We start from the raw sequence: 72,089 nt of genomic DNA on the forward strand, positions 1-72,089 counted from the left end.
GTGTTAGAGTATTTTTTTGATATGGTATAGATAGCTTTGAACACTTCATCTGAAAACTGATCATATCTTTTGATCGTTTATCACTTGAGGAATGGCTCTTATTTTTATAAACTTGAATCAGTTCTCTGTACGTTTGAGGAATGTAGACTTTATCAGACAAATTTGCTTCAAATTTTTTTTGCAGTTACTATTGCTAATTGTATTACCCTCCATTCAACTGTCACCTCCCTTTATTTTATCTTATTATTTTTGAGGGGGAAGGCAAGGCAATTGGGGTTAAGTGACTTGCACAAGGTCACATAGCTAGCAAGTGTCAAGTGTCTGAGGCTGGATTTGAACTCAGGCCCTCCTGACTCCAACCCCCCTTTTATTCTCTTCTCTTCTTTTACCCTGTTCCTTCTCAAAAGTGTTTTGCTTCTGACTCTCCCCTCCACCAATCTGCCTTCCCTTCTATCACTCCCCCCTTCTCTTATCCCCTTCCCCTCCTCCTTTCCTGTAGGGTAAGATATATTTCTATACCTAATTGTGTGTGTATGTTATTCTCTCTTTGAGCCAATCATGATGAGAGTAAGGTTTACTCACTCTCCCTTACCTCCCCCTCTTCTCTTCCGGTGTAAAACCTTTTTGTTGCCTCTTTTATGTGAGGTAATTTACCCCATTTTACCTTTCCTTTTCTCTTTCTCCCAGCACATTCCTCTCTCACCCCTTAATTTTATTTTATTTTCTAGATATCATCCCTTCATATTCAACTCAAAATTGTGCCCTCTGTCTACATATACTCCTATCTGCCCTAATAATGAGAAAGTTCTCATGAGTTACAAGTATCATCTTTCCATGTAAGAATGTGAACAGTTTAATCTTATTAAGTACCTTATGATTTCTCTTGCCTGTCTACCTTTTTATACTTCTCTTGAGTCTTATATTTGAAAGTCAAACTTTCTATTCAGCTCTGGTCTTTTCATTAGGAATTCTTGAAAGTCCTCTATTTTATTGAATATCTATTTTTTTCCTCTGAAGGATTATACTCAGTTTTGTTGGGTAGGGGATTCTTGGTTGTAATCCTAGATCCTTTGCCCTTTGGAATATCAAATTCTAATCCATTTGATCCTTTAATGCAGAAGGTGCTAGATCTTGTGTTATCCTGACTGTGACTCCACAACACTTAAATTGTTTCTTTCAGACTACTATTTTCTCCTTGACCTGGGAACTCTGGAATTGGGCTATAGTATTCCTAGTAGTTTTCATTTTGGGATCTCTTTCAGGAGAAGATCAGTGGATTCTTTCAATTTCTATTTTACCATCTGATTCTAGAATATCAGAGCAGTTTTCCTTGATAATTTCTTGAAAGATGATGTCTAGGCTCTTTTTTTGATCATGGCTTTCAGTTTATCCAGTAATTTTTAAATGACCTCTCCTGGATCTATTTTCTAGGTCAGTTGTTTTTCTGATGAGATATTTCACATTGTCTTCTATTTTTTCATTCTTTTTGTTTTGTTTGATTGTTCCTTGAATTCTTATAAAGTCATTAGCTTCCATTTGCTCCATTCTAATTTCTAACGAATTATTTTCTTCAGTGATCTTTTGGACTTCCTTTTCCATTTGGCCAAGCTTTTAAGGCACTTTACTCTTTGTTGTACCTCTTTGTAACTTTTTTATCATTTGGCTTAGTCTGTTTTTAAGGTGTTATTTTCTTCAGTATTTTTTGTGTCTCCTTTATTGAGCTGTTGACTTGTTTTTCATGAATTTTTTTTTGCACACTCTCATTTCTCTTCCCATTTTTCCTCTACCTCTCTTACTTGATTTTCAAAATAATTTTTCAACTCTATCATGGACTGAAACCAATTCACATTTTTCTTGGAAACATCAGATGTAAAGCTTTGACCTTGTTGTATTCTGGTTGTGTATTTTCATCTTTGTCACCATAGTAACTTTCTATAGTCAGAATTTTTTCCCCCATTTTTTGCTCATTTCCCCAGCCTTTTACTTGACGTCTAACTCTTTGTTGAGTGAGAATATGAAGGGATGATATCTAAAAAAATATAATTAAGGGGTGAGAGAGGAATGTACTGGGAGAAAGGGAAAAGGAAAGGTAGAATGGGGTAAATTATCTCACATGAAAGAGGCAACAAAAAAACTTTTACAGTGAAGGAGAAGAGGTGGAGGTGAGGGAGAATGAGTAAATCTTACTCTCACCATCCTGCTCCCAGGATGGAGGGTGCATTGTCCCAAGCTTCAGGGATTTTGTGCAACTCTTTTCAGAGATAATTCTTGGGACCTGTAAACTTAGTTCTTCCAAGGTGTTATGATCTAAGGAGAGGTGTTTACTCTTCTCCTGGCCTGTGCTCTGTGAGTGACCACAAGCACTCTTTTCTGCTCAGGAACTGTGAGGAGGGTCCCCCCTCCATTGTGGCCAGAAGCATTGCTATTCTCATGCTCCTACTTGCCCTGTGATTGCCACCCAGGCACGTGATCAGGATCTGAGTTTAGGCAAAGCAACAGAGTCCTGACTCAGTGCTAACTGTAATCTCCTTCTTACCAGTTGTTGGATCCCCTTACTCTCTGTGGGCTGACAGCTCTCGAATAAGCTGCTGCTGCTGCTGCTGCTGCTGCTGCTGCTGCTGATTCAGTCACTCCAAAGGCCTGCTCCTGGTTTGCTGGGGCTGTGCTAGTGAGGCCTGCACTGGACTGCACTCCACTCTCACCCAGGTGCAACAGACCTTTCCTACTGACCTTTTAAGTTGTTTTTGGTTTCTGTAGGCTGAGATGTCAGGAAACTGCCACTGTTGCCAATGATTCTGTTACCCTGAGGCCTGCTCCTAGTTTGCTGGGGCCAGCTCTGCACTCGCATGGCCTTCACTGGACTACACTCCTCTCTCACCCTGGTGCAACAGATCTTTCCTGCCAATCTTCCAAGTTGTCTTAGGCTAAGGATTTGTTTCACACTCTTTTTGTGGGTTCTGCTGCTTTAGAATTTGTTTAGAGTCATTATTTAAAGGTATTTGGAAGGGTTTGGGGGAGACTTCAGGTGAGTCTCTGCCTTTACCCCACCATCTTGGCTTTGCTTCTCCAAGTTGGTTTTCTTTCCAGAAAGTTAAGAGACCAGGCTATTGCAGGATCAGTACTGAAGGGCAGAGATTTTCACTGTAGTAGCAGTTGTTAAATCTCTCTCTATAGAAAGGTAGATGGAGAGAGCTAGAAAGTCTTGAGGACACGGAGTAGCCAAGATGGTGGAAGAGGCAGATGGAGGATACTTTCCAGGATGCTGGCTAAGCTTTGTCTCTGTTAGTGGTTACAGTCTTGTTCTTTCTTGGAGAAAGAGAAGAAAAGGGAGGAAAGGTCTTTGTCTACTTAGAGAAGCCTCTGTCTTGATAGTCAATCAACTCTCTCCCTGTTTCTCCCCTTTCAAAAGGAAGAATGCTTCCATATGGTCCACATTAATTACCACTAAGGCTTTCTTTGATCTTTAAATTTACTTATTAATTGTTTGTATTTTAACATAGGTTCTAGACAAAGCTAAGATAATTTTTACAGTGTCTTGAATTATTATGTCTTTGCTATAGAAGGAAGGGATTAACTGGTGTGTGTGTGTGTGTGTGTGTGTGTGTGTATGTCTGTGTCTGTGTCTGTAAAAGAAACCCTAGGAATAATTAGCTCCACTGAACTCAACAAGTTGGGGGATCAACCTCCATGCTTCTTGACTGACAAATTGCCCGGGGATACAGAATATTTTGTTATAACAATAACATTAGTTATTAGTTATAAGAATAATATTAATAATCTGTATTTATAAGCTTTTTAACTTTTCAAAGAAAGGAAACTATATGGGATTTGGATCTTTTTTCTAGACTAAACCCCTTGGGAGATTAGTATCTCTCTTATTAATAGTTGTACAATGGATCCTTGGGTTTTCTTTATCACCAATGTGAGGGGACTGGTAGAGAGAGGTAGGGGCTTCTTGAACAGTGTTCTAGTGGGTACAGATAGACATGGTTAGGGAAATTCAATTCCATTCAGTCACCTAAAATGGAGGAGGGGAATGTCCTTCATCCAAACTGCCTTTCACAGTAACATCTTCTGGGTAATGCCAAGTTAAAATCAGAGTGAGGTATTGCTTTGAGATAGTACTTTGAATGTTTTGGATCTCTAGTACATTAGGTCAAAGTTTCAAATATGGAGAGAAATGGACAGGTTGTATTGACTGCATAGAACCAGATGTAGAACCAGGATCAAAATGGTGGTAATCTGTCCCAGCCATTTCCTAAGCCTGGAATCTAGTCTTCCACATTAGGTTTCCATTTCATCTTCTCTGTCTGTTGAAATTCTGGCTGAAGTTCAGTGTCTACTTCAGATGGCATCTTCTCCCTGAAACCATCCAAAATCCCTACACATGAAAACAAGCTCATCTACAGAAAAGCACTTTGTACTCCTAAAAACTTGCTTTTTCTAATTTTCAATACAATAACTTATAACCCTGAATTTTCTGCTCAGCTGGATTTTAAGTACCTGAAGTGCAATGAAAATGAGTTGTTTACCCTGATACCATCCAGAGTGTGCAGAATGGTACTTTGTATATGTCATATACATGTATTTAGTTCACCTTTTAGTTCAGTTGAATGGGTCAGTGGGAGAAAAGAACAAGAATACTTTCTAATCAGGGATATTAAGCAACAATCAAAGCCAAAGACATTCAAATGCTCACTATAGCATAAGTATAACCCAAGGCCTTGGACTGATGCTTTGGATTTACATGGACCAAGTACCATATTGAAAGCTTCTTAATAATGTTGCTCTTTCCAAGGATTCATAAGTTCAGAATAAAAAATGAATAAAAAGAAAACTAGGAGCTGTGTCTAAAGATCACAAAATTGCACCTATCCTTTCACCCAGAGAAACCAATACTAGGCATATACCTCAAAGAGGTCAAAGTTGAAGGGAAAGGACCCATATGTATCATAATATTTAGAGCAGTACTTTCTATTGCTGCAAAAAGTTAGAAATAAAGTGGGTCCATCAATTGGTTATTGGCTTTATAGACTGTGGTATTGTATGGACCATGAAATGGAATAGAAAGGTATTATACCATAAGAAATGAATGCTGCCTGAATGCTGGTCTAGCCTTCTCTCCTGCTGTGGTGTGGGCTTGGGTTACCTGGGCTCTGTGCTCGCATGGGCTTCTTGGGCAGTGATGTAACTTTGTTTGCTGTTGTGGCTTGGGTGTGGGCTGATTCCATGCTGTGCTATCCACCTACCAGCATATTTACCCTCAGAGCCTCCATAGGTTTCTGATAGTTTTCTTGTGAAGGCCTAAACTGTATGGAGGCACTTGTACCAGTTTTCCTTTGTTGTTCTTTGTCGTGCAATTTTAGAACTTCTCTAGCAGCCTTCTTCCATTTTAGCTGAGAGCTGACTAAGTATGTGTGTGGTAACATTGGTACTTATGTAGGGTTGTAGGATGAAGTACATGAGCAGACTAGGTCTTTGAATGGTTATTTTTTTTCAAAAGAATCAGAGTAGGTAATAAGAGTTGGGCCTAGTAGCATTATATATTGACAAGGTGTACCCGTGTGAGGATATCTATGATCATAATGAGAGGAATATACTACAGACCACCGGAACATAAAGAGGCATTACATTAGGAGTTTGGGCAACAGATCACATGCTTGGCAGAGAGTCATGAAATAAGTGACCTCCCCTTGCCCTTCCCCCTCCTTCACCCTAGAATTCTCATTCCTCATTCTTCAATTTTCTTCCTGGAAGCCTGATCTTTCATATTGAGAGGAAGTCTGATATAGTGGAAAAAATAACAACAAGCATTTATTTAGCATTTATTATGTGCCATGAATGGTGCTAAGATGCTGTGAATAAAAGTACAAGCAGAAAGAAAAACAGTCCCACCTGTCGCAGAGCTTATATCCCATAAGGAAGCTGAGAATGGGAGAGAGGAATGGAAGTAGCCAGTGTCAGAGCGTGGTATGGAACAGAAGGGTCAAAGACAGCTGCATACAGCCTGAAACACTCTCAAGTCTGGCTCAAATAGTAGTGAAATGTAATTGAGAAATATTTAACAAGCAAATTAAATGCAATACAACAGATAATGTTAATATTTGGTTTTCTAGAAGATACTTTTATGCATCTTTCTATTTGAGTTTGATACCACTGGTAGAGAAATTCCAGAGAGTCAGGAGTGCAGATTGGAGAGGAATGAAGACATGGTTGGCCTAGGCATCCTCTTTAAAATGGAGGTTTTGGCAATACCAACTTATCAAAGGGTCCTCCCAGGGATAGAGGGTACTTCTGATGTAAAAGTAGTCCAGGGGTGGAATGAACTTCCAGGGCAAAAAGGTTTCTTTGGCTCAGTAGAGAAAATCCTCTTTAGAATTAGGAGTATACTAGAATAATGCCTGAATTTGGATTAATTGAAATGATTTAAAATCTTTGAGCCTCAGTTTCATCATCTGTAAAATTGAGATAAAACTTTAAAATTCCATGCTTCATAGGAATATTGTGAGGAAAATACTTTAAAAGGTAGTATATACATATGACTTGCCATTATTAATATACACTCATTTTGGATTATTCCCTTATTTGAGGATTTTCCCCCCACTGTGATGACATCTATCTTCCAACTATGTGGTATAGTGGTTAGAACACTGGACCTGGAGTCAGGAAGATCTGGGCTCAAATCCAGCCCCTGACACTTATTAGCTGTTTGACTCTAGACTAGTCATTTAACCCCTATTTGCTTCAGTGCCTTATCTGTAAAATGGAATGGGTACACTCTTGAGAAGGAAATGGCAAACCACTTCAGAATGTCTACCAAGAAATCTCCTGGCAGAAGTACATAGGATTATGAAGAGTTGGAAAAGACTGAAAGGCTGAACCACATTCTTGTCTTTAGTCACAAATTATTTCCCAATAAAGTTGGATAAATTTATAGTTTATATGATTCTAACATTTATGATTTCTAGCTTTTCATCACTCTCCCAACTTGTTGGGTGTAGGGTAAGACCAGAGTTGTAATAATTTTTATCATTTATTATAGATTTAGCAGTAAATTTTTAAAAAGGGGGGATGATAGAGGGAGAGCAGATAGGGAGAGGAGGTAATCAAAAGCAAACACTTGAAAAAGGACAGGGTCAAGGGAGAAAATTGGATAAAGGTGGATAGGCTAGGAAGGAGCAAAATATAGTTAGTCTTTCACAACATGAGTATTGTGGAAGGGTTTTGCATAATGATACACATGTGGCCTATGTTGAATTACTTGCCTTCTTAGGGAGGGTGGTTGGGGAGGGAAGAGGGGAGAGAATTTGGAACTCAAAGTTTTAAAAGCAGATGTTCAAAAAAAAGTTTTTGCATGCAACTAGGAAGTAAGATATACAGGCAATGGGGCATAAAAATCTAACTTGCCCTACAAGAATGTAAGGGAAAAGTGGATGGGAGGGAGTGGGGTGACGGAAGGGAGGGCTGACTGGGGAACGGGGCAATCAGAATATATGCCATCTTGGAGTGGGGGGAGGGTAGAACTGGGGAGAAAGTTTAAAATTCAAACTCTTGTGAAAATTAATGCTGAAAACTAAAACATTAAATAAATAAATAACAAGAAAAAAAGAGAGAGAGTCTTACAGGGGTGGGTAGGTTAAGGAATAGGAGGGTAAGGTAGCCGGTAGAAGTGAAGCAGAGGATAAGGAGGGCTATGTGAATGATAAATCATTAGAGAAGATCCTCCATATTACAGTGGAAACCCAGCAGGTATGTGTCAAGCTCCCTGCCCCCCTTGCAGACCTTTAGACTCTCCCACTTGGAGACTGATAAGCCCTGAACAAAGAACAGGAAACTCCTCAGACAAAGGATAGGAAATAACTCCTTTCCTGTTGGAGAAACATTCCTGAAGAGCCAGTTGTTAGGAACGAGGGGGGCAGGGGTGGCTCCTCTCTCTGGTGGGAAAAACTTTCTTTGTTCAGGGTCCTATAAAAGTCACCACGTGGGACAGGCACATTGGAATCTCACCCATGGAAAGGAAGCTTTGCCTGCGAGTACGTTCAGAAGGACCAACCAAGGAGGCTGTAAAAGGGGTTCCCCAGCTTTGAAGAAGCCTTGCATGCAGGTGCTGAACATTAAGTGTATTTTGTATGTTTTTTGTGTGTCCTTTGTTGTTGTTGCTGCATTTGTAGAAAAGAGAGGGATTCCCCAGCTTGGAGAAACCTTGGGCAGCAGTATTCCTCCGAACAGGTGTTGCCTCTGTGTGTCTGTGTCTCTGTCTTTGTCACTGCATTAACTGTGTAGTAGGAATTATTATATAATGTGGTTGTGGGGTTAATAGAGTATTTCCGCTGTCATTCAATAAAACTTTGTTCTGTTGGGAGTGTGTCTTATTGCCAGCGCGAATCTGAATCTGAACCTAACCTAGCTTAATCGAACACTAGGGTAAATAGAATCAGAAGGATAGTGAGAAAGAATGGGAAGGAGGAAATTACACAATAAATAATTGTAGCTTAGAATATGAATGTGATGAATTTACCCATAAAATGGAAAGAGATAGCAGATTAAAAATTTGAATTCAACAATATGTTGCTTTTAGGAAACATAAAAATGAGAGATACATAGAAAGATAAAATAAAAGGCAGGAGTAGAACTTACTATGTGGAAGAGACAAAATTAAAGTCACAGTTGATTTATTATTCAATATTACAGGGTGTCCCTAAAGTCTGGACACATAGGAAAATTGATGGCAATGTGGAGTTATTGCATTGAGTTCATGTGAATCTTGCAAAGCGCATCAACCCTTGCATCACAAATGATGAAAATCATATTGAAGATGTTATTTGTTAATATTCCAATTAAATAAAATGTTGAAAATTTCTTTCACTTCATTTCTTGAAAACATGCATTTTTGCCAATGTGTCCAGACTTTAGGAACACCCTATATTTTAGACCACTTAAAATACCTAGACAACATAAAATACCTGCCAAAACAGACAGGAACTATATGAACATGAACACAAAGCACTTTTTATACAAATAAACTCAGATTTAAATAGTTGAAGTAATGGTTATTGTTCATGGATAGGTGAAACCAATATAATTTAAAAATGACAGTTTTGCCTAACTAATCTATTTATTCAATATCATCTCAATTAAATTGCTAAAAATTATTTTACTGAGTTAGAAAAAAATAACAACAAAGTCTATTTAGAGGAAAAAGGCCAGGAACTTCGAAGAAACCAGGGAGAAAAAATGTAAAGGAAGTAGATTCAGTAAAAACAGACCTTAAACTATATTATAAAGTGAGAACATTGTTGAAGTGTAAAAAGGACAATTTTGATTATTTTAAATTAAAATTTTCTTGTATAAATAAAACCTATGTAGCCAAGAACAGAAAAAATGCAGAAAATTGGGAAAAAAGTTTCATAGACAATCTCTTAAATAGGATGTGATCAGGTTAGAATATTGCTATGATGTAGGAAATGATGAATTGGTTGATTTAGAAAAATATGGAAAGACTTGGACTTATGAAGGAAGATGGTAATCTACCTTCAGAGAAACAGATAGGAGGATCTAAGCATAGTATAATCATACATATATGCATATGAGTGAATATGTGTATATGTGTATGTTTATAGATATCTGTGTATATGGATATGTGCATATATTTATATCTATATCTATATCCAAGCTTAATTGTAGCCTTCTTTGGGGTGGGGAAGGTAAAGAGGAAAAAATATAAAGGAAAAAGTACTCAGTGGAAAACAAAAGAAAACCAACAAAGAAAAGCTGAGCAGGTTTAAAAACAGTGTGTAGTATTTATTATATAGGTTTTCTTGAAATGAAAATTTGTTTTATGTTTAATCATCTCTTATGGTCTGCTGTGTGCATGGCAATGTTTTCTTTTTTCTTTTCTCATTTTGTATTTAAGTTTAAATTAAAAAAAAATTAGTTCCAAGAAAGATAAACTAGATTTTTCAATGCAGTAGTTTAATTGTAATCTCATAGGCATCATTGACACGTGGTGGGGATGAAGCCAATGACTGAAATATGGCTTCAGAGAGGTACGCCTTATTCAAAAGAAAGAGCCGGGAGAAAATGGCGTATATATGAAGAAGATATATTTATTTGAGGATATCCAAGAATCTTTTGGATGAAGATAAAGAAGCAAAAACAGAAGCAACTTTTTGTCAGAATGTACCACAAATCAGCTGGACAGAAAGAAGAAATAGATGACAAACTCAGGAAATGTACAGAAGGACAGTGTAGCTGTAATGTTAAATGTACGGTGGGAAACTCTTCTCTGAGAACAATAGCTTCGTTATATCTTGACTTGCCTTAATGATAACTTTATCCTTCAGAAGGCAGAGAACCAGTGAGAGTGAATTCTATCCCGGAACAAATTCTCCTGAACAAAGAGGAGCTGTGAGAGGGAACTAGAGTGTGAATGATTGCTACATCTTATGTTTTTAGATTAGAGTAGGGTTAAGGATGGTAACTAGACCTATTTTTTTATTTTATTTTTTAATTTATTTAACATATTTAGTTTTCAGCATTGATTTTCACAATAGTTTGAATTAGAAATTTTCTGCCCATTTCTACCCTCCCACCCACTCCAAGATGGCGTATATTCTGGTTGCCCCGTTCCCCAGTCAGCGCTCCCCTCTGCCCTACAAGAAAGGAAGGGAAAAGGGGATGGGAGGGGAGTGGGGTAACTAGACCTATTTTGTTGGTATAGGGAGCTCCTGGATGTGGAAACCCTCTATCAATGCAAGTAGTTGGCACCTTCTCTGCAATTTATAGCCTTAGAGGGTAATCTAGAGCACTAAGAGGTTAGGTGATTAGCCCAGACTCACACAGCCCATACTTGTCAGAAGTCAACTTTCTTAGCCTCAAGGTCAGTTCTTTTTGTACCATACTGCCTCTCTTGTGATCAAGTAGGAGAAAAAGATTCAGTCAATAAACATTTATTAAATGCCTAGCATGTGCCAGGAATTGTGTTTGGCATTGGGGATACAAAGAGAAAAATAAAAAGCTTACATTGTAATTGGAGAGACAACATGAACATAAAAATTATATACCTGATATTAGAAGGTAGCTTTTATTTTTGGTGGGGGAGCTCTTGGGAGAACAGAAAATGCTCAGGAAAGGGATTGCTTGAGCAGTTTTGAAGGAAAAAGGGATTCTAAGAGTTAGAGGTATGTTGAGAGTGTGTTCAAGGCATCAGGAACAGCAAGTGCAAAGGGATGGAGATAGGAGATGGAGTGTTTTGTGTGAGGAACAGAAAGATGGTTACTGCAGAGTGTTGGGGATTAAGTAACACATAGTTAAGTGTAGTGCTCCTTTCAGAGGTCAATTAGGATTGGAGATTGGAGAGCTAGCCAGAGAGCCAGTGCTTTCATGTGGAGAGTTCTGGTTCTCCCTGGTTTGGGAGAATGCCAGAGTACACTCCTTGCCTTGCTTCCCCCATGACTGTCAGTAGAGAATTGGGATTTTGACCATAGAGAATGGCAGAGATGTGGGAGATGGGATGGGATGGGCAGAATAACTGGCATTTTGAATTGTTTTCTTTTAAGGTACTGCTTTGAATTTCTTGTTATGCATTTGAGACCAAAAAAGCTACTGACTCTGTGTCAATTCAACTTCTTTCAATGAATGCTGGTTATTGGAAAGGAGGAAGTAAGATGTGGAGGGTAGGTAGTGGGGCTAAATGATTGAGATTTTGTAAACCCAGTTTGGAAGTTGGCTAGGACTTTGGAGTCACACAATTAAAAACAACAGGAGCTTAAATTATTTAGCAACTAATTGCCCAGAGAGAACAGTTTTTGGGAAGATAGTAAGCTCAAACTATTACAATCACCAGGGCAGGTGAGATATCTATATTGGGACCTGTTTTTCTTTTCTCTTGGAAGGCAAAGTGTACAAGGTTTGAAAGGAAAACCACACCCCAGACAGGGAGTAAGTTGCTAAGGAACCATTGTCATTAAAAGGGAGGTGGGAGTGCTCTCTAGTCCTACCTGGTAGTTTATATCAGTTAGGTAAGGTAGGTTGGGATGCAGTGGTGAGGAGCTTTAAAAACAAAATGTGTTCAATGATGTTTGATTCTAATAGCCATAGGAAGGCATAGGAGTTTATTGAGTAGAATAGCAATACAGTCACACATATTTTAGGAGAATTCTTTTGGCAGAACGGGGAACGGAGCAGAAAGGGGAACTACTTGAAGTAGGAAGACCTCACTATTATTTCTGTTTCTCCCTCCATGAATCTTTTATAATGTTCTAGAACCATCATGTTTTCTTCTCAAGTTTCTGGATTACCTTAGAGTCAGGCATCTTTTTTATGTATAAGGCTATTTCATTAGCCCTTTTACTTATTCGGTTATTTTTGAATAAGGTATACCTTTCCAGAGTCACAGGTTCCATTGCCCCAAACATCAGTGATGCCTGAGGCAGAATGCACTTCCTTTAATTAATATGTCTATTTAACTCTGCTTATTTTCATCCCTGCTTTACACATTTGTACATAGATATCTGAAGCTATAGATTTTATTGTTGGCTCTCTCCTTGGATAGTGACTCCAACAAATTACTGATCCTTATTTCTGCTATTCTTCCTATTTAATCTGCTATCTTTATAGTAGCTTATTTGATATGTATATGTACATGCAAATATATATAGAATATATTTGCTTGTGTTCTTTAAAATGGGGTGAAGAAATACATGCTCATATATACGCATATATTTGTACATGCAAATATATATATGTATATATACATATCTATGGAATATTTTTCTGGAATCTTTGAACCAAAAATGGGAGGAAAAACACTTGCCCTCCTATTTTTACTTCAAAGACTCCAGGAAAATATAAATACATATATATACACACACACATATATATATACACACACATACAAACATACATATACACACACATATACATATATTTATGATCTGTCATTTGACACACTCTATTAAATTAAACATTTATTAAACACGTACTCAAAAAATAATAGTTAACATTTATGTACTGGCTATTATGTGCCAAGTACTTTGTTAAGCACTTTACAATTTTTATCTCATTTGAACCTCACAAAAACCCTGGGAGATGGGTACTACTCTTCTCATTTTACAGATGGGTAAACTGGGGCAAATGGTAGTCAAGTAACTTGTCACACAGCTAAGAAATGTTGGAGGTGGTATTTGAATGTAGGTCTCCCTCACTCCAGGACCAGCTCTTTATTCACTGAGCCACGTAGCTGCCCATCCCTAGCCAAAAGTACTAATTCTACTGGCTTTCAGAAATTCAAATCACATTTATTACTTTCTAGATAAATTCAAACCATGAGTTGTTTTGCTCTTTTATTTGTCTGTTTTGGGAGGAAGTCACTATTTTTATATGGTTGTAGTTATAATACCATGTAGTTCCTAAGGTCTTCAGTTTTATGCCTAGGGCAGGGGTGGGAAACATGTGGCCCTCTAGGTTCTCAAGTATGGCCCTTTGACTGAATGGAAACCTCACAGAACAAATCCCCTTAGTAAAAGGATTTGTTCTATTAAATTTAGACTCCGAAAGGCCTCACAGAAGGCCACATGTGACCTCAAGGCTGCAGGTTCCCCACCCCTGGCCTAGGGTTTCTAATCCTTTTTAATCCAGTGCTTCATCCCAGCTTCCTCTAGGTATCTAAAGTGAAAGGCTGGCTTTCGAATCTGGCCACCTCTGGGGAATACTCAATAGCTTCTCCTTGACTTCAGAATAAGAATTCCTTTGACAATATGGGAAGGAGCAGTCACGTAGCAGATACCTACTTGTCACAGTTTCACAACGCGGTTAATTCTATGATTACCTTCCTGACTACAGGTGATGAATGATCCCACAGCTACCTCTTAAAAGTCTTTTGCCAAAAATATTTACATAGGGGTTTCATTAGTGATTTCAGAACAAGAATCTCCAAGGGTCTTTTTATTTATTCACCTAGTTGATCCCCTTGTACCCATTGTAGATTGAACAAATAAAACAGAGCTTATTGGTTCTTAGTGTTTCATTTAGAGGGAAACCTGTCTTCTTTTCCAGACTGTACACATCTTCTCTTTGATGCAAACAAAGGCAGGTTCCTATGTTCCCTTACCTTTAGAGTCTCCCTCTCCTCCTTTTTGCTATGTAGAACAAATGGAAACATGTCCTAATTTTAAATTGGACAGGTTCCTTGATGAGACATCATTTTAGAGCTGGAGGGTGGGAGAGCAAGGTGCTTCAGGATTCTTGGATGTCTGAAGATATGGGAGAGCTGTTGCAAAGCCCACACTTGGTTGTGAGTGTGAGGGGGTAAATGCACAAGACAAAATCTTCTTGGGAGTGCACATGCACTTCCCCACTAACATGTCATGTGTAAGCTTTGAGTCACACCAGAGAGTTAAAGTGGCCGCTGACAAAATGAAGTACAGTCAGAAAAGTAAGTATGAGAGTGATTTATCATATCATGTTTTCTCTTTTAGTGTATGTGGTAATAGAACACACATTGCTCTTTCCCTTATATCTAGGCACAGGGATTTGAACTCTGTCTCTCTCCCTGACTCAAATCCCACACTTAGAAAGTGAGTGCATTTTCCCATGAGGGGCATCAACATACATGAGATTTGCAGTTTCTGCTGGTCAATTGATCTTCAGATTTTACCCTTGGATAAGAGTGGCTTTGTAGGTGTCAGGTTTTGTCTATGGGGATTACGTGGCCTTCTATGAAGTCTATAGGAGACCTCTAGTTCCCAAACTTCTTCTCCATGCTCATGCTATACTCTTCCTGAAGTTCAGTTCAATTCAATAAACATTTATTAAGGGTTTATATCGTGGGAAGTACTCTGTATTTAGGAGCCGAATATGCAAAGATTAAAAAAAGATAATCCCTGCTCATAAGGAACTTATATTATGGCATAGGGGATTTATTTATCATAAACAAGGTATCCTTAGCCTTTTTTACATCATGGATTCTTTTGGCAGTCTGTTGAAGTCCACGAATCCATTCCCAGAATTATGTTTTTAAATGAATAAAATAAAATACACAGGATAACGAAGGAAACCAATGATGTCGAGATACTTACCAAAATTAAAGACACAGACACACATATACACACGCATGGTCCTAGTTTAAAAGCCCCCATCATAGATATATTCCCTATGTGAGAAGATAAGTTCCTTGTGGATAGAGATTTTTAAAAAGTCTTTGCATTAAGAGATAAATACAATACATGATAGAGTATATTGGAGACAAAGGAGAAATTCTGGGAAAGTCCTCTAGGAAAATAAGAGGTGAGAAGACTCGAGTTAAGCCATGAAGAGATAGATGGCTTTATGAAAGAAAGGAAGTGTTAAATGGAATGCTAAATTTGGGAAATGGGTAGAAATTCAGATTAGCTGGAACTTCGAAGGGAACAAATGTGAAATAAGCTTTGAAAAGGAGGCTGAACCTAGATTGTGGAAGGCCTTCAATGCCAGCCCAAGGAATTTGTAGTTGGTGCTGTAGGTAGTAATGAGATATTGAAAGTTTTTGAGAAGTAAAATGACATGGTAAACACTGCACTAGAAAGATTCATTTAAGTAGTTATAAGATGGATAGAAGGATGAATATTGAGGGGGAGAGACTTGGGAAAAGAAGATCAGTTAGGCTATTTCAATAGTCCAGGGCAAAAGTAATAAGGATTCTTCTAGGGAAAGACTTCTTAACGTGGGATCCATGAGGTATCTGGGCATCTGTGAACTTGGATAGAAAAAAAATTCCACCTTTGTTTCCTTACTAAACATAAGCATTATCTTTAGTTATTTTAAGACATTGTTCTAATAAAGGTTCCACGGGCTTCACCAGACTGTCAGATGGATATGTTACAAAAGCCTCAAGAAGCCTTAATCTAGGAAGCAAATAAAAAGAAGGTGATGGATACAAGAAAGGTCATATGGATAGAATCAATAGGATTGAGCAAATGATTGACTTGGGGTAGAGGCAGTGAAAGAGAAGGAAGAGTCAAAAATTATTTTGAGGTTCTGAAATAAGGATCATGGTGTCATTGACAAGAGAAGGAACAGGTTTATTGGGGATCCATGTTGATTTCAGGTTTGGGAATGTTGAGGTGCAAATATCTCATATGTGAAGTATGAAATTGGAAAGTCCAGGAAATTCTTCACTTAAAATTCAAGTACTCCTGAGAGGATTACCACAGCATAGGAAGGCACAGAAATGATTTCAGCTGACATACACAGGTAACAGGAGACTGAGTGAATGGGAATGTTGATGGGGGAGAAGGGAATTATGAAGTTTGGGGCACTGACTAGGGAAGGTAGAGCTGAGAAATAAGAGGGACCTTGGTTTCCTGAGGATAGGGACTGTAAAAAGGAGATGACTTATGGCCAGGCCATAAGTTTTATTGGTTAGGCATTCCCTGTCTGAGCCTTCAGTACCAGACCTCTCCAAAAATTAGAGTCAGTGTCTCTGACCTGTGATTTTATCTGAAACACTGAATAATATAAATCAAGCATATGTGGGAGCTGGCAACAAACTTATTGGTAGAGAGACAATATTGTTCTTTCTCTAGTCTCAGGGAAAATACTATCAAGGGCTCTGTGGGAAAATGATCAAGTACAATGCATTCTCTTAATTAATCAAGGTCTCTTGAGAGGGACTCATTCCCAACATATGGAGGGAATATGCAATACAGGCAGAAAGTGAATATAGACAGATATATTCAAGTATTTGAAAATATTTGAATAGCTCTCAATTTAATGAATTAGTAATTTTGAGGAGCAACTAGGCTAGATTCTACTCCAAGCAGAGTATTGGATTGCCTGCCATATGACTTTAAAAATCACTTGGACAGATAGACTAAGCAGCAGATGTGGCAACAGCAAAGAGATGCCTTCACCAGAGGAAGGGGATACTTGACTATTGCTGTCACCTAGCAAAGGGACACTGCTGGGACAAATGCAGGGTTTTTATCTGACACTTTGTCAAAGAAACAAAAACAAAGGAATGAGCTGTCTTGACTGGCCAGGAATGGAATCTCTCTGAATAACCTTTGCTCTTTCCCTTCCTGCAGTCCACCAACAGCCTATAGGAAAAAGGGAATTCTGAGTTTTATCACTGGACATCTAAAACCTTTGAACTAACAAACCACCATACTAAATTTCTCTGCCCTGAAACAGAAGGCATAAACATTTAATTTATTAAATGAGATACTTTGTGGAAAGTGCCTTTTCAGCCTATCTAAATGTCAGTAATTATTATTTGCATATTTTCATAGTCTTTGTTTCCTTGGTGAGTTTGAAGCATGCCTATTTTTGCAGATGGGATAAAGAAAGTGCTAGCAGAGAGGAGATAGCTATGAGTCTTCATTGTAGTAGGAGTAATGGGTGGAAGTATCTGAGAGACAAATTTTAACACAATTTAATAAAAATCTGCCTAACCACCAGCAGTGTCAAAAAAATCACAGAATGCCAGGTGTGAGGGTGCCTGCCTGCAATCCCTGCTTGTGAGGGAGGCTGAAGCTGGTGGATTGCTTGAAAGTCATAAGTTCACAGCTGAAGTAAGGCTAAAGTCAATGGGGTGTCCACATTAAGTCTAGCATAGTATGATGAGCCCCCAAGAGCAAGGAGGACACCAGGCTGCCTGAGGAGAAATAAACTAGGTCATCGTAGAAACAAAGTGGATCAAAGTTTCTCTTGGTCAGAAACAGAGAAGAATCAAAATTTACACATTGATCAGGTCTGGAATAGGGATCCATGAGTGATGATGGAAATTTCAGCCTGGGTGAGATAGGGAAACACATTTAAAAAACCCAAATCACAGATCCATTGAACCACAGAACTCAGGGTAGGAAACAGAACTCTTTTGGAGAGATTTTGGTGACCTTTTAATAATGATTATACTTTCAGTAGAAATGCTTCAGCATAGGGCTTACAGCAATGTTGGTATGTTGGGTTAGTGAAAAGTGAGAATCAGAGACAGGCACGCATGCTTTGATAGAGCTAATGACAATCCACCAGCACAGTGGCAAGTAGTAAATTACTCCAAGAAAATGAGTGATAAGCACATGGTCTAAAGGTTATTCAGCAAAACAGTCCACTCCAGGGGACACTGGGACTGTGGAAACAGAGTTCTACATGTCCTTTCTGCTTTCTCCCTGACAACACTTCTTTCCTCCATCCTACACCCTTAGAACACAGATGGGAAAACCTTAATGATCCCTAAATGAGGGGGAAAACATGTCATGTGAATATGCCCTCAGAGCAGTACAAAGCCTGGAGTCACTTATCCAAGAATAGCTTTGGCATTGGCATTGGCATTGGCATTGATACTTTGGTCCTAAGTACCATAAAGAGGGTCAGGTTCTGAGAGGGTTCAGACAGTAGGGTTTAGTTTTACTAATGTGGGTCAAAGAACTTTCCATTTTTGATCAGCCTTACCTAGTATCCAAATTCTACACTGTCCAAAAGAGATCCATCTTTTTTACAAGTCTCAAATGGATATCCATCTGCATCAGTGATAAGAATACTTCCCCACATTTCATTGTCTAGGACAGAGAGATAATGCTCCATGAGTTAAAGCTAAGTTTTCCCCCTCTTTCTCCTTATCAGAGAAATACAATACCAAATAATAATCAGAGGCACTCAATGACAGAGATACTGGAATGTGCCAGTAAATGTACAATAATCTTTGGAGCATGATACACTTTTTCTTGGGGAGGCAATTGGGATTAAGTGACTTTCCCAGGGTCACACAGCTAGTAAGCGTCAAGTGTCTGAGGCTGGATTTGAACTCAGGTTTTCCTGGCTCCAAGGCCAGTGCTCTATCCACTGCACCACCTAGCTGCTCCAGTATTATGCACATTTAAGTTTAAACTGAATCAATATTTCATCAATAATATTTTCTCCATCACTTTCTTAAACCTAGTCAACAAACAAAAGAATAAACTAAGCCCTGATTTGTAGTGTTTGCAGATTTCTGAGGTTTAAATAAACATTCACATTGAAAATTTAACAATTGGCTCACTCCTGGTAGGAAGGGAAATCAGAGGCCGTCTAGTTCAATGTATATAGCCATCTCTTCTATTACAGAAGTCCTAATTCCCCTTCGAAGGAAAAACAAACAGAATAACTGAAGAAGCAGTCCACCTTGGGGTATCTCTAAGTGATGGGAAGACGGAAGGCCTTTCTACTTCTGGATGGCTCTAGGTAATAGGATGTGGAGTGTCCTGCCTCAGGAGCCAGTTGAATCTTCACCACTGAAAAGAAGGGTAGATAAACACTTGTCAGAGATGCTCTAGTAAGAATTCCTGTTCAGGTGTGCCTTGGAATAGATGAACTCTAGGCATCCTTCCAGTACTGAGATAGTGTAATTCTGGAAAAAAAAGCCTTGTCTTTACCCTGATATACAACTCAAAGGAGCAATGCCAATATTAGAATTATTCAGAGATATGTGTGAGCAACTAGCTTCCTTTTTTTCTTTACTTACTTTACTAATTTGTCACCCTCTAGTGCTGTTTCAATTTCTGCTAAATCCAGGTCAACCAGAAGTCATAAGTCAGAGATGCAAAACCACACAGGAACAACTATATTCATCCTACGGGGATTGACAGATGACCCACAGCTGCAGATCCTGATTTTCATTTTTCTATTTCTCACCTATATGCTGAGTGTAATTGGCAATCTCACCATCATTACCCTCACCTTGATGGATCCCCACCTTAAGACTCCCATGTATTTTTTCCTTCGAAATCTTTCCTTCTTAGAATTCTCATTCACAAATACTTACATTCCTAGATACCTCTACAGCATTTCAACTGGGGACAATACCATTTCCCGTAATGCTTGCTTCACCCAAATATTTTTTGTCATTATTCTTGGGGCAACAGACTTTTTCCTTTTGGCCATCATGTCCTATGACCGCTATGTGGCCATTTGCAAACCTTTACGTTACACAAGCATCATGAGCAACAGAGTGTGTAACCAGCTCCTCTTGGGTTGTTGGCTGACTGGGCTGATGATCATCCTCCCCCCACTTAGCCTGACCTTCCAGTTGGAATTCTGTGACTCCAATGTCATTGACCATTTTGGCTGTGATGCATTTCCCCTGTTGGAGATTGTGTGCTCAGACACAAAATTCATAGAAAATATGGGTCTCTTCTGTGCTACATTTACACTTATTATCACCTTACTCTTGGTGTTTCTGTCCTACGGATACATCGTTAGGACAATTCTGAGATTCCCATCAGTGCAGCAAAGGAACAAGGCCTTTTCTACCTGTTCCTCTCACATCATTGTTGTCTCTATGTCTTATGGCAGTTGCATCTTCCAATATCTCAAACTATCTGCTGCTGATGGAGTGGCTTTGAATAAGGTAATCGCCATGCTCACAGTTTCTGTGATCCCTAGTGTAAACCCATTTATATATACTTTGAGGAACAAACAAGTAATACAAGCTTTTAAGGATTCAATGAAACGGATTACATTCTTCTTAAAACAGGCTCCTGAGTTTGATAGGGGAAATGGTCCAGGTAAAGCTGAGTAACCTTTAATTATCTGTCCTTCGTTCAATACTTTAAAAAATGTTTTCATTAATTATTTTAGATATACAGCATGGAGTCCTGGATAGAGGACTAGTCCTGAGGCAGGAACGCCTAGGCTCTAGTCTTGTCTCTAATGTACTAGATGTAGAGGTATGGAAGTCAGTTAATCTTTCAGGGCCTCAGGCATCTCTGTAACACTGCAAATTGCTAATTCAAAATTATTTTTTGTAACTTATGGAATAAGACAAGCATTTTCATAACATAGTATAATAAAAAGATAACTGTATGTGAGATTACAAATTTATTATGTACAACTCGCTATTATTTTTAAATATATAATAGTTACCATGGAAATTTCTTTTTCCCTTTCTTTTCTTCCTTCTCTCTCATCCTACCCTAGAGGTGACTTCCATTTTTATACACACACACAAGCACACACACACACATACACACACTCTTAGACACAGATCATAGATATATAGATAGATGTAGTTCTTCTGTTCAGACTTCTATTTTTCATTTTTTTCCCTCTGGATGCAGATAGCATTTTTATTCATATGTTCTTTATTTTTAAATTTTGTATTTATAATAGTCAAAATTACTTATATTCTCAAAACAATATTGCTCTTACTGTATACAATGTTCTCTTGGTTCTACTCACTTTGCTCTTCACCATTTCCTTCAAGTCTTTCTATGTCTTTCTAAAATCTTTGTAGTATTCCATCACAACCATATAGCATAAGTTCCACAGTATTGAAATTGTTTTTTTTCTTCTGTAATATTTTCTCCTGAACCTGGAAGTTTTGAAACTTGGCTATGACATTCCTTTAAGTTTTCCTCCTGGGATTTCTTTCAGGTGGTGAATGGTAAATTTGTTTTCCCTGTTTTTACTTTACCTTCTTGTTCTGGAACTTCAGGACAATTTTCCTCAAAAATTCCTTATAATATTGTATCCAGATTATTTTTTTGATCATAACTTTCAGGTAGTCTGACAATTCTTATATTGTCTCTCCTTGGTCTATTCTCCAAATTCTTTACTGGTTAAACTGGTCTTTTTTTGCTACCCAATGGTGAGATTGAAAGTACATTATACCCCACCTCATAAATGCCCTTATTGGGACCATCATGAACCTTGTCCTCCAGGTGGTGATGGACATACTTGGTTAAATGAGCTGGAGAAGGAAATGGCAAAACTCCATTATCTTTGTAAGAAAACCTCCCTTGGCTCACAGAGAGTCAAATACTACTTCACAATAACAACAAAGTAAGAAAAATCAACCATGATTTCTGAGTGGCCTTAGAAGTCTGCCTCTGTTAACTTCTTTCACCTACAGAAGCCCATATTTGCCCTTTGAATCATTGGCATTGGGCCCAGCTGTGCCTGCTGAACTCCCAGAGATTACCCCTGAATCTCTCTAGATGCTAAAATTGGCTCTGAATCTTTCCAAGTCACAGAAGTTTGCTGGTGTTTCCTGAGAAACACCTGAGTCTGTCCTTGTTTTTTGGTCAACAGCTCAAATTGTGCTCCTGCTGCTTCACTATAGGTATAGCTATTCCATCCCCCCTCCTTATCACTGAGTTCAATTTTAGGCATTAACTGGGAGGTTAAATTCCACCTGCTCTGAGTTAAAGAAAAGGTTCCATTAGAATGAAGGAAATAGATCCAAACTGGTTCATCTGAATTTTGAAAGCCAGGCCCAGCGGTTCTCCCCCTAAAATTAGAGAAAGTATTACTTGCTGTATCAGTGGAAGAAGCACACTGTACCTTTGGAAGAAAACTCTCCCCAAGAAAGATTAAACTGGAGCTACGTGAGAACCTTGGTGAGGAAAATGCATGCAAGGAAATGTCCCTTTAAGTCTTTTGCCAGTGTAATAGTCATTTAGGCACAGTTTGGACAATCTGCTTGCTGATGCAGGGCTAAGGCACTAAAGACTCTGGAAGCTGTCTTTCTCCCCCCACCCCATCTCTCTCTTTGTTTATTTTATTTTTTGCGTTGCAAACTTTATTCTTTTTTTTTTTAGAATTTTATTTTTCCCCAGGTTAAGTAAAAACAATTTTAAACATTCATTTTTAAAACTTTGAGTTCCAAATTCTCTCCCTTCCTCCCTACTCACCCCCTCTTACTGAAAAGGCAAGCAATTATATATAGGTGATATATGTATTGTCATGCAAAACATTTCCATAATACTCATGTTGTGAAAGAAAACAGACAAAACGAAACCTCAATAAAAAAGAAAGGAAAAAAAGTGTGCTTTAATCTCTATTCAGACACCATCACTTCTTTCTTTGGGGGTGAAAAGCATCTGGCATTGAAAAGTAAGTCCTTCAGAGTTTCCTTGGATAGTTGTATTGGTGAGAATTGCTAAGTCATTCACAATTCATTATCGCACAAGATTGCTGTTACTTCCTACACTATATGTTTCACTTTGCATCAACTCATGTAAGTTTTTCCAGGTTTTTCCGAGAGCATCCTGTTCATCATTTCTTATAGTACAATACGATTCCATTGTAATCACATACACAACTTGTTGAGTCATTCCCCAATTGATGGGTATCCCCTCAGTTTCTAATCTTTTGCCCCCAGAAAAGAGCTGCTATAAATATTTTTGTACGTATACATCCTCTCCCTTTTTGTTTTTTTATCTCTTTTGGGATTCAGACCTATGTAACAACAGTGCTACTTGCAGCTGCTGTGGGGCTGAAAGACCAATAACACCAGCACACAGGAGGGCTGCTAGCACAAATTTTTGATCTGCTTTTCTAAGGAAACCAACTTAAAGGGGTAAACAATCTTACTTTAATTAAACATACATATATCATTCACTTAGTTCAGGGGAAAAGCCAGCACCCTGAACTTCAGAGCAAACAAAAACAGGAATTACAAGCATAAATTATATAAACAGAGCAAATAACACAAATCAGTCTATCCATAGCAATACATAGTTACCCGAGAGACAAGCATCAACATCTGGGTTTTCATAGCCAGGAGGGCTCCTTGATGGTTACCCAGAGCCTCCACACCAATACTCTTCCAATGAGTGTGTACTTCTTCAGGGTCTGAGGGCATCACAACCATGCGACTCAAACCCATGTGACCTAAGCAGGTCATCAAAGACTCCCGATTCAATCAAAGATTCTTCATTGAAAGAAAGGCAAGGCTCAATCAAAGGCACCTGATGGCCTTAGTGCTGAGAAGGACTCCAAAAAAAGACAAAAGGTCCCACTTTACCTTCCTGATTGATTATCTTAGCATTCCAAAAGAGAAAACAGTAAAAAAAGTCCAACCCTTCATACCATTACAATGTAGTAGTGGTATTGCTAGGTCAAAGGACATGTATGGTTTAATAGCCCTTTGGGTATAGTTCTAAATTTCTCTACAGAATGGTTGAATCAATTCACAACTCCACCAATAGTGTATTCATGTTTCATTTTTCCCACATCTCCTCCAACATTTGTCATTTGCCTTTTCTCTTCTATTAGCCATTGTAATAGGTATAAGATAGTACCTCAGAATTGTTTTTACTTTTCTCCAATCAATATTTGAGTTAGAGTATTTTTTTTGTATGGTTATAGATACTTTTGATCACTTCATCTGAAAACTGATCATATCTTTTGATCATTTGTCACTTGGGGAATGGCACTTATTTTTATAAATTTGAATCAGTTCTCTATATCTTGGAGAAATGAAGCCTTTGAAACTTGCTTCAAATTGTTTTCACGATTACTATTGCTAACTGTTTATTTCCTCCATTCAACCCCCTCCATTTATTCTATTCTGTCCTTTTACCCTGTCCCTCCTCAAAAGTGTTTTGCTTTTGACTACCCCCTCCCCCATTCTTCCATCCCTTATATCACTCTTTTCTTCTCTTATCCTATTCCCTTCCCAATTTCCTGTAGGGTAAGATAGATTACTAAACTCAATTGAGTGTGTATGTTATATCCTCTTTGAGCCAATTCTGGTGAGAGTATGGTTCACTCACTCTCCCTCACTTCCCCCTCTACTATAAAAGCTTTTTCTTGCATCTTTTTTGTGAGATAATTTACCCTTTTCTACCTTTCCTTTACCCTTTTTCCAAGTACATTTCTCTCTCACCCTTTAATTTTATGTTTTTAGATAACATCCCTTCATATTCAACTCAAACCTGTTTCCTGTGGTTATATTCCTTCTATCTGGCCTAATAATGAGAAAATTCTTATGAGTTTTAAGTGTCATCTTGCCATGTAGGAATGTAAACAGTTCAATCTTGAGTACCTTATGATTTCTCTTGGCTGTTTGCTTTTTTATGTTTCTTTTGAATCTCATATTTGAAAGTCAAATTTTCTGTTCAGCTCTGATCTTTTTGTTAAGAATGCTTGAAAGTCCTCTATTTTATTGAATATCAATTTTTCCTCTGAAGGATTATATGTGATTCTTGATTGTAATCCTATCTCCTTTGCCCTCCAAAATGTCATATTCCAAGCCTTCTGAACCTTTAATGCAGAAGCTGCTAAATCTTGTGTTATCCTGAATTATTTCTTTCTGGCTGCTTGCAATATTTTCTCCTTTACCTGGGAACACTAGAATTTTGCTATGGTATTCTTGGCAGTTTTCATTTTGGGATACCTTTAAGGAGGTGATAAGGCAATTGTTTCAATTTCTATTTTACCTTCTGGTTCTAGAACTTCAAGTCAGTTTTCCTTGTTAATTTCTTGAAACATGATGTCTAGGCTATTTTTTTGATCATGGCTTTCAGGTAGTCCAATAATTTTAAAATGATCTCTCCTGGATCTATTTTCCAGGTCAGTTGTTTTTCCAATAAGATATTTCACATCATCTTCTTTTTTTATTCTTTTGGTTCTGTTTGATTGCTTTATGATTTCTCATAAAGTCATTAGCTTCCTTTTGCTCCATTCTAATTTTTAAGGAATTGTTTTCTTCAGTGAGCTTTTGTATTTCCTTTTCCATCTGGCCAATTCTGCTTTTTAAGACATTCTTCTCCTTATTGGCTTTTTGGACCTCTTTTACCATTTGGCCCAGTCTGTTCTGTATTTTCTTCAGTATTTTTTATGTTTCCTTCATGAAGCTGTTGACTCGTTTTTCATGATTTTCTTGTGTCACTCTCATTTCTCTTCCCAATCTTTAGTCTCCCTCTCTTACTTGATTTTCAAAATCCTTTCTGAGCTATTTCATGGTCTGAGACCAATTAATATTTTTCTGGAGGCTTCAGGTGGAGGAGCTTTGTTTTCTTCTGAATGTGTGTTTTGATATTCCTTGTCACCATAGTAACTTTCTAGAGTCAGAGATTTTTCTGTTGTTTGCTCATTTCCCCATCCTTTTACTTAGATTTTGACTCTTTGTTAAAGTAGGGTTGTGCTTACATGGTGGATGGCTCATTGTCCCAGGCTTCAGGGGTTTTGTGTAACTGTTTTCAGAGATATTCTAGAGACCTGTAAATTCAGTTCTTCCAAGGTGGTTATTATCTAAGAAGTGGTGTTTATGACTCTCCTGGCCTGTGTTCTGGTCTGTGAGTGACCACAAGCACTCTTTTCTGTCCTGGAACTATAAGGAGAATCCCCCCTCCACTGTGGCCACAAGCTCTGCTGTGCTGGTGCTCCTCATCCCTCTGTGATTGTCACCCAGGACTGTGACCTGGATCTGATTATAGGCAAAGCAACAGAGTCTTGCCTCAGTGCTAGTTAAAGGACCCCTGTAATCTCCTTCTGACTAGTTATTTGACCCCCATATTCTTTGTGGGCTAAGAGCTCTGGAAGCAGCCACTGCTTCCAAGGCCTGCTCTTGGTTTGCTGGGGCCAGGGCTATGCTAGCACAGTCTGTAAGGGACATCCAGGTATGACAGACCTTTCCTACTGACCTTCTAAGTTATCTTTGGCATCTGTGGGCTGAGAGATTTGGAAACCACCACTGCTGCCAATGATTCAATCACCTGAGGTCTGTTCCTGGTTTGCCAGGGTTGGTCTATGCTGGCACAGCCTGTGCTAGACTATGCTCCTCTCTCACTGGTACAGCAGACTTTTCCTACCAACCTTCCAAGTTGTCTTGGCCTGGGAATTTGTTTCACACTGTCTTTTTGTGGTCCTGCTGCTCTAGAATTTTTTTAGAGTCATTATTTAAAGGTATTTGTAGGGTTTTTGGGGACAGCTCAGGTGATTCCCTGCCTTTACCCCACCATCTTGGTTCCACCTTTTGAAGTTGTATTTCTTTCCAGCAAGTTAAGAGACCAGGCTATTGTAAGATAAGTACTGGAGAGCAGAGATTTCCATCATAGCAGAAGCTCTTAAATCTATTTCTAGAGAGATATGTGTGGAGAGAACTGGAAATTCTTAATGACTTGGAGTAGCCTAGATGGTGGTGGGGGCAGATGAAGGATACTTTCTAGGATGTTGAGTAAGCCTTGTCTCTGATAGTGGCTAGAGTTTTTTTCTTTCTTGGACTTTCTGCTTGTCTCATCTAGAAAAGGAAAGGACTCTGTCTACTTAGAGAAGCCTCTGTGTTAATGGTCAATCAACTCTCTCCCTATTTCTCCCTTTTAAAGGAGAATGCTTCCACACGGTCAATATTCATTACCACTAAGGGTTTCTTTGATCTTTAAATTTGCTTATTGATTGTTTATATTTTAACATGGATTCTAGAAAAAGGCAAAATAAGTTTTATGGTGTCTTGAATTATTATGTCTTTGCTATAGAAGGAGGGGATTAACTGGTGAGTGTGTGTGTGTGTGTGTGTGTGTGTGTGTAAGGAACCCTGAATAATTAGCTCCTTTGAACTCAGCAAGCTGGGGCACCAACTTGCATCCTTCTTAATTGACAAATTGCCTGGGGATACAAAATATGTTGTGAATTTTATTAGTTGTCTGTATTTATAAGCTTTTAAACTTTTCCAATTTTACTTTTTAAAGATTTGTTCTCATCAGTGAATTTTTTTTCCATTTTTTTCTTTTACCTCTCTAATTTGGTTTTTAAAATCTTCCTTGAGCTCTTCCAGGAATGCTTTTTGGGCTTGAGATCAGTTCACATTCCCTTTTGAGGTTTCAGCTGTGTGTATAGTATCAATGCTGTCCTCTTCTGAATCAGTATTTTGATCTTCCCTGTTGCCACAACAAGAATCAACGGTCCTTGTTTTTCTGGATTGCTTCTTCATGGTGGTTGTCTTTTTCCTGGCTTTTGAAGTGGATCTCTGCTTCTAGGGACCAGCAGGCTCTGTCCCAAGCTTCTTGTGCTGGGAACTAGTGGCATTGTGTGGCTTTGTGTGATGTGGCCTCTGGTTTTTTTCAGCTAAAGGCTATATGATGCTGCTGCTCACCTGGTGCTTAGCTGAAGCTGGCGGGTGTGTGCCAAGGCAGAGGCCAGGTGATGTCTTTTTGAGTTCCCCGGGTTACACTGGAGCTTCTAGTGTAAGGTGTGGGGGAGGGATTGTCTGGCTGCTGGCAGTCTCCTATTCCCAGAGGGCTGCATTATAGCATGGGTGATCTCAGCTCTTGTCTTCTTTGGTATTTGCCACTTCCCCTGGCTGTGTAAAGGCACATCTGAGGTCCTGTTGTTGGTGCTTTCAAGCTCCACCCCCTGGGGCTCAGAAACTCCTGCTGGTCTGCTAGGATGCCTCCCTTCCTATGCTGGTCTCCTTCCTCCACCACAAGAAGGGCCTGCCTCACCAGCCTCCCTAGCTGAAAGAGTGCTGAACTCTCACTTCTGGCTCCTCTATTCTTCCAGGGTTTTTTTTCCCAGGGTAGTAATCTCTGGGTCATTCAAGGTGAGGGAGGGATGAGAGTCCCTATGTTTTACTCAGTCATCATGGTTCCTGGAAGTTCAAGAAGGTGAGTTTCAAACCTTTAGAATGTGGGCTGAAAGCCTCAGGAGTAGCTGCTGCCATGGCTGTAGGCTCTGTGCTGTTGTCTCACCTAGCTCCAACAGACTCCCGTCCTGGGCTGAGAGTCCTGTGGATCACCACTGCAGCTGACAGTTCAGCCCTGGGTCTGTTCCCACTTCTGCTCTGGTGTGGTTTAGTTCCATGAGCTCAGTGCTCTCCTAACCCAGTCTATTAAATTTTCAAAGAAAGTAAACTATATGGGACTTGGGCCCTTTCTCTAGACTAAAAGCCTTGGGAGATTAATATCTCTATCATTAATAGTTGTACAATGGATCCTTGTGTTTTCTTTATCACCAATGTGAGGGGACTGGTAGAGAGAGGTAGGGGCTTCCTGAGCAGTGTTCTAATGGGCACAGACAGACATGGTTAGGGAGAATCAATTCCATTCAATCACCAGAACAGGAGAATGCAGTTCATCCAAACTGCCTTTCACAGTAACATCTTCTGGGTAATGTCAAGTTAAAATCAGAGTGAAGTATTGCTTTTAGATAGTACTTTGAATGTTTTGGATCTCTAGTACATTAGATCAAAGATTCAAATATGAAGAGAAATGGGCAGGCTGTATTGACTGCATAGAACTAGATATAGAACCAGGATAGAACAGCCATTTCCTAAGCCTGGAATCTAGTCTTCCACATTAGGTTTCCATTTCATCTTCTGTGCCTTTTGAAATTCTGGCTGAAGTTCAGTATCTGCTTCAGATGACATGTTTTCCCCGAAACCTTCCATAATCCCCACACGTATGAAAACAAGCTCATCTACAGAAAAATACACTTTGTACTTCTCCTAAAAGCTTGCTTTTTTCTAATTTACATTACAACAAATTATGCCATCGAATTTTCTTCTCAGCTGGATTTTAAGTACCAGGAGTACAATGACAATGAGTTGTTTATTCTCATACCATCCAGAGGATGTAGGATGGTACCATGTATACGGCAGACATTTAGATCATCTTTTTGTTCATTTGAATGGGTCAATGGGAGGAAAGAGTAAGACTATTTCCTAATCAAGGATATCAAGCAACAGGCAAAACCAAAGACATTCAGGTGCTGGCTACATTATAACTCACTGCCTTGGATTGATGATTGAATTTACATGGATCAAGTTCCATATTGAGGACTTCTTAATAATGTTGTACTTTGCCAAGGTTTGTTAAGTTCAGAATAAAAAACAAATAAAAAAGAAAACAGTTTGGAACTGTGCTATAAAGGTCATGAAACTGCACGTATGCTTACACTCAGAGAAACTAGTACTAGACATATACCTCAAAGAGGTCAAAGTAGAAGGGAAAGGACCCATATGTACCACAATATTTATAGTAGTATTTTCTATTGCTGCAGAGATCTGGAAGTAAAGTGGGTCCATAATTGGTCATTTGCTGTACAAACTCTAGTGTCACAGGAACTATGAAATGGAACAAAAAGTTATTATACTAAAAGAAATGAGGGCTGCCTGAATGCTGGTCTAGCCTTCTCTCCTGCTGTGGTGTGGGCTTGGGTTACCTGGGCTCTTTGTTGGGCATAGGGTTCTTGGGCACTGATGTAACTTTGTTTGCTGTTGTGGCTTGGGTGTGGGTTGATTCCATGCTGTGCCATCCACCTACCCTGGCATATTTGCTCTCAGAGCCTCCATAGGTTTCTGGTATTTTTCTTGTGAAGTGCTAAACTGTATGGAGGCACTTGTACCAGTTTCCCTTTGTTCTTTGCGGTGCAATTTTAGAACTCCTCTATCAGTCTACTTCCATCTTAGCTGCAAGTTGACAAAGTGTATGGGTGATAACATTGGTTCTTATATAGGGTTGTAGGATGAAGTCCATCAGCAGACTAGGTCTTTGAATGGTCTTCTTTCAAAAGAAACAGAGTTCGTAACTAGAATTGGAGGCAGTAGTATTATATATTGAGAATGTATTCTCATGTGAGGGTATCTATGATCATAGCAAGAAGTTATTTGGTTAAAGGTCAGTGGAGAGAAAAATAGAATTGATTTTTGTTGTTGGAATATACTACAGACCACCTGAACAGAAAGAGGCATTAGATTAGGTGTTTGGGTAACAGATACATGCTTGGTAAAGTCATGATATAAGTGACCTCCCCTTGCTCTTCCCCCTCTTCTCTCCAGAATTCAGATTTCTTATTTTCCTGTTTCCTTGCCTAGAAGCCTGATCTTTCATATTAAAAGGAAGTGTGATATAGTGGAAAAAATAACAAAAAGCATTTATTTAGCATTTATTATGTACCAGGAATTCTGCTAAAATGCTGGGAATTTAAGTACAAGCAGAAAGAAAATAGTCCCTCCTCTGCAGGGGCTTAAATCCTATAAGGAAGGTGAGAATGGGACAGGGGAATCAAGGTGGACAACATCAGAGCATGCTATGGAACAGACAGGTCAAAGACAGCCACATGCAGTCCACAACACTCTCAAGTCTGCCTTAAACCAGAGTAAAATGTGATTGAGAAATATTTAACAAGGAAATTAAATACAATACAATAGATGGTGTTAATATGTGGTTTTCTAGAAGATATCCTTATGTGCTTTACTGGCCCCCATTTCTATTTGAGTTTGACACCACTGGTATAGAAATTCCAGAGAACCAGCAGTGTAGACTGGAGAGGAATGAAGACAAGGTTGGCCTAGGCATCCTCCTTAAAATGGAGGTTCTGGCAGGTACCAACTCATCAAAGGGTCCTCCCAGGGATAGAGGGGATTTCTGATGTGAAAGTAGCCCAGAGGTGGAACAAGCTTCTAGAGTGGAGGTTTCTTTGGCATGGTAGAGAAAGTCCTTTTTAGAGTTAGGAGTACATTAGAAGGAGTCGTGAATTTGGATTTAGTCAAATGATTTAAAATCTTTGAGAGCCTCAGTTTCATCATCTGTAAAATTGAGATAAGACTTAAAATGACGTGCTTCATAGGATTATTGTGAGGAAAATACTTTTACAATTGGCATATACATGTGTCTTGCCATTTTGGATTATCCCCTTATTTGAGGATAGCCACCACACTGTGACAACAACTATCTTTCAGCAAGGCAGTATAGTGAATAGAGCACTGGACCTGGAGTCAGGAAGATCTGAGTTCAAATTCAGCTGCTGACTCTTACTACCTGTATGTCTCTAGACCAGCCGCTCAGCCCCTATTTGTTTCAGTTCTTTATCTGTAAAATGGCAACATCATGAAGAAGGAAATGGCAAACCATTCCAGAATCTTTGCCAAGAAAACCCCAGGGACAAGTCCATGGGATCGTGAAGCATTGGACAAGACTGAAAGGCTGAACCACAATTCTTGCCTTTAGTTATAATTTATTTCCCAATAAAGTTGGATAAATTTATAGTTTATGTGGTTCTAACATTTATGATTTGTAGCTTTTCATCTTCCTCCCAACTTGTTGGGTACAGGGTAAGATCACAGAGTTGTAATGATTTTCATCATTTCTTGTGATTTATTTTGGATTTAGCAGTAAATTTTTCTGGACCTTTTGCATTTCTTTCTCCCCATCTAGGATTTATACTGAGAATTTGAAAATTTGGTTCCTTTCTTGATCTCTACATACTTAGTAAAGGAACCCTCAATTCTGCCATGTAAACAGTAAGCCTAAATAGATATTTGATAAAGGCCAGGCTTTCACCCCACAGACAATGCAAAACCTATGGGCTTACCCCTGAGCCGTTCAACAAGCAAGACATTCTTCCTTTCTCCAGGGATGTCCACTCCCCAGGGAAGGGAAATATCTTTGAGGTGTATACAGATTCCTCATTCTCCAGAGGCCTCATTATTATGAGATAAAGACCAGTTTATCTGTTTTGGTTTTCTGTATCAGTTGTTTTCACATTTCTCTTAGTATTCCATAGTATATAATACTCATTTTGCTAATCAACTACTTTTTACCAGTTGTACCATTGTGCTAGTCCTGGGAATGATGGTGATCTGGTTTTGGTCCAGATGCTTCATAATTTTCAATCACCAGTTTCCTTAACACTCCTTACGCTTTGTTAAGTTAGGAAGACCTAATTTCAAATCCTGCTTGAGAGTTTTGCTGACTATGTAATTCTGATGTGGAAACATATAAAATACCAATCTCCATTTTCTCTCCCTTCCCCAAGACTCTGCAGCCACTTTTAGAGATACTAAGAAACATTTTACAAGCATCTTTGTCTGAAGTCTTTGGACTAATAAGAAAGAGAATCCCAGCTCAGTCTTTCTCCTAACTATTAATTCCCAAATGAGATGCTCTTCCCGTTTTTTTCTGATTAGCCCAGGGAGGCCACCCTGATGAATTAATTAGGGTACTGGGTAGACAAAGGCAAAGGAAAGAGACTCTTCATTGATCAACCTTGCCTGAATTAGGGCTATGATTCACTTTGGAGTAGTGGTCTTTTTTTCCATGACTTTAATGGAGTAGTCATAGAGGGACTGAGGGATTTTAGGGAAATGGTTCTGCAACACTGAGTGACTTTTTTCTGGATAGATTTTCCTTACCCTGAATTGTGTAATTATATTTTGTCATATAGTGAAATTTCCTTTTTTTCAAGAATGCTGTAAATATTACTTCAAAATGACTTGCATTAGAGAGAGATGTTTCAAGCCATGAAAGGATGTGTGGGCACTTCTCTTTCTAAGAAGACCAATGCCTAGCTTAAAATAATGGTTAATTAATACATTTTTAGCATGCTTGTGCCTAAAAGGTTGGGGAAAATATTATTTTTTCTTTCACCTTGAGCAAATCACTTAATTTTCTTTTTCTTTGGAGGGGGGAAGGCAGGGCAATTGGGGTAAAGTGACTTGCCCAAGGTCACACAGGTAGTAAGTGTGTCAAGTCTGAGCCGGATTTGAACTCAGGTCCTCCTGACTCCAGGGCTGGTGCTCTACTCACTGTGCCACTTAACTGCCCCAAATCACTTAATTTTCATCAGTCTCAGTTTGCTAGGTTATAAAATAAGGTCAATAGTAATATCTACTTCACAGGGTGGTTGTAAGGATCAAATGAGATGATTTATGGAAATAACTTTGCAAAATTATTATTAATCTATTTTAATCCATAATCTAAATTATTATTATTACTCTTTGTTTGGACAGAGTGTGCAATTGTTTTTGCCCAGAGTCAGCTCCCACATAGTCTTATATCTTTGCCTAGGCCAGAGTCCAACTATTCTATGATCTCATTTACTCCTGACCCCTTTTGCCAGAAAATAAATTCAGTAGTTTCTCCCTTTGACCAGTTCCATTTAAGTATTTTATTGGGTGTCTACTATGTACAAAGGACTTAACTGTATGTTCCATGGCATCATGAAGGTGGATAATAAATTAACCTCACCCCCAGGAGTTTCTAACTTTGTTATGGAGGGAGGAAAAGTATACACATAATTATAGTGCAAATTGGAACAAAAAAGAATACATAAGTGCATAGGAGAACTATAATTAAGATGTTCTAGGATCTCTGAGAAGAGGCTGATGCTTCAGTCTGGTAGAGACAGGGAAGTAATTATAAAAATCAGTTAGGATATCATGACAGAAAATGGACCAAGAAGTTGATTAATCAGTCAGAAAAGATAAGAAAACTAAACATGGAAATGGGGCAACTTTGGCTCAATGATAGTGGAAAGGAAATTTAAGTGTAAAGGAGCAAATCTAGGCAAGAAATGCTGCAAGTTGGTATGGGCACTGGCAATAAGAAAGCAATTTATTCTGGTGCAAAGTAATCTGGCTCTGTGACTCTTTTTTAAAAAAATTGCTTAGCTCTTACATGTTTTAATTTTTAAATTTTTAAACATTTTTATTTATCCCACAAATACATGTTAAAACAATTTTTGACATTTAAAAAAATGTTTTGAATTCCAAGTTCTCTTGCTCCCTCCCCTTGCCTCTCCCTGAGCTGGTAAGCAAAGCATCCCTGAAAAAGGTATCATGACTCTTAAAGAACTTTCTAAGTGGGAAGGTTTTGGAATCTATGCCTTTGTCAATTGGGGCTTTCCTATTGCTATGTTATGCCAAGGCAGCAATTAATCTGGCAGGGTGGGCTTGAACCTACAGGTGGAGGGAGAAGCTTCCCTGGGGAGAGAAGTGAGTGAGGAGTCAGAAAACAGGGTGTATCCTGACAAAAGAGGAGCAAAAAGAATTCATTCATATTCTCTCTCTCTCTCTCTCTCTCTCCTTTCTTTCTTCCTTCCTTCCCTCTCTCCCTCTTTTTCCCCGGAATGGGAAAATGGGTCAGAAAGTTAAACTGGCTAGTCTATAGCTAAGGCTATATAGCAAGGAACATAGCAAAGAATTGTGAAGTCTTGTAAAGATTTTCCCTTTGACATCTTGACTTTGGTAGCCTCTTACTGCTTAGAGAGAAGCACAATCCTTTTAACTAAATCCTTAAAGGCTTGTATGACTTGCTTATTCCTCAGAGTGTAAATAAAGGAGTTCATCACTGGGGTGACAGATGTTGTTAGTACTGATACCACCTTGTTCAAAGCCACTCCTTCCTTTGCAGAAGGTTTCATATACATGAAGATGCAGCTGCCATAAGTGATGGAGACAACAATCATGTGGGAGGAACAGGTAGAAAAGGCCTTTTGCTTTTGCTGGGCAGAAGGGAATCTGAGAACTGTCTTTATAATGTAGGCATAGGACAAAACCACCAAGAGTAAGGTGATGATGAGTGTCAATATAGCGAAAATTAAAACCATCCTTTCCATGAACTCTGTGTCTGAGCACACAATCTTCAGCAGGGGAAATGCATCACAGCCCAAATGATCAATGACATTGGAGTCACAAAATTCCATCTGGAGGCCCAGGCTAAGTGGGGGGAGGATGATCATCAGCCCAGATAGCCAGGAACCAAGCAGGAGCTGTTTACAGACTTTGCTGTTCATGATAGTTGTGTACTGCAGAGGTTTGCAAATGGCCACATAGCGGTCATAGGACATGGTGGCCAGAAGGAAGAACTCTGCTGCCCCCAAAAAGATGACAAAGAATATTTGGGTGAAGCAAGCATCACGGGAAATGGTATTGTCCCCAGTTGACATGCTGTAGAGGTACCTGGGAATACAGGTAGTAGTAAATGAGACTTCTAAGAAGGAGAAGTTTCTGAGAAAAAAATACATGGGTGTTTTCAGATGTGGATTCACCACGGTGAGGATGATGATGGTCAGGTTCCCAATTATACTCAACATGTAGTTGAGAAATAGAAAGACAAAAAGCAAAACCTGTAGTTGTGGGTCATCTGTCAGTCCTTGCAGAATGAATAATGTAATTCCTGTATGATTTCTCATTCTCTCCTTTTGAATTTTGATGGACCTGCATATAGAATAGAGTGGGAGAGATTCAGCCTGAAGATGAGGATGGAGACAAAATAATAGCCATAGGAGTTAGGAAGAAAGAGGACGCAAGTAGCTCATGTAAAATTTGTCTTAAATACCATAACTGCATTATATTCTCCCCTTTTCAGGTACTCTCAGGATCGCTTGTTTCCATCTATCTTTTTAACATTTTTTGCCCATTCAAACATGATCTTCTGTCAAAAATCTTCTATTTCATCCATGTTTACTCAAAGCCTTTCACTGTCCTTTTCCTTAGGCACACCAAAGAGAACTGAACTTGGAATCAAACTTGGAGTTTCTAATCTTGGAGGTGACATCCGGCTCCATAATGTGAACCCACATTTCCTTTTCTGTGAAATGGGGGCTGCAGTACCTGTATTGCTTACTGTGCGGGGATGTTTTGGGAAAAAAAAAACCACCTTTGCAAACCTTAAATGTGAGCCATTATTGTTATTGTTGTTGTTACTCTGGCCTGATTGAAAACTACCTCTGGGGCAGAGCACAAAGGCAGTGGCCTCAGGGCCGGGGCCCTGTGGGTCCTGGGACTCCAGCTCAATGGGTGCTTTGTTCAGCTGCTCCTAGAGCTCGAGCAGCTGGAAAGAAAGTGGGTGGCCCTGAACGATGGAGTGGAGGAGGGCTGGTTCTCCCTCTTCAGCCTGTCAGCCCCCTTCAGTATGGGTCCTCTATGGCTCCCCTCTTCCAGGTCTGCACCAGGTAAGCAGAGAAAGTCAGGGTGTCCTTGGAGGGAAGGAGCTTCGGGGGCCTGAGTTGGGGCCTGACCCGACTAACTCTCCTTCAGTGAGCCCGAGGCTGATGGGCCGGAGTTCCAGGTGATTTTCACTAGACCTAGGGCCCAGAAGGACCTGACACCCAAGGACGCCCAAGGTGTGGTTGGTTATGGGGAGCCAGAGTCTGAGTTTTTGTTTCCTCCAGTGCTTCAGGAGGCAGCCACAGCCTCAGGGTTCTCCTTTGCAGCCCACCCCACCAACACCTGCTACTGTGGCACCTCCTGAGAGGGATCCCCTGTCCTGGTTTGGGATCTTGGTGCCCCAGGCCAAGGAAGTTTCTGGGCAGCTCTGCTGATGGCTGGAGAGATTGCAGGGCTCCAGAGCCCAATCCAGTAGGGAACAGCCCAGATTCAAGCCCCTACAATGGGAGAAACAGAAACTGCTCGATCAGCTGAAGGTGGCTTGAACACATTCTCCAACCTTGGGAGTCCAAATCAATGATTTAGTCTTTTGTTTAATGCCTATCCACCCAGTGTCTTTCTGGCCTCTGCCATCAAGTCCTTCCTAGACCTTGGCTGTTCTTTGTGCTGGCCTCCCCCTACCTCCTTTGGGAGGGAGCCTAGGCTATGAAGTTCAGTCCCCTCTTCCTGACATTTAAAGCTATGCCAAAAAAAAAAAAGAAAAAGAAATCACAGAACTCTTACAGAACTAGATAAAATCACAAGGTGGGTGGGAGTGGCAATAAATGCAAGACCTCAGGAGAAATGATGACCAAAACAGGCAGCAAAATTTGCCTGTTACAAGGAAACATCGTGTTTCTAAAAGCCATGAAAACCACTTGTAAATAATGTGAATAACAGATTGCTAGAACAAGATCCCTGAAGGAAACAGACACATTCCGGTGTTTGTTAAGCCACAAAACACCAAGTTGGTGGGGGGTAAAGAGCCCCCAGCTTCCATAGAAAGTATAGGGAGAACTAGCAAGTCCTGGCAGCAATTGGGCTCAGACCAGTGTGGTTTGCCTCCTCAAAGCCCCAAATGAGATTATGACCAAATAACAAAAGATCCCCTCCTTAGGGGTCACAAACCAGCTGAACGGGCCTTTTGAGATTGTCACTTTAGGTGAGAATTTTTAAGTAGAATATAGTACTATAGAAAGAAAGGTCCAAAGTTCTCCCTTGCTTTCTCCCAGTCAAAAAGTCCTTCACTCTTATCTGTGTCCCCCTCTCAGCTTGATTCTCTTGGCTTCTGGCCCAGACAGCCATTTTCAGCCTCATCTCTAATTTATCCCAATCAGTTGAGGTCCTCAAGCACTCAGCCTGGGGCTGGCTGAGACTCAGCCTTCTGTGTCCTGTAGGCCTAGGGCTAAAGGCTCTGGGGCAACATGGAGATGCTTCCCAACTATTTACTGTTTGAATAAATATGGGCAAAAGGGAGTTGAAGGTTGTGAGGCCTGAAGGAGTGAATTTAAACTCTAGTAAGGGAATTCTCCAGGAGACAAATGAATCCATTGAACGAACACTTAACTTGGTTACCATTAACTTTGGGTCTGAGGATATGGAGTGTCAACCATTACTGAGTTCATTCTAAGAAAGACAAAATTAGGCTATGTTTATTTTTCTCAAAGCTTGCAGAACATGCAAATAGATACGTGTACATGGGAGTTCATTGTAAACAATGAACCCAAGGATGGACAAAGGGGATTTTATATCATCTGAGGAATTCCCTCTCACCCCTCCTGCTGCCACCTCCCAGGCTCAAGGTGCCTATGTCAGCCAAAATTATGGTCTCCATGTGTGTCAACTATAATATGAGAAAGGAATTTCTAAAGTGGATAGATAGTAAATACAATATGATAGGAGAAAAAAAGAGAAAACTATTTCCTATTTTCCTCAAATTACGACCACCTTTCCTTCTCTACTTCCCTAAACATGAACTTTTTTTGGTATCTTTTTTTAGTACTCTTTCAAGGAAGACTTAGGAACCTTTGATCTAAGATGATAAGCAAGCTGGCCTTGAGAAGTATTGTGGAGGGGCAGCTAGGTGGTACAGTGAGTACAGCACCGACCCTGGAGTCAGGAGGACCTGAGTTCAAATCTGACCTCAGAGATGAGCTGTGTGACCTTGGGCAAGTCACTTAATCCCAATTGCCCTGACTTCCCCCCTCCAAAAAAAATTAAAAGTAAAAGAGAAATATTGGGCAGAGATATTGTGGAGCTCTTCAGGGTCCCTCTCCCTGTAATTCATGCTTCCATTTCCCTTTGTCATTCAATCTGCCTGAAGTTTTCCCCTTAATGTCTCAAATATGTCCTGGCTGTGGTCCTCTGTACAGTTTCTTCTGTCATTTTTCTCTTTTGTGAGTGACTTGAGTCTCATTCTGCAGGAACATACTTTCTGTACCTGTGATGTCAGAAAAAATGTGTACTGGAAATCACAGTTTCAAATTCAGCCTCTGGTTTTAATTTTTTTTTTAATCTTGGGCAAAGTTCTTTATTTCTCAGGGCCACAGTTTCTTCATCTGTTACATGGGTGAACTGTACTCATTATTCTTCATCCCATAATATTATGTAAATAAGTTCATTATAAGATGTAAGCAATGGTTTCTTCTAAGGGAGAAATTTCATTTCAAGTAGTGATTGAGTTGATGTTTTCCTAGAAAAATCTCACATTCCTTCTCCCTAGAGAGATGTGATAAGATGTTTCAGGGTCTACTGAAAATTATGTAATGTAATGTCCTACTTTTTTCTATTTTTTTTGAATTGGTAAGGCAGAGCAATTGGGGTTAAGTGACTTGCTCAAAGTCACACAGCTAGTAAATGTCAAGTGTCTGAGGCTGGATTTGAACTCAGGTCTTCCTGACCCCAGGGCCAGTGCTCTACTCACTTCATCACCTAGCTGCCCCTCATCCTACTCTTTTTTCACTCAGATTTTTGTTATGTTACATTTGTTCTTTCTTTCTAGTGTGGTTAAATGAGCTATTTCGGGTAGATTTTTTTTAAAGCAACTAACATGATTGCATTCAATGAAATTTTTGTCACATGAAGAGAACACCTTCCCTTGTGGAATTGTGGAAGTAGGTGGCATAGTGGCATTTCTGAGGAAAATTTTGAGACAAGGGGAAACTTTTCTAACAGCTCTCAAATCAAATAAGCAAGCACATCATCCACTGCCAGTGCAACTGTCTCTGTGACCCCACTCTAATGAGAATATTAAATTCAAAGGTTTTCTTATTCCTTATAAAATTTGACATCTCAGAAATCATGGCTGAATATTTTTCTGAAATAGTCTTAGTAATTCCTAATTTTGGCCATCATGCTTCTGTAGGAAAGAAGGAAAGAAATATATATTATACACCTACTGTGTGCCAGGCAATGTGCTAAGTGCTTTACAAATATGTTCTTATTTGGTTCTTTCAACAATCCTAGGAGGTAGGGTGTATTATTATCCTTATTTCAAAGTTGAGGAGCATGAGGCAGACAGAAGTTAAGTGATTTGTCCGAGGTCACACAGTATCTGAATATAGATTTAAATTTAGGTCTTCCTGACTTCATGCCCGGTGCTCTATCCATTGTATTACCCAAATCTTTTGTGTAAGGGAAATAGCCATATAAATTTGATAATGCTAGATCCAAAAGGAGGAAAATATGTGACCTAATAAACTGTTGCCATACTTACATTTCTGACAATGCTTCATGACATCAATGGCCAGAATAACCCCGACTCAAAGCTACAAACTGAGTGGAGGGAAATGGTAGTAGCACGGTGTGATTGGAGGGTCAACTTGATTTGAAAATGTCTAGCAATTACTAATGACTTGTGTGATGTTACATATATCACTTGAGCTCTCTGAGTCCCAAGTTACTCACCTGCAAGTAATGAGGTTGGATCAGATGATCTCTAATGCTCTTTACAGGTTTACTTCACAGATCCTGACTCCATAGACTTTTTTTTTCCAAACTATCTCTGGACACCAGGACATCACTTTATAGGCAACTGTTTGTGTGATTCCCATTTCCCAGGGTACCCAAAGCTCCTGGGCTAAAGTCTCTCATAACTAACTCTGAATTGGTTATGAATTAGAGATCCTGTACCATTTTTAAAAGACAGAAATCTTGCCATGAAGCTGAAAGGAAGCCAGGATTCTGGAAGAGGAAGGTTATGTTAGATCTTGTTTCTGTATCCTCCAGATGAGCAGGTGTGACATGTCTGGGCAGGGAGATGACTTCCTTTCGTTTTATCTGCTCAGTCTATAAAAAGTGTTTGGGGAATTAAGCAAGTACACAAACAAAAAGTCCCTTGGGTATTAAGGTTCAAAATAAGTAATGACTCTACCATGTAATTGGCATTAGACAAAAACAAACATCCTGGCCCCCCACACCACATCAGCCCTAAAATTTAAATACATAATGGTGGGGTTGGTGTTCATTGTTGCTGTTTGTCCTTAATTCTCAAAGAGGACCATGAAATCAGGGAGGTGATACTGTGGTACTGGAGAAATCAAGGAGAATCCTGCCCCCAGCCCCTAACTAAAACCCCAGTTTGCATAATAAAGAACGGACTCAGACCTATTGGCCTTTAGCAAATGTCCCTGACATTCCTCCAAGGAATGTCAATAGATAAAATTATCCTACTTAACGATAACCTGTCAGAATCTTTGATCTGTCAGGACCTTTGTTCTTGTTCCCCCACCACCCTGTGACCTGGCTTGTAAATTCAAAGAGATAATTAACCACTACACCCTGTATTTTCTATATAAACTTCTTCACCCCAATTTGGGGTCATTCTGATTTGGGTTGATCCCCAAATGTACACCGGCTAATAAATTCTCCATTTAAAACTTATACTCTGTGGCGTGTCTCACTCGCTCTTGGTATAACAATACCATGACATGCAAATGAATTACATTTAAGTGAGGGAGGGCTAAGCAAAGTCACCAGCCTTACTTTCTCCTCAGAAGCCATCTGGTTCAGGTGGCCAGATTAGGATCTGGAATACTGGAGGTTGTTCAAGCTAAAGTCTTTAAGAGGTCTCAGTTTGACTGAGGCAGAGCCCATTCAGTGATTAAGGTTTGATAATAAATGAGGTACAGAATGGCTTCTTTAAAAATTAGATCTGGTAGGGGAACACCCTCAGGGTTTCTGGCCAAAGCAGAAACAACTGTTATTTACATTGCTTCCCTGCCAAGCAGGGTCCAAACAATGAGCAACTAGGGCTTGGCCTGAGACCCATTGTAGGCCAATGAATGAAAGCCTGAAGTGATCTGGGTTTAAGGCTAGTGTTTAAGAGAAAAAGAAAACAAGAATAAATTTCAGAGATTAAAATTTACATTCCCTTTGGGCAGAGCACTTGCACATAAGGGTGTGATACCCTTTGTGGAGAAAGAAGAAAGAAAGACAGAAAGACAGATAGGAAGAAAGACAGGAAGGAAGGAAGGAAAGAAGGAAGGAAGGAAGGAGGGAAGGAAAAAAAAAGAAAGAAAGGAAGGAAGAAAGAAGGAAAGAAAGAAAGAAAGAAAGAAAGAAAGAAAGAAAGAAAGAAAGAAAGAAAGAAAGAAAGAAAGAAAAAGAGAAAGAAAGAAAGGAAGAAAGCCATATTACCCATCTGGAAGTTTGACTCCCAGTGGGCAGCTACTTTTCTACTCATAGAGGTTGCTATTTGTCCTTTGTTCTTGAAGAAGACCATGACTTCAGGGAGGTGATGCCATGACTTGCAAGTGAATTGGATTTAATTGAAGGAGCGCTGTGCAAAGTCACCATATTAAGTTTGTCCTGTGGAACCATCAGGTCCAGTGGCCAGATATCAGGGTTGTTCACAGAGACAGGAAAGTACAGCCACAGAAACAAACAGAGTTCTATGTGATATGGGGCAAAGACCCTGACATCTTTCTGTTCCATCATCTAAGGGATTTAATTTTGATTTCTGGGGAGAAGCTATGGATGGCTTCCAGAGGGATAGCAAGTTTTTTTGGGGGGGGATTCTCAATCACTTTATATTCCAGGGGACCCTGAAATCTTCAGTTACTTTTTTCTGACTTTCTCTCCCAAGTTTGCTTCCAAGTTGCCACATCTAGACATAAATAGATTTTAAATCTTATTTTTGGGACATTCCTTACACCTATGTAGTTTGTGACTCATCTATGCCTTAATTATCCTATGTGATTCTTGTCCATGTGATGTCATAGGTCCACCATGGAAGTTCTACCCAGTGAATTGGAAGCCTTTTTTCCATGTCATTTAATATTTCATGGGTACCAGTGCAGAACTCAGGCTGCCCATCTGTAACTGTGTGCTGTCCTTTCATGAGAACCCCACCCCCTTATATGATCATTTCCTGTATTCTATGTTTTGCATTTCTCCTTTCCCTCAAGTCATTGTTGATAAAATCCATCAGCCTGCTTTAATGTGCTCTTTGTTCATCCATTGCCCCATTTAGTTGTCCAGATGTTTGATACATCATCGAGTTCTGTAATAGTATAACATGGCCATGAGTATAACATATAAAAAATATATATATAAAAGATTGGGCAGAAAAAAGAGGAAGAAAAGTACAAGAGAATAGGATAAGGAAAATACACAATATTCATATATATATATACATATATATATATATATATACATACATACATATGTATATGAATACAAATGGACTAAAAGCACTCATAAAATTTAAAAAAAACTAAAAAAGAAGAATGGATTAGAAAGCAGAAGCCAATTTTTTAAAAATAGCAAACATACCTCAAACATGAAAATTTACATGGAGTGAAAAAATAAGAGACTGGAGGAGACTCTTTTATGCTTCACCTGAAGTAGAAAGGACAAGAACAATTGTTAGAAATACGCTTGATAGGGGCAGAGTTAAGATTGTGGCTGGAAAGCAGGGACCTGCATAAGCTCTCCCCAAATCCCTCCAAACACCTGTAAAAAATGGCTCTGAGCAAATTCTAGAGTTGTGGGAACCTGCAAAATAGCAGAGGGAAACAAGTCTCCAGCCCAGGAGAGCCTGGATGGTCACCAGGAAGGGGTCTATCACACAGTGCTGAGAGTGCAGGGCAGCCTAGCTTGTGCCATGCTGGGACAGACCAGACCCAGAATCAGCCAGCAGGAACAGGCCTTGGGGCCATGAAACAGTGACCTGTGGCAGTTACCAGACTTCTCAACCCACAAATACCAAAGAGCAGGTCAGGGGGAAACTGCAGGATCAGGTTCAGAGCTGTCCATCCACCAGCTCTGGGGGTGGAGGAGGTGGTGCAGCTTCAGCCACTTCCCAAATCCCTGGCTCACACCATGGGAGGAATCTAGCAGCAGATCAGAGCAGGAGTGCAAGGAGCACTTTATGGGCACAAAGGCAAATTTTCTTGCTGTGCCTTGCGTGGATCTGTATTACAGTCCTGGTTGGCAGTTCTTGGGGGAGGAGGAGCACTGCTGGGACAGAGCCTGGGGGGATGGTGGAGTAGAAGTAGCTCTGAAAACAGCAGTGCTTGGGACTAAGTACTCTCTACTATACAAGCAGTCATAGCCTGATAAAAAGCTCAAGGGTCAAGTAGTTGGCTGGGAACATGAACAGGCACTGAAAATGAACTCAGACTCAAATTCAAACTCTAGATTCCTTTTTTGGTGACAAAGAAGACCAAACATACAGCCAGAAGAAGTCAACAAAGTCAAAGAACCTGCATCAAAAACCTCCAAGAAAAATATGAATTGGACTCAGGCCATGGAAGAGCTCAAAAAGGATTTGGAAAAGCAAGTAAGAGAAGTAGAGGAAAAATTGGGAAGAGAAATGAGAGTGATGGGAGAAAACCATGAAAAACAAGTCAACGACTTGCTAAAGGAGACCCAAATAAATATTGAAGAAAATAACACCTTAAAGAATAGACTAATCCAAAGGGCAAAAGATTTCCAAAAATCCAATGAGGAGAAGAATGCCTGGAAAGGCAGAATTAGTCAAATGGAAAAGGAGGTCCAAAAAGGCCACGGAAGAAAATACCACCTTGAAGATTAGATTGGAACAAGTGGAAGCTAGTGACATTATGAGAAACCAAGATATTATAAAACAGAACCAAAGGAATGAAAAAATGGAAGACAATGTGAAATATCTCATTGGAAAAACCACTGACCTGGAGAATAGATCCAGGAGAGATAATTTAAAAATTATTGGACTACCTGAAAGCCATGATCAATAAAAGAGCCTACACATCATCTTTCAAGAAATTATCAAGGAGAACTGTCCTGATATTCTAGAACCAGAGGGTAAAATAGAAATTGAAAGAATCCACTTATCATCTCTTGAAAAAGATCCCCAAAAGAAAACTCCTAGGAATATTCTTACCAAATTCCAGAGTTTCCAGGTCAATGAGAAAATACTACAAGCAGCCAGAAAGAAACAATTTGAATATTGTGGAAACACAATCAGAATAATACAAGATCTAGCAGCTCCTACTTTAAGGGATTGAAGGGCTTGGAATATGATATTCTGGAGGTCAAAAGAGCTAGGATTAAAACCAAGAATCACCTACCCAGCAAAACTGATTATGATGCTCCAAGGCAAAATATGGATTTTCAATAAAATAGAGGACTTTCAAGCTTTCTTGGTGAAAAGACCAGAGCTGAACAGAAAATTTGACTTTCAAATACAAGAATCACAAGAAGCATGAAAAGGTAAACAAGAAAGAGAAATCATAAGGGACTTACTAAAGGTGAACTGTTATGTTTACATTCCTACATGGAAAGATGATGTGTGTAATTCATGAGACCTTTCTCAGTATTAGGGGAGTTGAAGGGAATATAGACAGAGGGCACAGGATGAGTTGAATATGAAGGGATGATATCTAAAAAAATGAAATAAATTTAAGGGTGAGAGAGGAATATATTGAGAGAGGGATAAAGGGAGAGATAGAAGGGAGTAAATTATCTCACATAAAAGTGGCAAGAAAAGGCAGTTCTGTTGGAAGGGAAGAGGGGGCAGGTGAGGGGGAATGAGTGAATCATACTGTCATTGGATCCAACTTGAGGAGGGAATAACATACACATGCAATTGGGTATCTTACTCCACAGGAAAGTAAGAGGAAGGTGATAAAAAAGGGGGCTGATAGAAGGGAGGGCAGATAGGTGGAGGAGGTAATCAAAAGCAAACACTTTCGAAAAGGGACAGGGTCAAGGGAGAAAATTCAATAAAGGGGGACAGGAAAGGATGGAAGGAAATATAGTTAGCATTTCACAACATGAGCATTGTGGAAGTGTTTTACATAATGATACATGTGTGATCTATGTTGAATTGCTTGCCTTCCTAAGGAGGGTGGGTGGGAAGGGAAGAGGGGAGAGAATTTGGAACTCAAAGTTTTAAAAGCTATCCTGCCCTACAAGAAGGTAAGGGGAAAGGGGATGGGGGGGAGTGGGGTGAAAGAGGGGAGGGCTGACTGGGGAATGAGGCAATCAGAATATATGCCATCTTGGAATGGGGGGGAGGGTAGAAATGGGGAGAAAATTTGTAACTCAAAATGTTGTGGAAATCAATGTTGAAAACTTAAATATTAAATACATTTAAATAAAAAAAAAGAAATACACTTGACACTGAAATTCATGTATCAAGGGCAATTTTTTATTACTGAGGAATCCAAAGGAATTGATAAATGTTCCTGGCTAGGAGCAGACTCCACCCTTATTTAGGAAGAGAGAGTGCTGCTTACAAAATGAGATCAGCTTTACAGTGTTAGACCAACACAGATTGATGCACCATCAATTCAGTACCTCCCCCTGGAGAGTGGATTGGTCTACTCCACTCTTCTTGATACACCTCTTCGTATGTTCTCTCCTCGATATGTGTAAACATGTCCCCCTCCCCTCATCATACATCCCATGTTAAAAAATAGTGGGAAACTCCTGCCTGTGGCTGTGTAAGGTAATATTCAATTAGCCAATTAAGCATGAGTGGTAGCCATTTGACCCAGTTTTCTCTTCAACCCTGACTGTTTTCCAGCCAGTTTAGAACAGTTTTCCTAACATCCTGAATCTGTGGTTCTTGTAAAACCACAAACTTTATTCTGATTGGTTGAGGACCCTCATCCTGGTTAATTTTTATTCCCTTATTTGTTCAAGCTGACACTTCAATAATTATTCTGTGGAACTTAATTAACTCTTCTCTGGAAACCTAACTTTCCCTAACTTTTACCAGTCTCTCACACCATCATCTCAAGAAAGAAAGTGTAAAAATAGATGTATTTAAAAGAGATAAACATAGAAAATTTCATTTTACTGAAGGCTACCATAGATAAAAAATTAATATCAATAGTAAATGTATAAAGATAAATTGGTATAGTATCTAAATACATAAAGGAGACGTTAAATGAGTTACAAGTAGAAAAAAGAAAATAAAATTTTAATAGTGGTTGACCTCCATTTATCTTTTTCTAGACTTAGATCAGTCTAACCAAAAACACAAGAAATTAAGGCCATAATTAGAATTTTGGAAAAGTTAGGTATGATAGACCTCTGGGGATTAATGTATGGCAATTAAGAATTCCATAATTTTTTCAGATATGTGGTAGTTTAGAAAAAAAAACAACCCTGAATTGTGGGTAGGTCCAAAAACAAAATCCTTGAAACATTGCATAATTTATTAAACATGACAATGGTTAAACAACATACATAAAATTCTGGAGTGCTGTCAAAGAAGTCTATAGGGGAAATTTTATATCTCTAAATACTTTCATCAAAAAAGAGAGAAAGTGCAGAGCAATAAATTAGAATGCCCAAATCAGCTCCCTCAATTAAACACCAAAAAAGACATTCTAAAAAATCAAGAAAAAGATTAACAAAATTGAAAGCAGAAAACCGAACCAAACAATAGCAACATAAAACCCAGCCCAGCAAATTAATAGGTAAGACTAGGATCTGATTTTCTGAAAAATAGAAGCAACCAACTAATAAATCATAGGTAGCTGGATTTTTCAAAAAGAAAATATAAAGCAGATTACAGAAAGAAAGAAAAGAGAGAATTCACACCCAATAAAGAATAAAAGAATTTCTTAAAAACAAGTTTTGCCTAATCATAGGCTAATAAACTGACATTGTAAATGAAATAGACAAATATTTACAGAAATGTAAAGTACCCACATGAACAGAACAAGAAACAGATGACTTAAATAACTCAATCTCTGAAAAATAAATTGAACAATCCATAAACAAACTCCCAAAATTTGAACAAAAACTTGGAAATAAAGAAATGTATATTCAAATCAGGAACACTTGAGAACTGATTGGACATGTGGGTTGAAACAGAGCAAAGAGTTGAGGATGCCTCTTAGGTTATGAACTTAGTTGAATGGAAGGATGAGATTGCCCTCAGTAGAAAATTGGAAATCCATAAAATTGACAGTTTTGGGGTAATTATACTGAGTTATAATTTAGACATACTGAGCTCAATATACAAATAGGACATTTAATTTGAAATATCTAAAAGGCAGTTTGTGATTTCAATGCACAACATTCTCTATGATAGTGGCTCCCATTTAATGAATTGCAAATGCCTTGGAAGTTTTTGATTGTCTAAAAGGGTTGTGCTAATAATTATTTAATGACTCCATAAATAGTAAATAATTGCCTAATTATGTTCTAAATATTTTTCCTCTGTGACTGCAAGCACATGTAAGTTTGAAAGACTACAGTTTTGTTTTTGCACTGATTCAAAACAGTAATGATGATGTATACAACAATTTCGTTGTTCATGCTGTTGTAGTTTGTCCTTCATTCTCAAAGGGGACCATGACATTAAGCAGGTGATGCCATGACATACAAATGAATTGGATTTAAGTGAGGGAGGGTTGTGCAAAGTCATCAGCCTCATTTTCTCCTCTGGAACCATCTGAGTCCAGTGGCCAGAACTAGAGAGGATCCAGGGTACGGTGGGGTATCTCCCACATTTCAAGCTAAGGTCTTTAAGAGGTCTCAGTTTGACTGAGGCAGAGCCCATTCAGTGATTAAGGCTTATTAAGAAATGAGGCAAAGAATGGCCTCTTGAAAAAAATTAGATCTGAGAGGGGGAAGACCCGAGGGTTTCTGGCTCAAACAGAAACAATTGCTACCTACATTCACTCTGAGCCAATCAAGCACCAAACAATGACCAGTTAGGACTTGGTCTGGGACCAATTGTTGGCCAATTAATGAAAGCCAGAGTGATTTGGGTTTAAGGCATGGTCCTTAAGAAAGAACTTTAGCCTGTAAACCCCAAGATATCTTGGGAGGTTTCAGGCGGCAAAATTTATATTCATTTGGGCAGAGCACCTGCAGGTAAAGGTGTGATACCCCATGTGGATAGAGGGAAAAGAAGAGAAGGGGAGGGAAAGGAGAAAGGCAGAAAGACAGGCAGAAAGAAAGACAGAAACAGACAGAAAGAGATGTGTTGCCCAACAGACCAGTTCCCATTGGATCCAAAGTGGGGCAGTTCATACTACTCTCACAGAGGTTGTTGTTTCTCCTTTGTACTCAAAGAAGACCATGACATCAAGAAGATGATGCCATGACATGAAAGCAAATTGGATTTAAGTGAGAGAGGGCTGTGTGAAGTCACCAGCCTCACTTTCTCCTCAGGAGCCATCTGGGTGTAGTGATAAGATATAGATTAGGATGATTGGAGATGGATGCAATGGGAGACCTTGCACTTTTTAAACTAAGTGTTTATGCAATGATTACATCAAACTCTGCTTCTGACTGAGTGAAAAGTGTTCTTGCTGATTTTTAACCTGTTATCAAATTGTTTTCAAATTACTACAAGAATTCAGTATGAGTGCAAACCGATTGCTAACATGTGGTCAAACTCATGCATATACCCTCATTTTCTTTTTCCCTTCACTTAATAGTATTTTATTTTTCCAATTACATGTAAAAATAGTTTTCAACATTTACTTTTATAAGATTTTTAGTTCTAAATTTCCCCTCTCCTTTTCTCCCCCCCAATACAGCATGCAATCTGATATAGAATACGCATGTGTAATACAAGGAAAATTAGGAACCCCTGAGTAACCCCTAGCTACTGACAAGCACCCCCAGAAAGAATAGACTCAGATATCTTTAGCATTTAGCAAACCCCCTGGGACTCCATGACTCCACCAAGGAATCTCAATAGATAGGACCATCCCACTGAAGGATAACCTGGCAGACCCTTTCTAGCAGATATCCCTGGGGCTTTGTGACTGCACCAAGGAATGTAAATGAGATTATCCCACTAGTACGATAACTTGACTGAATCTTTTGATCAGCCAGGACCTTTGTTCCTGTTTCCCTGCCCTGTACCCCTACATATCCTATATAAGCCAAGCCATCACCCCAACACATCGCCATTGATTTGTGGTGCAGTACCCCAATGGCCGCCGGCTAATAAATTCTCCACTTAAAACTTATACTCTGTGGTGTGTCTTGCTCGCTTCTGGTACAACAATGTACAATCATATTAAATATAGTTGCTCATTAGTCAAGTTGTGAAAGAGGAATCAAAAGAAAAGGGAAAAATTATGAAAAGGAAAAAAAATCAACAACAAAAAAGAGAAAATAGTGTACTTTGAACTGCATTCAGACTCCTTATTTCTTTCTCTGGATATGGATAGCATTTTCTAATCATGAATTTTTGGAATTGTCTTAGATCATCGCATTGTTGAAAAGAGATAAGTCGATCAAAGTTGGTCATCTCACATTGTTGCTGTTGCTGTGTACAATGTTCTTTTGGTTCTGCTCATTTCTTTTTTTAAAATTTTTTAAATTTTTTAAATTTTTAATTTTTTAAATATATTTAGTTTTCAGCATTGATTTTCACAAGAGTTTGAATTACAAATTTTCTCCCCATTTCTACCCTCCCCCCCGCTCCAAGATGACATATATTCTGGTTGCCCTGTTCCCCAGTCAGACTTCCCTTCTGTCACCCCACTCCCCTCCCATTCCCTTTTCCCTTTCTTTGTTGTAGGGCAAGATAAATTTCTACACCCCATTGCCTGTGTATCTTATTTTCTAGTTGCATGCAAAAATTTTTATTTTGTTTTTGAACATCTGTTTTTAAAACTTTGAGTTCCAAATTCTCTCCCCTCTTCCCTTCCCACCCACACTCCATAAGAAGTCAAGCAATTCAACATAGGCCACATGTGTATCATTGTGTATAACCCTTCCACAATACTCATGTTGTGAAAGACTCACTATATTTCACTCCTTCCTAACCAATCCCCCTTTATTGAATTTTCTCCCTTGAACCTGTCCCTTTTCAAAAGTGTTTGTTTTTGATTACCTCCACCCCATCTGCCCTCCCTTCTATCTTCCCCCCCTTTTTATCTTTTTCCTCTGCCTTTTTTCCTGTGGGGTAAGTTACCCAATTGATTATGTATGGTATTCCCTCCTCAGGTCAAATCTGATGAAAGCAAGATTCACTCATTCCCTCTCACCTGACTTCTCTTCCCTTCCTACAGAACTGCTTTTTCTTGCCACTTTTATGTGAGATAATTTACCCCATTCTCCCTCTCTCAATATATTCCTCTCTCATCCCTTAATTTTATTTTATTTCTTTTAGATATCTTCCCTTCATCTTCAACTCACCCTGTGCCTGCTTTCTCTCTCTCTCTCTCTCTCTCTCTCTCTCTCTATATATATATATATATATATATATATATACACACACACACACATGCATATATACATACATACACACTCACATATACATATACATACATACATACATACATATATATGAATATTCCCTTCAGCTACCCTAATACTGAGGTCTCATGAATCATACACATCATCTTTCCATGTAGGAATGTAAACAAAACAGTTCAACTTTAGTAAGTCCCTTGCAATTTCTTTTTCCTGTTCTTTTTCTTGATTACCTTTTCATGCTTCTCTTGATTCTTGTGTTTGAAAGTCAAATTTTCTATTCAGCTCTAGTCTTTTCACTGAGAAAGCTTGAAAGTCCTCTATTTTATTGAAAATCCATATTTTGCCTTGGAGCATGATACTCAGTTTTTCTGGGTAGGTGATTCTTGGTTTTAATCCTAGCTCCATTGACCTCCAGAATATCGTATTCCAAGCCCTTTGATCTCTTAAGGTAGAAGTTGCTAGATCTTGAGTTATTCTGATTGTGTTTCCGCAATACTCAAATTGTTTCTTTCTGGCTGCTTGCAGTATTTTCTCCTTGATCCGGGAGCTCTGGAATTTGGTGACAATATTCCTAGGAGATTTCTTTTTGGGATCTATTTGAGGAGGCAATCAGTGGATTCTTTCAATTTCTATTTTGCCCTGTGGCTCTAGAATATCAGGGCAGTTCTCCTTGATAATTTCTTGAAAGATGATATCTAGGCTCTTTTTTTGATCATGGCTTTCAGGTAGTCCAATAATTTTTAAATTCTCTCTCCTGGATCTATTTTCCAGGTCAGTGGTTTTTCCAATGAGATATTTCACATTGTCTTCCATTTTTTCATTCCTTTGGTTCTATTTTATAATATCTTGATTTCTCATCAAGTCACTAGCTTCCACCTGCTCCAATCTAATTTTTAAGGTAGTATTTTCTTCAGTGGTTGTTTGGACCTCCTTTTCCATTTGGGTAATTCTGCCTTTCAAGGCATACTTCTCCTTGTTGGCTTTTTGGAGCTCTTTTGCCATTTGAGTTAGTCTATTTTTTAAGGTGTTGTTTTCTTCAGTGTATTTTTCAGCATTTTTTTTTGGGTCTCCTTTAGCAAGTCATTGACTTGTTTTTCATGGTTTTCTCGCATCCTTCTCATTTCTGTTCCCAATTTTTCCTCTCTTTCTCTAACTTGCTTTTCCAAATCATTTTTGAGCTCTTCCATGGCCTGAGACCAGTTCATGTTTTCTTGGAGGCTTTTGTTGTAGGCTCTTTGACTTTGTTGTCTTCTTTAGGCTGTATGTTTTGGTCTTCTTTGTCACCAAAGAAAGAATCCAAAGTCTGAGACTGAATCTGGGTGTGTTTTCGCTGCCTGGCCATATTTCCAACCAACTAACTTGACCCTTGAGTTTTTTGGCAGGGTATGACTGCTTGTAGACTAAAGAGTTCTATGTTCCACGCTTGGGGGGGTGTGCCAGCTCTGCCACACCAGCACTGCTCCTTCCCCAAGAACCCCCAACCCGGACTGGGCTTAGATCTTCAGCAGGCTGTGCACTCCTGCTCTGATCTGCCACTTAATTCCTCCCACCAGGTGGGCCTGGAGCAGGAAGTAACTGCAGCTGTACTTTGTAGCTTCCCCACCTCCGCTGCCCCCAGGGCACTCCCGCAGCTTTTCCCACTAACCTTCTCTATTGTCTTTGGTGTTTGTGGTTTGAGAAGTCTGGTAACTGCTGCAGCTCACTGATTCAGGGCACCAGGGCATGCTCTGCCTGGCTCCTGGTCTGATTGGTCCACACCGCTCATGCTGGGCTCTGCTCCGCTCCACTCCCAGCTCCATGCAGGGTAGACCTCACCCAGAGACCATCCAGGCTGTCCTGGGCTGGAGCCCTGCTTGCCTCTGCTGTTTTGTGAGTTCTGCAGTTCTATAATTGGTTCAGAGGCATGTTTTATAGGTTTTTGGAGGGACTCAGTGGGGAGCTCATGCTAGTCCCTGCTTTTCAGCCGCCATCTTGGCTCTGCCCCTGTCCGATTCTGGTTCTGCTCATTTCAATTTGCATTAGTTCATATAAGTCTTCCCAGGTCTTTCTGAAACCATTTGGCTCATTGTTTCTTATAGCACAATAGTATTCCATCACAATCATATACCACAACTTGTTCAGTCATCCCCAATTCATGGGCACCCCCTCAATTTCCAATTCTTTGGTGCCACAAGTAGAGCCACTATAAATATTTTTGTACAGGTGGGTCATTTTCCCTTTTTTATGATCTCTCTGAGATACAGACCTAGAAGTGGTATTGCTGGGTCAAAGGGTATGCACAGTTTTATAACCCTTTGGGAATAGTTCCAAATTGCTCTCCAGAAGGGTTGGATCAATTCACAACACCAACAATGCATTAGTGTTTCAATTTCCCCACATCTTCTCCAACATTTATCATTTTTCTTTTTTGTCATATTAGCCAATCTGATAGGTGTGATGTGGTACCTCGGATTTGCATTTGATGCAAATGCATTTGCAGTTTTGATTTGCATTTCTCTAATCAATAGTGAATTAGGGCATCTTTCCATATAACTATAGATAGCTTTAATTCCTTCATATGAAGGAATATTGCTAGTCTTGCTTTTTTTTTTTAACTTCAGCTGAAGCATAATATATTCTGCTTCAGCCTTTTACCTTTACTCTATGTGTATCTCTCTGCTTCAAACGTGTTTATTGCAAACAACATATTGTAGGATTACATTTTTTTTAATCCACCCTGCTGTCATTTCTGTTTTATGGTAGAGTTCATCCCATTAACATTCACAGTTATGATTTCTGTGTCTTTCTCTCCATCCTATTTTCCCTTCATTTGTACTTTTCTCTCTCCTTTCACCCTTTCCCTCCTCACCAGTGTTTTTCTTCTGACCACTGCCTCCCTCAGTCTGCCCTCACTTCTATTAGCCCCTTCCCTTTTCTTCCCCTTTCACTTCCTCCTCTATAGAGTAAGATGGATTTCTATAACTGACCGCACATGCATGTTATTCCCTCTTTTTAGAAAAATTAATTTTTTTATTTTTAGTTTATAATACTCAGTTCCACAAGTTTTTGAGTTCCAAATTTTCTCTCCCTCCTTCTCCTCCCCTCTGCCCCCCAAGATGGCTTGTAATCCAATATAGGTTCTATATATACCTTCACATTGAACTTATTTACATAATATTTCAGTTATAAAGAAGAATTATGACCAATGGAATGAATCATGAGAAAGAAGAAACAAAACCAAAAAAGAGAGAAAAAAAAGACCAAATAGTTTGCTGAAATCTGCTTTCAGATTCCATAGCTCTTCCTCTGGATGTGCATAGCTTTTTCCATCATGAATCTTTTGGAGCTATCTTTGAACCTTGCATGGATGAGAAGAGCCAAATCTATCAAAGTTAGTCCTTACAGATACCATGTGTCTGTAATTGTGTATAATGATCTCCTGGTTCTACTCCCTTCACTCAGTATCAGTTTATATAAGTCTTTCCAGATTAGAGTGAATTCTGCCTGCTCCTCATTTCTTATAGTACAATAGTATTCCATTACATTCATATACCACAATTTGTTTAGCCATTCTTCAATTGATGGGCACCTCTTTGATTTCCAATTCTTTGCCATGACAAAAAGAGCTGCTATAAATATTTTTTGCACATACTGGTCCATTTCCCACTTGTGTGAGCTTTTTGGGATATAACCCTAGAAGTGTTATTGTTGGGTCAAAGGGTATGCACATTTTTATAGCCCTTTGGGCATAGTTCCAAATTGCTCTCCAGAATGGCTGGATCAGTTTCCAATTCCATCAACAGTATAACAATGTTCCAGTTTTCCCAAATCCTCTCCAGAATTTATCATTTTCCTGTATTGTCATGTCAGCCAATCTGACAGGAGAGAGATGATACTTAAGAGTTGTTTTGATTTGCATTTCTCTAATCAATAGTGATTTAGAGCATTTTTTTCATATGACTATAGATATCTAATTTCTTCCTCTGAAAACTGCTTGTTCCTATCCTTTGACCATTTCTTAATTGGGGAATGACTTATATTCCTATAAGTTTGACTCAGTTCCCCATACATTTTAGCTATGAGGCCTTTATCAGAGACACTGGTTGTAAAGATTCTTTCCCAACTTTTTGCTTCCCTCCTAATTTTTGTTGCATTGGCTTTGTTTGTGCAAAAACTTTTCAATTTAACATAATCAACATTATCCATTTTGCATTTTGTAATGTTCTCTATTTCTTGTTTGGTCATGAATTCTTTTCTTTCCCTTAAATCTGACAGGTAAACTATTCCTTGCTCTCCAAAATTACTTACAGTATCAGATTTTATTTCTAAATCATGAACCCATTTTGACTTTATTTTGGTATACGGTATAAGATATTGTCTATGCTCAGTTTTTGCCATATTATTTTCTGGTTTTCCCAGCAGTTTTTGTGAAATAGTGAATTCTTAACTCAGAAGCTGGATTCTTTGGATTTATCAAAGAACAGATTGCTACAGTCATTGACTGCTGCATCCTGTGTACCCAACCTATTCCACTGATCCACCATTTTGATTCTTAGCCAGTACCAAGTAGTTTGGATGACTGGTGCTTTATAACATAGTTTAATATCTGGCTAGGCCACCTTCCTTAGCATTTCTTTTCATTAATTCCCTTGATATTACGGACCTTTTGTTCTTCCATGTTATTCCCTCTTTGAGCTGATGAGAGTAAGGTTCGAGCGATGCTCACCACCTTCCCCTCTTTTCCTCTAGTGTAGTAGGTCTTTGTGACTCTTCATGTGATTTGATTTACTATATTCTTCCTTCAAGTTTCCTCTTCTTCCAGTACAATACTTTTTTCATTTCTTAATTAATTATTTTTTATCATCACATCAAAGCCAACTTATACCCCCTCCTCTGTCCGTGTATACTCCTTCTAAATGCCATAATAGATATACAGTTCTCAAGAGCTACATGTATCATCTTCCCATGTAAAGAATTAAATAGTTTAACCTTATTGAACATGTTTTTTTTTCTTTCCTGTTTACCTTTTTATGTTTCTCTTGCATCTTATATTTGAAGATTGAATTTTCTGTTCAGCTCTGGTTTCTTCATCAGGATTGATTGAAAGTCTCCTATTTAATTGAATGTCCATCTTTTCCCCTGAAAGATCATGCTCAGTTTTGCTGGGTAGTTGATTATTGGTTGGAATCCAGGCTCCTTTGAATTCTGAAATATATTCCTAGCTCTTCGATTCTTTTATGTAGAAGCTGCTAAGTCCTGTGTAGTTCTGACTGAGGTTCCATGATATGTAAATTGTTTCTTTCTGGCTACTTGCATTATTTTCTCCTTGACCTGATAATTCTGGAATATGGCTATGATATTCTTTTGAGTTTCCATTTTGGGGTCTCTTTCAGGAGGTGATTGGTGGATTATTTTAGCTTTATTTTCTACATCAATACATTTCATTCTATATTTTTCTTTGTGTTTATCTTTGCATTAGATATATCCAAAACTGAAATCTCCTTCTGTTGTTGCATTACTGTCTATGTTTTCTTGTAGTTTACTTAAGTTTTAATTTGTGGATTTATATAGTAAGGCATTGGGAGCATATATGTTTAATACTGATACTGGTTTGTTGTTATTATTACCTTTCAGCATAATGTAGTTTCCTCTTTCAGGTTGTTTTTTTTTTTTTTGCTTAGTCTGATAGTATCACTATAACCTCTGTTTATTTGGACTTACCTGATGCATAGAAAAATTTGTTCCCAGCTCCTTTTGTAAAGTTCTGCCTCAATTTTTATTTTATAAATTTGTTTCTTGTAAGCTAAAATAATTGTGGGCTTTTCAAAAAGTGAATTCTGTCACTTTTAATTTTATTGTATTGTTCAATGAGTTCTTTTTTGAAGTTATGAGAATTGTTTATATTTTTCTTCGTTTGCCTCTAATATTGTATTTTTATTCCTATTTACCATTTCCCTTCTTACTCTGTAAATGGAGTCCTATATCTCTTCTGCAATTTTAGCTTAATTTTCTTTAATGCAACCCTATTTTAGCCAGCTCTTTTCCCCACACCTTCCTCCTTTCACTCCTGGCCTTCCATTTGCTATTCCTTTCCCTAGTTTGAGCTTACTACTATCTTTCTCCTTTTTGCTTTTATCTAGTTTTTATTTTTTCCCCTCTTTTTTCTCCTTCCAGTTAAGCAGACAAGTAAAATGCCTGCTCTTTTCCTCCCCTTCAACTTGTTTGTTAGTGCTTAAAATTTCATTTTCTGCATCTTTTTCTAAAAAGAATTTCTATCTCTCCTCTTCATTATTCATCTTCTCCATCTGTCTATTCTAGAATCTTATTCTTTCATTTATGGGCCTTATTTTTGTTTAGTCCTTCTTTAGTCTCTATATTCTTCATAGAATTAAAACTTCTATGATACCTATTTTGGGACTCCCACTTCTAAAAAGTTTGTATGTTATTGCCTTGTATATATTACCTCAGTCTTCTTTTTTTGCTGACTCATTTTTAGGAGTGACAGTTTCTGAAAGAGAGCACATTGCTCAATGGTATGTATTTTTCTGTGTCTCACTGTGTGGTTCATAATTAATTAATTCCCCATGTTCTTCTCCACCACCCCACTGCCCATTTCCCCTTTGTCTTGAAATATTCTTAGGTTAATGAACTTTCACTCTTCTTGGTGTCAATTGCCTGCAGGAGCTCTGATTCCTTTTATTCTTGGTTAGGTTGAGTGGTCTCTCTAAGTGTGAATCCCCTGCAGTTTATACTCATCGTAAGGTCCATGCTTGTAAAATAAGATAATTTTATAGAATTTCTTTTTTCTTACAGAATCATTCCTCAGTAGTACCCCTTACTATCACTGAAACATTTCCACTTTCTTTCCCTTTCTATCAGTCTCTCCTTTTTCTCCTCACTCATTCCTCTGTGGATTATCTTCTTCCTTTTAGATTACAGGAATCCTTTTCTTTTTGTTGTGAGTTTTTGACTTGATTAGAGTTCCTCACATATTCCCCTCCCCTTCTTCCTCACTTTATATGCACTCCCATTCTCTGTCTCTGTTCCTCTGTCTCTGTCTCTCTGTCTCTTTCTCTTCTTCCCCTCTCTTCCATATCCCTTTCCATACCCCATCTCAAATGTTTCAGGCCTGTTTCTCTGTTGTCACTTCTATTTGACTTCTGCTTTCAACTTTGTCTCCTTGTGTACTCTTACATTAAAATCTATTATTAGTTTGTTTTGTTGTTTTTTTTTGCTGTCCTTAGTTTTGGTATTTTTGAATGCTTTCTGTATATTTGTTTTCTGGTGTGCATGAAAATAAAATAATTCACGTCTGGTTTTTTCCCTAGTAATACTTTGAATGTTTCTTTTGTATTGGACATCCATCTTTTTACATTAACGATTAGGCTCAGTTTTGCAGGGTAGGTGACCTTGTATTTTATCTTCAGTTTCTTTGCTCTTTGGAACACATTCCACTCCCTCCTGCTGTTTCTGGTGGAGGCAGAATCATTTTGTGTTATCTTAATTTTCTTTACTTTATATTTGAAGGTTTTTCTCCTAGTCACTTGAAGAATTTTATTTTATTTTTTGGCATGGTCTGGTCATGAAAACTGAATATTCTTCCAGCAATTTGTCTTTTTGGTCTATTTAAAAACTATTTGTAATTGAAACTCTAAAAGTATTGTTTTTTATTTAGGTAGGCTTGTTCAAAAATATTTTGATGTATTTTGTAGTTACCTTGAATGGGACTCCTTTTTCCATTATTGTATCTTTTATTTTTTATTTACATAGAATTGTTTATTTTGGTTTGTTTTTTATTCTGAAACTTTTCTGAACCTATTGTTTATCTCATTTTCTCAGGTTCCCTCAGGTTTTTTTATATCCTCTTTGTTTACCCTTATGACTTTAATTTTTTCCTGTTGTCTTATTGCCTTTGTAGGACTTTATCAAATCATAGAATGGAAATTGGAAAATATGTATGTGCTCCTTTTTTAGTAAAGAGTCTAGTGTATTCTCACTGTTTATAGTGCTTTATTTTGCTTTTAGGCAGATACTTTTTTCAACCATATATTTTTGTTATCTTTTTTTAAGAACAAATGACTATTGTACTTTTATCAAAGGCTTTTTCTGCCTTTTTTGAGTTAATCATGTAGTTTAGGATATTTTCACCTTCAACATAATTATTTAAGTTGATAATCTTTGCTTCCCTAGTATAATCTTAGTTATTATGAATGACTTTTTGAACATATTCCTGTATTCTCTTTGACAAGATTTTAGTTAAAATTTTTGGATGGATATTAAGAATATTGGTCAGAGACATTTCTGCCAATATATATTAATGTACCTGCTTTGGCACACCATTACCACATTGATTCTTTTATCAGCTTTGCCAACTTGCTAGATATGAGATGAAACTTTAGAGTCTTATGCAATGATATTTCTTTATTTGCAAATTAGATAATATTTATGTAGTTTTTGATCAGCTGAATTCCTACTTCCCTGCCTAGTATTTCAATTGGCTGCCTTAGCCTCTGATTCTCATATTAGCTGCTACAAAAAAAGATAAAGGGCCATCAAATGTGATGTTTTAAGGGATGGCCTTTATTTTACTGCACAGAAAATACAAACAGAAAATGCTTAGTTCTCTGTCAATAACAAGGCAAGAGAGTTCCCATGACCACATTACTTCCCCCAGGAAGCTGCATTTGAGTTATTTAGAGAGATGAACTCTCATTTTCCAGAGTTCTACTTTGCTGTGGAGACTGTCATGAAATTACGGAATCATAGTACGATAGCATCATAGATTTAGAAGTGAAAGGAACCTTACAGACCATTAAATACACCTACACCATTCTCTTTTGTAGATGATTAAGGGTCCTATAGAAGGAAAACCAAAATTGCTACAAATTGAACAACCTCTCCATGGGATCTGTATAGTCTGTATTCACTTCCAGTGAATGAATGAATGAAACAGTAATTATTAAACATCTACTATGTACCAGGCACTGTGGTAAGAAATGAGGACACAAAAAATATACAAAATATACACATAATATAAAATAAGACAGTCTCTGATCAGAAAGTACTTACATTCTAACAAAGGCAACATATATGAGGGGTGGGGTGGTGGCCAGGGAGGGATGTTTGGGTATGAAAAGTCAGCTATAGGAAACATAGGGGAAGAGATTAAAACAGTTGTTCTAATGGTAATAGCAGAATTGGCTTGATTATGGTTCCAATGTTGGAAAGGAAGAATTGGTATAATACAGAGGAGAAAACACTGGGTTTGGAGGCAGAGGCCCTGTCTTGAGAACTCAGCTCTGTCATTTACTGCCTTGTATGAAACAGGCAAGTCATTTCAAAATTCTGGTCCTTAGTTTCCTTATTTATAAGATAAGAAGGTTGAACTATATGGCCTCCAAGATCCATTCTTGTGACTTACCAGAGATGGAGAAATGGTAAATCGCCGGTGATACAGTTGAGCCTTGGTCTTCTTGACTATTAGAACAGCCCTTTTTCCATCATTCTCATCTCTCTGAGAGTTTGAGTGAGCAGCTAATGGTCAGGGAAATAGTTGGATTGGGCAGTGGGGATACGAGGAGAGGTGAGTGACATGCCAGAAAGCATTACACATTCTGACAAAAATGGAGGGAAGACTTTTATCACTCGTGTGTGTGTGTGTGTGTGTGTGTGTGTGTGTACATGTGTGCATGTGTTTGCATGCTTGTATTTGCCCCATTTGCACCCATGTGAATGTGTATCTGCATGTACACATGTAAGCATGTTTGTTTATATTTCTTCTGGCATGAGGAAATGGGCTGTGTTAAGATTAAATTCCATAGCCTTTAGAAAACCTGATTAGCAAGAAAAATAGTGAGGGTTACAGAACTGTGAACAATTTTTGTTTTAAAATTTGGCATTCTGAACATTAATTTTCCTATTTGGCATCTTTTACTGCTTTGTGAGAATTGCAATCTTTTTGACTGAGTCCTTAAAGGCTTGTATGACTTGTTTGTTCCTCAGGGCATAAATAAAGGGGTTCATCACTGGGGCAATGGAGGTCATGAGAACTGACACAGCCTTGTTCAAATCCACTTTTTCATTTCCTGAAGATTTGACATACATGAAGATGCAGCTTCCATATGAGATGGAGACAACAATCATGTGGGATGAACAAGTGGAAAAGGCCTTTTGCCTTTGCTGGGCAGAAGGGAATCTCATAATAGTTCTGACAATGGAGGCATAAGATAAAACCACTAAGAGTAGCGTAATAATGAGAGTTAATATAGCATCGATCAAAGCTATCTTCTCTATGAACTCTGTGTCTGTGCATGAAATTTCTAACACAGGAAATGCATCACAGCCAAAATGATCAATGACATTGGAATCACAAAAGTCCAACTGGAGGCCCAGGCTAAGTGGTGGAAGGATGATCATCAGCCCAGCCAGCCAAGAACTGAGCAGGAGCTGGTTACAGACTTTGCTGTTCATGATAGTTGTGTAATGCAAAGGTTTGCAGATGGCCACATAGCGGTCATAGGACATGGTGGCCAGAAGAAAGAACTCGGCTGCCCCCAAAAAGATGAGAGAAAATAGTTGTATGGCACAAGCACTATAAGAAATGGTATTGTCCCCAGTTGATATGCTGTAGAGGTACCTGGGAATACAAGAAGTTGTGAGAGAGATTTCTAAGATGGAAAAGTTTCTGAGAAAAAAATACATGGGAGTTTTCAGGTGGGCATCCACCAAGGTGAGGATGATGATGATGAGGTTCCCAGATACACTCAACATGTAGTTAAGAAATAGAAAAATAAAAAGCAAAACCTGTAGCTGTGGGTCATCTGTCAGTCCCCGCAGGACGAATAATGTGATGCCTGTGTGATTTCTCATTCCTGACTTCTGAATTCTGATGAACCTTCACAGAAAATAGAAGAAGAATTTGGATTGGAAAAGAGGATGTAGAGAAAACAAGGAGAGCAATGACAGCTGGTGGGAAAAGGGAAGAAAGTAACTTACACTTTCCCAGGGTTTCTACCTGCAGCAATTGCTTCAGTGTTTCTTGTGGATGAATAATTTTTACTCTCAAATATGGTTCCTTGTCAAAATCTTTTATTTCTTATTTTTCATGGAGCTTTTCATCCCTCCTTTTCTTAGTCACAATCCATAGGACTGGACATGGAGCCAAGAGACCTAGGTTCGTGTCCTGATTATAACTGGTACATGACCAGGTAGAAGTCTGTCAGCTTCTCAGAACCCACCCTTTCTTTCATGTTAAATGAGGGTTCATGTACTTGAAGCGATTACTGCTTGGGCTGCTGCAAACAAAGCACTTTCTAAATTTCAAATGTGAGTTATGCTGATTCTAATAATGCTAAATGGTACTCCTTCTTCTGCTCCCCACATCATGACTTTGTTTTTATAGCTATTGTTTCTTATATGTGGTATTTTCCCCACTATACTTTCCTAGGAGACCTCCTTAAGGCAGATTTAGGAACATCTGACCTAGGAGGGTAAGCAGGGCTGACCATAAGAAATTTTGGAGAGAAGGTGCAGATTGTCTTTAGGCTCTTCCTGTTTCCCTTGTCATGCACTTTTCCCTATTGTTTATGCTTCCAACTGCTTTAGTTACCCAGGCCCCCTGAGCTTTCCCCCTCCAGTCTAAGAACTCAAGAAGATCTTGGCTCTGCACCTCTGCCCAATCTCTTCTTATGAAATTTTTGGAACCTGAGTCTCATTCTATAGACACCTTTTCTCTGGGAGCTCCTATGACTGAAAATACCTTCAGGAGAAACCAGAAGACCTGCTTTCCTATCTAACCTCTGCTCCTCATAAATTGTGTAATCCTGTGCAAGTCACTTCATCTCTCAGGCCCTTAGTTTCTTTGTCTCTTAAATGGGGTGATTATTGTCTAGAAGATTCCTCAGGTTCTTTCTAACTGTAAAGCCTTTCATCCTTTGACAAGTGAATTAACAAAAAGGTTTGAATAGTTGATAATGGTTTCTTCAAGGATTCTTTTTGTTTTAACTGGTTAATGTCTTGTGATTTTTATGGAAAATGCTCTAATTCTTTCTCTTTATAGGGATGTATAGTAAGCATGAAATACTAAAAAGTTTCTCAGAGAGTATCCAGTTCTTGTGACTCAAATCACTTGTTAGTTATGTTTCTCTGCTTCTCTGCCTCTGCCTCTGTGTCTCTCTGTGTCTCTCTGAGTCTCTGTCTCTGTCACAGAAAATTTGTACTGAATCTGTCTTTCTGTGGAATTGACCCATAACCTCTTGGAGCAGGCATCCTTAGCTGTTTCTGTCTGGCATTAAGCAGCAGCATTGGCAGCTCTGTGAAGAAAACCTATGACTCCCTGCTCAGAGTAATATTTTAAATGCCCAATATAAAATCCATAGGGTTACAAAAGAAGCCAATTACATTGAAATATGGCTATCAAAATATTTTAAAAACAAATTCATAGACAATAGCTTAAGAACCATTATGTTAAAGCATTAACCCTCTCAGTGGTGCATGCTTTCTAAACAAGAATTTTTGTCATGAAATGGAATTAACTTCAAATGTACAGTTTCTGTAAGTGGGTACCATGTAGCCAGTTGTTGGTGGTATCTTTCCCAAGAGGAACTTTTCCACACTCTGCCAATCACAGCAGGGCACACATAATCCAGTCTCATCAAAGCTGACCCCATAATCATCTATTACAATGAGAGTATAAATTTTTAAATGTCTTGATATTCTAAAAAAGAAGTGACTTCTCAGAAATGATTGTTTATTCTCTCCCTGAAATAGCCAATGTAATTTCATAAGTTTTTGACATCTCCCATGGATAAGTCTGTCCACTGCATTTTTGTGTAATGGGAATAGTCAAGGAAATGTAATCTTCATGGACACAAAATAAAAAAAATATGTGTGATGAGAAAAATCTTTTGATACTTACATTTCTGACAGTGCTTCATTGATAGCATCAATGGCCAGAGTAACACCAAAGGTCCTTGGGATGGCTCAAGGATGAACAGTAGGGCAGGCAGGTGTTGGAACACAATGAAGCTATTGCCTAGGTCATGACATCTTGTGGAATGGTTAGCCTCTGAAATGAAGCTATTACATCTGCATTGAGCTTCTAAGAAGCTTATCTAGACTTGAATTCTAGTTGTTACTTATGATTAATGGGACCTTGGTCTCCCTAAATCTGAATTTCCTTACCTATAAATAAGAAAGTTGGATTGGATGATCTCTACTGATTGTTATGTGTTTAATTCAAAGACCTTAATTCTATAGACAGTTTTTGTCACACTGTGGTCCCCAGAACCTTGCATTCACAGGCAGCACTGTGGCTGATTGTCATGTCCCAGCACATTTAGTGTTTCTGGGCCATCCTTCTTTCTCCTAAGTAATTATACAATGATTTTGAATCAGAGATCTCATCTCATGTTAAATGACAGAAATCTTGCCCTGCAGCTAAAAGGAAGCTGGGACCCCTGTAAATGGAAGGCAACATTCAGACCTGACTCTGGGTACTTCAGAGGAAAAGGACTGACCCCTTTGGGCAAGGAGATGCATTTTTCCTCCTAAATTTTATTTGCTCAATCTACTGAAGGTGTTTGGGGAAAATCCAGTGAGAGAAGAAAGAAAAAGTTCCTTGGGGATGAAAGTTCCAAATTACTAATGAATCTACCATATAATCAACATTAAATTAGAAAAAAAGCACATTAAAAAACAGCTATGGGACCTGTGTCCACAGAGACAGGAAGGTATCATCACAGTATTAGATACAGTTCTCAAACAGTGAGGGTTCTGCAATACAGCGTCCCCCTGGCTTATCCATGTTCCTGCCCACATCATCTAAGGTAGACATGTGAAACATAAAGCTGGCAGTGAAACCAGAGTTCAACATATCTGGGTAGCATTTTTAAAAATTAATAAAAATGTAATAAAATATAGATATCTTGTAAACAAAGTCAATGTGCTGGCCCACTTGGATCCTTACATACAGACTAGTGTTTCCCTTTTCTTCAGAGTTTGACACCACTGATGTAAGGAATTATTTTGAAGGTTAACTCAGGAGAAACCATTTAGGGGATTCTATGGATGGATGAGATGTCAGGGGAATCCCAATCACCTTGTATCCTAGAGGATGCCAAGGTATTCTATTCTTTCCTTCACTGTTTCTCTCCTAAGTTTACTTCCATAGTACCACATCTATATTTCAATGGACTTTTAATCACATACCTAGTTCATTCCTTCCAGCAGTGCAGTCTCTGACTCCTCTGTGCCTTCTTATCCTGTGGTAGTCTTGTACATGGGCTCCCATAAGTAGCCCACAGGTGAATGAGCTTATACAAAATATTAAAAGTTAACTTCCTGCTCCCCAACCACTAGGCTTTATTATTGTTCAGTTGGTTTTCAGTAGAGTCTGACTCTTCATGACCCCATTTGGGATTTTCTTGGGGAAAATACTGGAGTGGTTTGCCATTTTCTTCTCCACCTCATTTTACAGATGAGGAAACTGTGGCAAAGAGTGTTGAGTGATTTGCCCATAGTCACATAGCTAGTAAGTGTCTGAGGCCAGATTTGGATTCAGGAAATGAGTCTTCTTGACTCCAGGCTGGGCACTCTATCCACTATGCCCTCAGCTCCTGTACTGGTACAGTATTGTTATATGTTTAACCAGATTGAAAATAAACAAAAATATTGAAGAATTATTTTTCATTTTATTTTTAAAGTGTAGGAATGCCCAATTGATTATTAGATGAAGGCTGGAAGTGTACAGAAAAAAGAATGTTGAAAAAATGAGAAATTAAATGCATTCATTTAGATTCAACACCCTGTGGTTAGTCACAATTCTGATATAAAGCACAAAGATGTTCAAGACACTTGTATTATGGTGTTTTTGAAAAAGAAGTAATATTTGAGGAGGAATATATTAAGTTTGGTTTTTCTTTTCTTGGAGAAAATATACAGAGTTGCCATGTAAAATTTATGGAGTTATTGGAATAGCAGCTTAAAATCTTGTTTCTCTACATTTACAATAAAAACACAAAAGCTTTGTAAATAAGGCTGTTGATTCTTTTTACATGGAAAGAAAATGAATAAAAAATATTCAATTTCCATTTTCTTATTCCCATAAGTAAAGTATAAAAGTAATTGGAAGTTTATTATGATATCATTGGAAAAATTGAAGCTCATACTGTTGCAGAAAAATTAATTTTGTCCTGTGCCAATGTAATTGTTGAGTGTATTTTTAGGGAAGTTACCATTAAGAAAATTGAGATGATACAAATTTCTAACAATAGTACCTTGTTGGATACCTGATAGGCCCCATCATGTTGAATTAAATATTTTAGAAAGAGTTTAAAAAAATAACAATTTTGCTTTGCATTGGATGAGGCCACTGATGTTTGTAATTTTGAAATATTAATGGCATTTTTAAGACACCTATGTGATGATGAAATGGATAAGGATGTGTTGTATTATATCAGTCAACAGGATGTACAAATTTGGAAGACATTTTTAATCCAATTAGTTCACACTTTATGGGAAAATAAATCAATCAGTCCTCTTGTGTAATTTGATGGGATGGAGAAAAATGAATGCTAGGACAACCTTCAGACATTTTAAAATTAAAAATTAGCAACAATAGATTCTGGAGATTCTATAACATAAACAGACAGTTTTGGCATCATAAAGAATGCCATAAAAACTTAAAGTGTGTTAGATGGTGTTGTCAGAATAATTAATTAAAAATTCAAACTCCACAGAGATTTCCTTTTTTTAAATGCCATTTTATGCAGTGAGAAGTGAGCAGCAAGCATATTATACTTCTAAGATTCACAAATTTTAGGTGACTTTTCCATGACAGAGTTATTGCCCATCTGTTTGAATTAAGCAAAGAGTTTATTGTCTTCTTCACTCAAAATCCTTCCCACTAGAGAGAGTGTGGCATGGCTGCTATGATTAGTTTACCTAGCAGACATCTTTTTCAAATAAGGAACTCATCACTTTATTACAATGTACAAATACATATTCAGTACTAAACAGAAAGTAAAAAGTATGATCAAGAAATTAAAAATTTGAAACCACACAACTGAGAGTGCTTTTGTATATTACATAACATCTTATAAGAAAATTAACTATGTTTAGATCAGGCCATTAAGACATATATCAGTGGTCATCTGATATTTTTAGAATTGACTTTCAATGAATATTTCCAATAAATTATATTACGTTGACAACCCCATTGATAGATCTTTTATGTCTCTGACTAATTAATTGATAATGGATGTAAAAGAAAATTTAATTGACAGATCAAAGATTTTAGTCTATGAATATCATTCAAAAATGACAGTCATCAATTTTTGGCTAAAAATGAAAAATGAATTAACATCTCTTAGCAAGAGAAATTGGTAAAATTTCCTACTACAGATTTGTGTGATTGAGCATTTTCACTTTGTTCTTGTTTTAAATCAGAATTCAATTCAGGACCAAATTTAAGACTGTCTTTGTCTAGTATGGAGGCAAATATTGTAAACCTTTCTTTCAATAAAAAGTCCGATAAAGAAATTAAGTTTAAATATGGTTATTGTTGTGTTAAGCATCTTCCATGTTGTAACTTATTTCAATAAAATATGTATATTCAATAAATTTATAATATAAAGAAATTTAATATGAACTCTTGCAAGTAATAAGTAATAAGCATATGAGGTCCTGCCAGATGGCTCTTTTAATTATTACAGAATTATCCCACATAAAATATTCACAGTTATTTCATAATGAATATTTTACTTTGAGATGTCATGAGTAAAAGTAAAATAACTTCTCTATTTTATGGTTATATAAAATAAATTTAAATTTAGAACTTTTTAGGGAAAAAGTTATTATAGATGACATAGGCACTTAATAAATCTAAAAGAAGTAGGGGCAGCTAGCTGGTGCAGTGAGTAGAGCATTGGCCCTGGAGTCAGGAGGACCTGAGTTCAAATCTGGCCTCAGACACTTGAGACACTAGCTGTGTGAGCTTGGTCAAGTCCTTAACCCCAATTGCCCTGTCTTCCTTCCTCTAAAAATAAACAAACAAAAATAAATCTAAAAGAATATTATTTGCAGTATATTAAGTTATCATGGGCAGAGTCAGAACAAATTTTTTTGTCTTTGTTGTAAAGGATTTGTAGAACAAAAAACATCGAGAAACATTACCATATAACAAAAATTTTTCTTAAGACAACAAGAAGAAAAAGCATCATAACTCATCATTGAACACTGAAAAAAAATCAGAAACTGTGGATAATATATACCTCTTGTGGACCCACCATCTTTGTAAAGTGACAGGGTTGTGGTATCTTACCAAATCTCTTTTTGATCCATGTTTATTCTTTATAATTTTGGAACATCCATTTTTGATATTTTTAGTGGTTGTTCTTTCCATTTACATTGCTATAGTCATTGTATATATTGTTTTCTTGGGTCTTCCTAACTCTGCTTTATTTCATGTAGATCTTCCCACTTTCCCTATGTTCATTATTTATCATTTCTTACAACATAGCAGCATTCCATTATATTCATTTAAACAATTTGTTTAGTCATTTCCCCCATTTGATGGGCGTCTACTTTGTTTCTAATTCTTTGTTATCACAAAAAGTGCTGCTATAAATATTTTGGTAGAAATGGAGATTTTGTTCTTGTCAATAACCTCCTTGGAGTATGTCTATTAAAGGAATCCACAGGCATGAATATAAATATGGAAAGGTATGAAATTTTAGTCACTTTGCATAATCCAAATTACTTTTCAACATAGTTGTACTAATATACATCTCCACTTATGATTTACTACTGTGTGTGTCTCTTCCCACAACCCCTCTAACATTGACTATTTCCATTTTTCTTATTTTTTCCAGGTTGTTTCGATTTGTATTTTCTTATTATTAGTGATTTGGAGAATTCTTTTATGTAGTTTTTAATAGTTTGAAAATCTTTTTTGGGAACTATTTGTTCATATCTTTTGATAACATCTATTAGGAAATAGTTTTGCACTGTGACTGTGGGCTCTGTAATGACTACACTAACCTGTTAGACAAGTTGCAACTTCCCTTCTTTACAGGGAAGCAGGACAGTGGGGTTATGCAACAACCAGCCAATCAGAAGGACTTCTGAGGATCAGAACTGCTTGACATAACAGTGATCCTCTTTGAGTGAATTCTAGCTGAATTTGGAGATGCCTACAGCTGCCAGAAATCACAGATCCAGCCTTGATCAGCTCAGAAACAACCTTGAGTAGCAGCTACAGACTTGAGACCTTGCTCAGACTTTCTAAACATCCTGCTCCCTGGCTTATTGTGTCTACAGATGTATTCTCCTTTAATGCCCACTCCCCATCTGAAAACCTCTACAAAATATTAATATCTTAATCCTTTCCACACCTACTTTGAGCAGCTGGAAACTCTCCCTTTGTTCCCTTGCAAGCTCTTCTCAGACAATAAATCCTTTTGTAATCTATGATCAGTCTCTATTTGATTTGGGGTCCCTTTTTGGGCCCTGGGGTCTTTTGTTAACAGTACATACAAATATGTATATAAGCAAAAATGTGTATATATATGTATATATATATATATATACACATACATACACAGATTATAAGACGCATACCCCTATATGTCAATTTTGAGAGAATTTATGAGAGAAATTGAATATAGTAATTTTTCCCCATTTGACCACTTCCTTTCTTATCTTAGATTCATTAATACTGTTTGTGCAGAAGCTTTTTAGTTTAACCTAGTGAAAGTTAGCTATTTTATCTGTTGTAATTACCTCTATCCCTTCTTTGGTTAAGAATATATTTACTATCCATAGCAGTCAGAAGTATATGATTTGTTTCTCTTCTCATTGTTTTAGCATATGAATCTTAATATTAAGACGATGTAACCATTTAGATTGTATTGTGGAATATGATGCAAAGTGTTGGTCTAAGACTAATATCTGCCACATTGCTTTCCAGTTCTCCCAGAACTTTTTATCCAAAAAGTTCCTTCTTAAGTAATTTATGTGTCTTGATTTATTGAACATGGTGTTGTTGCGTTCCATTGTTTCTAATTCTCTCTTGTGTCAGTTCCAATGATTTGTCTTGATGATTGCTGCTTTATAATATCATTTGTTGAATAAAAATGCTTTCCCCCTTTATACCTACCTCTTTTCACTATTGATATTCTAGATCAGGATGGGAAACTTGTGTCCTTGAGGCTACATGTGGCCTTCTAGGTCCTTTGGTGTGGCCTTTTGACTGAGTCCAACTTTTACAGAACAAATCCTTTTACTAAGAGGATTTGTTCTGTGAAGTCTGGATTCATTCAAAGGGCCTAGAGGGCCACATGTGACCTTGAGGCTGCAGGTTCCCCATCCCTGTTCTAGATATTTTAGTTTTCCAAATGAATTTTGTTATTATTTTATTATATTTTATTAAGTTCTGTCATGTGTCCCTTTGATAATTTGGCTTAACATTAAAAGTATAAATTAACTTAGGTAGTATTGTCATTTTTGTTATAGTGGCATGACCCAACCCTGCACACTGAATATTCCTCTAGGAATATTTCAAGTTCTTTATTTTTGCAAGGAACACTTTGTAATTGAATCAATAAAAATATTTTGTGTGCTTTAGTAAGCTGATCTCCAGATATACTATACACTTTGTAGTGAATTGGAAAGCAATTTTCCTTTTTATCATTGTTTTGGATTATGCCATCATTATATAGAAATATTGAGGATTTTTCAGGATTTATTTTGTAGCCTACCACTTTCCTGAAGATATTAATTGTTCCAATAAGCATCTGTGCTGACTACCTAGTACTTTCTAAATAAAACAGCATATTAGCCTTTTGACTTTACAGCTTTAATGTATTTTTCTTTTCTTACTGCTATTGCTAGCATTTTCAGAGCTACATAAAAGAATAATGAGAAATGGACATCCTTGCTTAAATCGTATACCAGTTGGAAAGTTTTTGCTCTATTTCTGTTGCATGTAATTGGCTTCTGTTTTTGATATTTTAATGATATTAAAATACCTCCCATCCAAACTTATGATTTCTAGCATAAATAAGCATTGTATTTTAGCAAAGCCAATTTAAACATTTATAAAGATAATCATGTGGTTTTGAATTAAAAAAAATAAGATTAATTATGTTGTTTTTCTAGTATTGAACTGCCCCTGTATTCTTAATACAAATACAATTGGGTCATGATGAAAGTTTTGTTGGATTAGTTGCTCTAGTATTGCATGATTTTATTTATAAATTTTGACTGCTTTCATCAATTATATTCATGTTTAGTTTTCTTGTACTTTATTCTTCATTGGTTCAGGTATTAGAGTTATATTTGTTTCAAAAAGGAATCTGGTAGGATGCTTTCTCAATTTGTGAGAATAATTTGTGAAGCATTGGTAACAATTGTTCTTTAAAAGTTTGATAGACTTCACTTTTCAATTTGTTAGTTCCTTTATGGCTACTTCTATTTCCTTTTCTGAGATTTATTTATTTAAGACCTCTTTTTGGTTTTCTATTAGTTTGGGTATCATATTTTTCGAATGTATTTATCTATTCCTTTTGTGTTATAGAGTGAAGGTCCTCCTACTTCTTTTTAATCCTTCTGGTTTTTTTATTTCACTTTACTCCTTTACTATTTTGTTGATTTAATTTTCTGACAAGTTCATTGTAATAATATTTATTAAAAGTTTTATAATTTTATTATTCTTTCCAGAGAACTAGATTTTAGTTTTCTCATTCAATTCTGTATGGTTTTTTTTTTGTTTCTGGCTTATTTAAATCAATTCTTCCTGTAATTTTAATATTTTTCCTTTGTGTTTATTTTAGGTTATTTGTTTGATTTATAATTTTTAAGAGGTATATTCAGTTTGTTAACATTCACCATTTCTATTTTGTTAATATCTATTTGGAGGGATATATATATATATGTTTTTTTCCTCTGAGAACTGCTTTAGTTGCATCCCAGAAATTATGATATGTCATTTCATCATTGTTATTTTCTTTCACATAATTACAAATTGTGTCAATGATTTGTTCTTTGACTTACTCATTAT

The 72,089-nt window shown here is 38.0% G+C and overlaps 3 protein-coding genes and 1 pseudogene across 3 annotated transcripts; 2 read left to right on the plus strand and 2 right to left on the minus strand.

Annotated features, from left to right (window-relative positions):
• The first annotated feature begins 19,552 nt into the window (after positions 1 to 19,552).
• LOC118851293 (olfactory receptor 6C2-like) lies at positions 19,553 to 20,533 on the plus strand. Its single transcript, XM_036760756.1, has one exon. The coding sequence runs from the start codon at positions 19,553 to 19,555 to the stop codon at positions 20,531 to 20,533; it is 981 nt and encodes a 326-aa protein (XP_036616651.1).
• Positions 20,534 to 34,710: 14,177 nt separating this feature from the next.
• LOC118850767 (olfactory receptor 6C2-like) lies at positions 34,711 to 35,658 on the minus strand. The gene has a single exon (XM_036760404.1). It carries the CDS (start codon positions 35,647 to 35,649, stop codon positions 34,711 to 34,713), a length of 939 nt encoding a protein of 312 aa, XP_036616299.1. The 5' UTR covers positions 35,650 to 35,658.
• Positions 35,659 to 35,883: 225 nt separating this feature from the next.
• Positions 35,884 to 36,891, plus strand: LOC118851294 (annotated as a pseudogene).
• Positions 36,892 to 60,961: 24,070 nt separating this feature from the next.
• Positions 60,962 to 64,123, minus strand: LOC118850703 (olfactory receptor 6C2-like). Its single transcript, XM_036760291.1, has 2 exons — positions 64,116 to 64,123; positions 60,962 to 61,916 (listed from the first exon to the last, which is right to left on the minus strand). The coding sequence occupies exons 1-2, from the start codon at positions 64,121 to 64,123 to the stop codon at positions 60,962 to 60,964; spliced, it is 963 nt and encodes a 320-aa protein (XP_036616186.1).
• Between the last annotated feature and the right edge of the window lie 7,966 nt (positions 64,124 to 72,089).

The sequence above is a fragment of the Trichosurus vulpecula genome, chromosome 5 (genome assembly GCF_011100635.1).
Source record: "Trichosurus vulpecula isolate mTriVul1 chromosome 5, mTriVul1.pri, whole genome shotgun sequence".
Taxonomy (NCBI): Eukaryota; Metazoa; Chordata; class Mammalia; order Diprotodontia; family Phalangeridae; genus Trichosurus; species Trichosurus vulpecula.

Bases quoted from the DNA above. Each gene is read 5' to 3' on its own strand.
- LOC118851293 (XM_036760756.1), top strand. From the start codon at position 19,553: ATGCAAAACCACACAGGAACAACTATATTCATCCTACGGGGATTGACA.
- LOC118850767 (XM_036760404.1), bottom strand. From the start codon at position 35,649: ATGAGAAATCATACAGGAATTACATTATTCATTCTGCAAGGACTGACA.